This window comes from Erythrolamprus reginae, chromosome 1 (genome assembly GCF_031021105.1).
Source record: "Erythrolamprus reginae isolate rEryReg1 chromosome 1, rEryReg1.hap1, whole genome shotgun sequence".
NCBI classification, from domain to species: domain Eukaryota; kingdom Metazoa; phylum Chordata; class Lepidosauria; order Squamata; family Dipsadidae; genus Erythrolamprus; species Erythrolamprus reginae.
In genome coordinates this window covers 115,115,695-115,187,783 of record NC_091950.1, presented here as the reverse complement: position 1 = coordinate 115,187,783, position 72,089 = coordinate 115,115,695, and the positions used below count along the sequence as shown (strand labels likewise).

Below are 72,089 nucleotides of genomic sequence, written 5' to 3'. Positions count from 1 at the left end.
GGTCAATTACAACACAAAGGTAAAGAAATAAAAATATTAAAACAAATTCCAAGAAGTGTTAGAGAGAACAGAAGAGATTACCACTTTTTGACCAAAATCTTGATCAAAGAGAACATAACTTTTCGCTGGCTTATTCCACAAGAACTGTCACTGACATGGAAATCTACAAGATATAAGCTGGAGAATTTAGATCAAGCAAGAGACTTTTATGAAAATAGTGGAATAAGCGAAATGGAACAGCTAACAAGAGAATTGGAAGTAATGCAGGCGGAAGCCATGGGGGCATCTGCACAAGTGGAGGAGCAGGACCACGGGGCCAGAAGAAAGCAACCTCAGCGGGAAACCAAAAAGTACAATAAATGACCACATCGAGAGACTTAAAAATTTTCTCAGTAAATGTTAATGGACTAAATGAACCAAAAAAAAGAAAACAAATATTTTCTAAAATTAAGAACCAAAGGGCTCAAATTGTTATACTTCAAGAAGTACATATAAAAAAAAGTAATCGGAATTTATTGCTAAATAATAAAATTGGAAATATGTATGCTGCATTAGCAGATCAAAGGAAAAGAGGAGTAGCAATGTATGTTGAGAGTTCTATAAATTCCAAACAATTATTTAGTGATAACGAAGGTAGAATTTTGATTGTCCAAGTTAATATTGAACCCAGACCTCTTGCTATTGTTTCTATATATGCCCCAAATGATGATCAAATTACATTTTATAAAAAATTACATCAAAAAATTATAGAGTTAAATTTGGAAAATATGTTAATCATTGGAGATTTTAATGCGATAACAAATAGGCAATTAGACCACTCGGGGAGAAGAAAAATAGTAAAAAGGAAAAAAAGAATTTATTACCCTCCACTTTTCAGAAAATGAAAGCAGAATTACTATTGAATGATATTTGGAGGGAAAGACACCCTCAAAAAAGGCAATATACTTTTTACTCAAACCCCCACAAAATTTGGATTAGAATAGATATGGTGTGGGCTCCTAAAATAACAGCAGAATATAAACAAGAGGTGGAAATAGATGTTAACACATGGGCGGATCATAACCCAGTTATAGTTTATATGAGAAATAGTAAAAAGCATTATAATTGGCAAATGAATAGAAATATTCTGAAAGAGAAAGAATATAAAGAATGGATTGAGAAGGAATTAAAAACATTTTTTGAAATTAATAAAAATACAGATACTACTCCCCAAAACTTATGGGATGCAACTAAAGCGTACATAAGAGGATTAACAATATCTTACACAGCAAAAGATAACAAAGAAAAGAAAATATGAACAATTAACGAATGAATTAAAACAATTAGAATTTATATCACAACAAAACATGAAAAATAAGGATTTGGAAAAAAATAAATTTAATTAAACATAAAATTAGATTGGAAGAACAAAATCAAATGCTGGAAAAAATAAAAAGAGCTAAGCAACAATATTTTGAACATGCTAATAAACCAGGCAGATGGTTAGCATATAAACTGAGAAAACAGAGACAATCTAAATTAATTAAACAACTAGAAGATAAAGATGGAACAATAAAATATGACACAGAAGGAAAAGCAAATATAGTACAATTTTTTTTAAAAGAATTGTATAAAAATGATAATATTGAGGAAGAGGAAGTATTTAAATATTTAGAAAGTTCAGAATTACCTCAATTAACAGAAGAACAACAGGAGAGGATGGAGAGTCCCATAACAATGGAAGAACTCCTTATAACTATTAAGAAGCAAAAAAATAACAAAGCCACAGGACCAGACGCTATTCCAGCAGAGTGGTATAAAATAGAAAATGAAACATTAAGAAATAATATGCTGCAAATCTTTAATGAATGCAGGTTAGATGGTAAAATTCCTAAATCATGGTCTGAATCTTTGATAACTTTAATTCACAAATCGGATACAGCAATGGAAAAAATTAAAAATTATAGACCAATATCATTATTAAACGTGGATTATAAAATATTTATTGCAATATATGCAGATAGGTTGAAAACGGTTATAAATAGTAAAATTCACTCAGACCAAAATGGTTTCCTGCCAGGTAGACAGATTAAAAATAACCTTAGAACAATTATTAATGTATTAGAATATTATGAACAACATCCAGATAAAACATTATCATTAATGTTTTTAGATGCTCAAAAAGCCTTTGACAACGTTAATTGGACATTTATAAAAATGCAACTAAATAAAATGAGATTTGGCCCTAAATTTGTCAATTTAATAGATGCTATTTATTCAGAACAAACAACAAAAATCATATTAAACAATGAGCAATTGGAAGCGTTTAAAATAAATAAAGGAGTTCGACAAGGATGTCCTATTTCACCCCTCCTGTTCATTATGACCTTAGAAACACTATTGATAAAAATAAGAGCAGACTCAAAGATAAAAGGGTTAACCGTTGGAAAAGAGATATATAAAGTTCAGGCCTTTGCAGATGATCTGACCTTTATAATGGAAGATCCGATAGTTACAGCACCAAGATTAATCCAGACAATAGAACAATATGGTAAGGTAGCAGGTCTGAAAATAAATAAAAATAAAACACAATGTATAACAAAAAACATGAATAAAGCACAAGAAAGCAATTTAGAATGTATCTCTGGAATACAAATAGTTAAAAAAGTAAAGTATTTGGGAATATGGTTAACAGCTAAAACAATAACATTAAAAAATGATAATTATATAAAATTAATTAATGAAATTAAAAAAGATTTGGAAATATGGAATAACTTAAAAATATCCTTTCTGGGAAGAATTGCCACAATTAAGATGAATATCTTACCCAAGGTCTTATTTTTATTTCAAGTGATCCCAATAAATCCAGGGGCAAATTTTTTAAAAAATCTAACAAATGTGGTTAGAAAATTTCTATGGCAAGGTAAAAAGGCAAGAATTAAGATAAATATTTTAGAAGATATAAAAGAGAGGGGAGGTTTTGCCCTCCCAAATTGGAAATTATATTATCAGGCAGCCGCCTTAACATTGATTAAAAATTGGATAACCTTAGAGGATAAGAGAACATTAAAATTAGAAGGACATGACCTTATGCTTGGCTGGCATGCCTTTGTATGGTATGATAAAGATAAAAACCATTCTTATTTTAAAAGACATACACTAAGAAAATATTTATTTGATGTATGGAAAGATATAAAGAAAAACCACTTTTTAACAATTCCGGATTGGGTTGCCCCATTAGATGCAATAATACATCCAAATTTTATCAAGGACACAAGAATAATAAGATATAAAGACTTATTAGACGATCAAATGAAATTAAAAACTAGAATTAAATTACAAGAGGAAGGGATACAAATTGATTGGTGGCACTATGCACAGATTAGATCTAGATACCAGAAAGACAGCATACTTTATATATTTAATAAAAATAAAAATTTATTAAGTAACTTAATTACTATAAATCAAAACAGAGTAATTGGGAAAATATACAAATACTTGATTGCTCACAAGAATATTGCTTTAACTTTAAAAGACAGTATGATACAGTGGTGTAGAAATATAGGCAAAGAAATAGATATAGACACATGGGAGAAAGTTTGGATGCACAACTGGAAAATGACAAAATCAGTTTCTTTAAAAGAAAATCAAATTAAAATGTTTTATAGATGGCATCTCCCACCAAGTAGAATAGCAAAAATGTTTCCCAAGACATCACCTTTGTGTTGGAAATGTAAGAAAGAAATAGGATCCTACTACCATCAATGGTGGACATGTAACAAAGCTAAAATGTACTGGAGAATGATAGAGAAAATGACAAAAGAGATAGTAAAGCAAAACATAGAAATTACCCCGGAGTTCTGTTTACTAGGAATCACTAACCAAAATTACAAAAAAGAAATTTTATATTTAATTATACATATTTTTACAGCGGCAAGGATTATTTACGCGCAAAACTGGAAAGGGGAAAATATCCTCAAAGAAGAGGAAGTTATTACAAAAATATTAGATTGCGCGGAAATGGATATGATGACAAGACGCTTAAACGATCAAGAAGAAACGAAATTTTATGAAACATGGAACAAAGTTTATGTATGGATAGATAAGGGGAAAAAATAATAATAGAAAATTAAAAATAAATATAGATGTTTTGGTTTAAATTTTCCTTTTTCTTTTTAAGAATAATACTAGAATTAGTTTATATATATAGAATTGATAAGACTGTTTGGTTTTATATTAGTTACAACTATCTTTCTTTTTTATAATATTAAGTTTTCCTTATTGGATATTGCATTAGTAGTATTGAATTATGTATTTAACTATGTATTCTTTTTTCTGTATCTGCATTTATACTTTTGAGAAAAGAGGGGAAGATACATCCCCACATTTTATGTTGAATGTTTGTAAGTCTGTGTGTTAATTTTAAGAAAATTAATAAAAAAATATTGGAAAAAAAAACTCTCCACTTTTCAGACTCTCATAGATCTTCCAGAATTTAAATTAAAAACCCTGGAGTTTGTAATGCTGCAATTTAAAGTTAATATTGTAACTTTATGTTACATATATGTTTAGAATTCATTGATTTAGTGCACGCATCACATATTATGTCTCTTTTATAATCTCATTTTGACAAAGGCTATGAATGAATAAGGAGAAAACTAACTGTTGAGGTTCTATTCCTGGAAAAAAATAATTTTAAAAACATGTGGGGAAATGTGATTAATGAAACAAATGAAAATACCAGCATTAACCTTAGATGAGTTTTTATGAAATAAATCCTGCAATAAATTGCTTCATTGCTATTTTAAAAATATAAAGCATATATTGAAAGTGATCCAACATGATCTAAACATTTGTTTCAGCAAGAATGTCCTGTTATCTTTGAAAGGAGAATATTGTGGCTGAACTGCTGAGATAAATCTTGAAGGAAACTTCTTAAATAGTGTTACATAGAGGAAAATACTACCTTAACTAGCATGATATTCCTTGAGTTCTTATTCAACATTGCCATCCAATTTCAGTTTTACTTACTCCATGATGTTCTGTCAGCTACCTCTGGAAACTGCTAAAATAGTACTACTTTGATCTGGTCTTTAGGAGCTGAACTTTTGGCATCAAGGAAATCTCCAGAATGCAGCACATACCTTTCATTGTAGCTTCCTCCGAGACAAACCAGAGTTTTGCCAGTTTCCAAAATTATCTTTCCTAGAGAATGTGTAAGTGAGATAAATCAAGAATTCAGGGTGAAGGGGGAGGACCCATCCCCACTTGAACTTTGAACAGCAGCCCATTATTTTTTCTAGTAACAATCTTTGCCATCTTCTAAGTTTTTCTTAAATACAGTTCGATGGGAAAGAAAGTTCTGCTGTGGAGGTTATAATTCTGAATTGTTGTTAGCCCTAACATTAGCATTTGGTTTAATGGAGTAATTCAAAATGGACAAGAACATGAAATCTTTCCATACTACTGTCCAGATATTCCAGTGTGTCTAAATGCATTTATTTATTCATTTATTTGTTTGTTTGTTTGTTTGTTTGTTCGTTCGTTCGTTCGTTCGTTCATTCATTAGATTTCTTTGCCGCCTCTCTCCACAGACTTGCAACAGACTCACAACAACAATAAAACAGTGTACAATAAACAAATCTAATATTTAAAAATATCTAAAAACCCATTATTTTAAAAACATACAACACAAGCATACCATACATAAAACTATATAAGCCTGGGGGAGATGTCTCAATTCCCCCATGCCTGACGGCAGAGGTGGGTTTTAAGGAGTTTGCAAAAGGCATGGAGGGTGAATTATCTGAATGTAAGGTTTAGGTTTATCTGAATGTAAGGTTTAGGTTTATCTGAATGTAAGCACATCTTTCTGCACAGTTCAGCTCTATGCTTTATTTAGGTTCTGAATCATGTAGAAATTTGCATTTTTGTTCAATGAAATATGGGCATAGTTCACCTTCCGACTACTTGCATGTACCCACGAAGGTTGAAAGCATCACTCTCTTTTTTGTAAAATCAGTGTTTTATTTGCAGATGGCTAAAATTTGCAAAAGGCTAAAATGGATCATTGAACAAATCAATCCAGAGTTCTCACTACAGGCCACAGACTCAAATTCTCCCACTTTAGACATCTTATGCAAAGACCTACAGCTCTCTGGAAAAAGGCTCCAATGCTGGGAAAAGTAGAAAGAAAGAGAAGAGGATGACTAGCAGCAAGATGAATTGACTCAATTACAGTGGCGGTGGCAGGTTTCAGATGAGAGATCTGAAAGACCCAGTTAGAGATAGATCACCATACGTGAGTTACTATGATTAAAAAATGTCTTGATGGCACATAATGTTATGTTTGCATGCTGTTATGAAAGAGAGATCCCTGATTGGATCAGACACAGATCCCTGATTGGATCAGACACAGATCCCTGATTGGATCAGACACAGATCCCTGATTGGATCAGACACAGATCCCTGATTGGATCAGACACAGATCCCTGATTGGATCAGACACAGATCCCTGATTGGATCAGACACAGATCCCTGATTGGATCAGACACAGCCAATAGGAGCCCACAGGCTAACCAATCAGGAGCTTCAGCGCGAGGACTTGAAACAATGTCAGCAATCCCAGCACTGGCAACAAAGTATATAAGTGTGGGTTTTTGCCGGGGTTTCTCAATCTCTGGCTAGATTCTTTCCAGCCTGCGAGCTGGGCTCTCTGAATGCTCCTGCTGATCAAATAAAGAGCTGTTGTCACTTCCCTCTTGCCTCTGCCTCTGCCTTAACACATAATGAGTCAAAATGGGACAATGAGAGACAGAGGGAAGTAACAGTCAATTTTGGCATTTCTAAAGTATTTAGAAAAATACATGTAAGAAATTTGGATGTGTGTATGAAGATGGAGGCTTACCTAAAAATTTATGTTAGCAGAATGTTATTGAGTTCTCCTTACTTGCTAAGGAACAAACCCAAAGGAGGTTTCATCAAAGCCTGATAAGTTTATCTTTCTTCTGGGTTTCTGTTAATGGAGAAACTGTCTTTGGGGAATAGGCATCCTCAACAATGCAACTCTACCCCTTCAGTCTTTAAATGTGGTAGAATCTTGCCTGGAAATTCTCCAATCCCAACTCCAGTTTCCAACTGTGAAAGGAAACACCACCTTCAACTGAGGGATTGTAAATCAAATTGGATGGTCATTCAAGTGCGGATGAGGTATCTCTATACACTTAGATATGCATGGCCACTGAAAGCAATGCCATTTGGATGCATGTTGGGTTCAAACTAGTAGTTTGTGATCCAGAAAATAATAAGTGGTGAAAGAAAGAAAGAAAGAAAGAAAGAAAGAAAGAAAGAAAGGAAGGAAGGAAGGAAGGAAGGAAAGAAAGAAAGAAGGAAGGAAGGAAGGAAATAAAATAAAATAATAAAATGAAATGAAAAAATAATAAAATGAAAAACAAAACAAAACAAAACAAAACAAAACAAAACAAAACAAAACAAAACAAAACAAAACAAAACAAAACAAAACAAAACAAAACAATCTCTTTCCTGGCATGCTGGATCTTTTTTTCTTCTTTAGAGATGAAAGATTAGAAGGAAGGAGAAAGGGATGAAATAAAGAGCAGGAACCTACATTTGTGGGAATGAGAAAAATATGTATTTCCCTTATTGTTTTCCCTATATCACCCAAGGACTTCTATTGATAAATAAGTGGATGCCGAAAATTGTTGAAAACAATGTACTGGAAGTACTATAGAGGAGAGATTGGAGGCCCAACAGACTAATTTCTTTGCAAGCGAGAAATCCATGTATTTTCTAAAAGAAAGAAGGAAGATATCTGAAAATACCAAACTGGCATCGATATAGCAATCCTTTATTTAAACTCTTCTGTTTAGTCATGTCATTCCTATAATTGTTGTATGAATTGCACAGAAGGCACGATCCATTTAACATTTCCATGAATCTCAAGGGATGCTGTTTGCTCCATCCGGTACAGATTACATTTCACAAAGAATGTTATTTTCTTTTATATAGCTTTCAATGTCATAGCAGTTCATTCTGCAATTTTAGATTGCACATTTTCCACTAGGTGGCACTGAGGTTGTCTAAGTCTAATGCCCCGTTCAGATATTTTAAAGAAACTGCAGCAAAGTGCTGGTTTTTCTCCTTGCTTCCTTCTCCGCAGCATATGAAAAAGTCTCTTTTTCTGACTTGTCTTGACAGAATGGCCTCTTGTAGTGTTCTCATCCAGCAGACACACAAAGTGCACAGCAAAATCCTTTATACAACACTTACATGAAGGATGTACTGGTATAAATCCGTACCTATCATTTGAATATATAGATGATATTTTTTTAGATATCATAAGGTTAGTTTGTGATGCTGTGACTACTATGGCATTTAATAATTCTGACCAATGTTTTATTTTATGTTTGTACTATTACTTATAAGTGCAAGATAAATAAAAGTATACAGTGTTCCCTCGATTTTTGCGGGTTCGAACTTCGCGGAAAGTCTATACCACGGTTTTTCAAAAATATTAATTAAAAAATACTTTGCGGATTTTTTCCCTATACCATGGTTTTTCCCACCCAATGACGTCATATGTCATTGCCAAACTTTCATCTGCCTTTAATAAATATTTTTTTTAATAAACTTTAATAAATAAACATGGTGAGTAATAATCTGAATGGTTGCTAAGGGAATGGGAAATTGCAATTTAGGGGTTTAAAGTGTTAAGGGAAGGCTTGTGATACTGTTCATAGCCAAAAATAGTGTATTTACTTCCGCATCTCTACTTCGCGGAAATTCAACTTTCACGGGCGGTCTCGGAAAGCTTCCCCCGCGAAAAGCGAGGGAACACTGTAATTATGCTAATGCTATGTATTTTAATGTTATTTTTTACTTAAGTTAAGTATTTAAAGGATCTGGGATTAGACAATTTACAACTACGTCACCTCTGATCTGATCTAAATGTAGTTCATAAAATTATATACCAAAATGTCATTTCTGTTAATGACTACTTCACCTTCAATTGCAACAGTACACCAGCACATAATAGATTCAAACTAAGTGTAAACAATTCCAAACTCAACTGCAGAAAATATGACTTTAGCGATGGAATGATCAATGCCTGGAATGAACTACCTGGCTCTGTGGTTTCTTCCCCAAATCCCAAAAACTTTAACCTTAGATTGTCTACAATTGACCTCTCCCCATTTCTAAGAGGTCTGCAAGGGGCGTGCATAAGCACACCACTGTGCCTACTGTCCCTATTCTACTATCCCATTGTCCTCTTTTATCATTACTTTTTACTTATATTATGTTTATACAAACTACTACTATCCTATACATGTTTGACAAATAAATAAAATAAAAATAAAATAAATAAATCCAGAAGTCCCACAAACTTTAATAGACCATAAAACTGAATCACAGTCCAAACAACTGTGAGGTCACAATCATAATGCATAAAATGGATGTACAGTATTTTTGCATCCTAAATCTGATAAAATCAATCTGCCAATTTATTTGGGGGAGGACAATTTAGCTCTTTAAACAATCATTGTTAAAACTTGTGTTCTTTTTTTTAAAAAAATGTAGACCATTCTTGGCTTTGGGGATCACCAGGTAAGTCATACACTATGGCACATATGATTCTTTTTGGTGGTTTCTAAAATTATTAATTTTTAATGAAAATGCCTACAATGTCTTTCTTTCTTTCTTTCTTTCTTTCTTTCTTTCTTTCTTTCTCATATTTTGTTTGTTTGTTTGTTTATTTATTTATCTATCAATTAATCAATTAATCAATTAATCAATTAATCAATTAATCAATTAATCAATTAATCAATTAATCAATTAATCAATTAATCAATTAATCAATTAATCAATTAATCAATTAATCAATTAATCAATTAATCAATTAATCAATTAATCAATTAATCAATTAATCAATTAATCAATTAATCAATTAATCAATTAATCAATTAATTACTGTATTGATTATATTGGTTTTGGATTTCTGATATGCTTTATTTTTGTGTTTTGTATTTATCTTGTTGTGAGGTGCCCTAAGTCTAGGGAGAAGGGCGGCATAGAAGTCCAATTAATTAATTAATTAATTAATTGGACTTCTATGCCGCCCTTCTCCCTAGACTTAGGGCACCTCACAACAAGATAAATACAAAACACAAAAATAAAGCATATCAGAAATCCAAAACCAATATAATCAATACAGTACCAACAATAAAGACTTTCAAATTTCTAGGTTCTTTCATATATCAAGTCCTAAAATGGTCACTTAACATCAAAAATGTCATCAAAAAAACAACAACAAAGAATGTTCTTTTTGTACCAACTCAGGAAGCTCAAACTGCCCAAGGAGCTGCTGATACAGTTCTACAAAGGAATTATTGAGTCTGTCATCTGCACTTCTATAACTGTCTGGTTATAGGGATGGCATAGGAAACAAAGCTGGTACAGAATCTGGAAGTTCTGCTAGAAATACTTCAAACCTCCTTCCAGAGGGGAGCAACAGAAACTGACCGTGGAGGAGGTGTGTGGGATCTCTAACAATGCTTTAAGCTCTAAGCACATAGTGCTTATTTGCAGTATCCTGAATGAGAGAGCTTCCTAAAATCTTCTCAGCTGTCCTCACCACTCTCTGAATGGACTTTCTATCTGAGGCACTGCTGCCACCAAACCAAACAGTAATGCAGTTTGATAAAATGTTCTCAATCATGCCTCTGTAAAAGGAGAAAGATGTTCTCTCCTCAGGAAATGCAGATATTAGGGATGTTAGAATACAAGTACTGACAGATGGTAGTTGTTTTTTGGTTTTTTTTGAAAATAAATTTATTAAATATATACAATAAAAACCAAATACAGAAAGACAAAAGAGATATGCATATTGTACATTTTTTACACTCTACTTATGTAGTAATTGGGGAGTGGGAGAAGGGGGTTGTGAAGGGAGGGAAGTAGATAGAGAAGGAAGGGGGATAGGGAAAAGAAGGGGGGGATAGAGAAGCGAAAACCAGCGTTAGAGCTGGGTCTTTCATGATTTGCGGCCTGTAGTTTGAGCTCGTAGTTGGTGTGTTTTACCCTAAGGCTTTATCGATATGTTTTGAAAGTAGTTTTTAGTGCCAAATGACAGATGGTAGTTGTTGATAGGGGCCTTTAAAAATATTGGAACATGTAATGCTCATGTCATATCATTCTGGCAATGATGAACACTCACATGATCTTTATGGCATCCATCCATACGCCAGGCAGATTTGGAGGAAATGTACCGTGTTTCCCCGATAGTAAGGCAGTGTCTTACTATCTTTTTACCCCCAAAAGCCCCACTGTGTCTTACTTTGGGGGTATGTCTTACATTGTCCCGGGCACCGGGTCCAGCTCGTCTTCGGGCGCGGGGAGCTGCCGGAAAGGAGGCGGGCGCCGACCTCGACGTTCGGCGGGTTGCGGGGAGCATCCCCTCGCCGCTCCCAGCAATGTTTCTCGGCAGGGGAGGCCAACTCCGTGGCGACACGGACGCTCGGCTGGCTGGCTAAAGGCAGGTCAAGGGGTGGATGGGCAGTCAAAAAGGGTGAGCGGCCGCCGCTGTGCCCTCCTTCGCCCGCCTCCTTTCCGGCAGTTCCCTGCGCGCCCCTCGCCTTCGCTCGCCGCGGCGCCACCGCCTCTTCCCCTGCTGAGGCTCAGCTGCAAGCGGCTCCGAGGCGAGCGGAAAGGAGGCGGGCGAAGGAGGGCGCAGCTCCGGCCGCTCGCCTCGGAGCCGAGCGGCCTCGCTGGCCGCTTGCAGCTGAGCCTCGGCAGGGGAAGAGGCGGTGGCGCCGCGGCGAGCGAAGGCGAGGGGCGCGCAGGGAGCTGCCGGAAAGGAGGCTGGTGAAGGAGGGCGCAGCTCCGGCCGCTCGCCTCGGAGCCGCTCGGCCTCGCTGGCCGCTTGCAGCTGAGCCTTGGCAGGGGAAGCGGCCAGCGAGGCCGATCAGCTCCGAGGCGAGCGGCCGGAGCTGCGCCCTCCTTCACCAGCCTCCTTTCCAGCAGCTCCCTGCGCGCCCCTTGCCTTCGCTCGCCGCGGCGCCACCGCCTCTTCCCCTGCCGAGGCTCAGCTGCAAGCGGCCAGCGAGGCCGCTCGGCTCCGAGGCGAGCGGAAAGGAGGCGGGCGAAGGAGGGCGCAACTCCGGCCGCTCGCCTCGGAGCCGATCGGCCTCGCTGGCCGCTTGCAGCTGAGCCTCGGCAGGGGAAGAGGCGGTGGGGCCGCGGCGAGCGAAGGCGAGGGGCGCGCGGGGAGCTTGGAAGCAATGTCATCGCCCCCCCGCAATACCGTTTATACCGTGTTTCCCCAAAAGTAAGACATATGTCTTACTTTCGGGGTATGGCTTATATAAGCCGACCCCCCTGAAACCCCCCATATGTCTTACAATCGGGGGGGTCTTACTATCGGGGAAACACGGTAGCTAATTAGAGACTTCTTATTTAAACTTGGTGAAATATTCTTTATAAAATTAACTGGGCTAGAACTATTTATACCCTCTTTTGAGTTATTACAATGAGCAGTAGTGAGTTCTTTGTGTTCAAACATTGGAAGGGAACAGCTTAGTGCTGAATCATCCTAAAATATTTTAACCTTTCAATTTTTATGGAATAGAAAATAGAGAACCAAGATAGTCCAAATATATGCAGACTCAGCCTTAGGATACTCAAAACAAAACAGTCAATAAGGTTATTGGGCTGGTGGCTTCTCAGACGGGGTTATTTTTATTATTATTATTATTATTATTATTATTATTATTATTATTTATTTATTTATTTATTTATTTTTATTTATTTGATTTGTATGCTGCCCCTCTCCGAGGACTCAGAGCGGCTCACAACAAAAACAATACAAATCCAATACTAAAACAATAAAACCCTTAACATAAAAACAATCATACATCTCATACAGACCATGCATAAAGCGAAAGCAGCCCAGGGGAATCAATTACCCCATGCCTGATGACAGAGGTGAGTTTTGAGGAGTTTGCGAAAGGCAAGGAGAGTGGGGGCAGTCCTAATCTCCGGAGGGAGTTGATTCCAGAGGGTCGGGGCTGCCACAGAGAAGGCTGTTCCCCTGGGTCCTGCCAGATGACATTGTTTCATTGACAGGACCCGGAGAAGGCCGACTCTGTGGGACCTAACAGGTCGCTGGGATTCGTGCGGCAGAAGGTGGTCCCAGAGATTATCCTATTAAAAAATAACATCCTTGGCTCTTTTTGTATGTGTACTTCCTTGTATATTAAAAGCAATTCTCTTGATGAAAGAAAACAGAGCATTCTGCACAAGAATAAGAGCGGCCTTTCTTCAGTGAGTGGATTTCAGAGTTTCTTAAGATAATTTCAGTTTAGAGATATGGAGCTGAAAAGTCTGACCGCTCTGACCTTTGTTATTATGAATGGGATTTGTTTTATAGATTTTCTCTCCCTTTGCATTCTTTTTGGGTCACCATGCATGCATACACACCGGCAAACAAAGTCATAGATATACTAAGGGAAAGATGATAGAATGATACAGACATGCATTTAAATATAGATCAAAGCTACAGCTATACATTTAAATATAGATCAAAGATGATTCTAAATCTCTTTTGAGATTAGGGTTGCGCAGTGTTTGGATTTTGTTCCAAAATGATGCTTGCAGATGGCAGAAATCCAAGCATAGCACCTGTCTGTTACTCTTTAAAGTAGCTGTATCTTTTCATGGAATGATTTGATGGCCCCATAATTCCAGAAACACGTCATGCTATAAAGAATTTCAGATGGGTACTATGTTTGTGTTCCCATATAGACTGAAAACCCTTTTCTTATTTATTTTTAAAGTGGCACTCAATTATTCACAAACTACATACAGAAAGACAGATGATAGATGGATGGATGGATGGATGGATGGATGGATGGCTAGACAGACAGACAGATATAGGATGGACATATATCCATCCTAAGATAAAATACAGGAAATAGTATAAGGGCAGACTAGATGGACCATGAGGTCTTTTTCTGCGGTCAATCTTCTATGTTTCTATGTTTAGATAGATAGATAGATAGATAGATAGATAGATAGATAGATAGATAGATAGATAGATAGATAGATAGATAGATAGATAGATAGATAGATAGCTGGATAGCTGGATAGATGGATAGATGGATAGATGGATGGATGGATGGATGGACGGATAGAGACAGATGGACGGACAGAAGACAGAGTTAGATGATAGACAAATATACAGACAGATAGGTTAATGAGAGACACAGAGAGATACCGAGAGAGGGTATAGATATAGACGATAGGTGATACAGACAGACAGATAGATATAATGGAAATAGTAGATAGAGAAAGATCAATTATTCTGGATGTCATTGTAATTATTTTTAAATAGGATGAAAGGCTTGCTTTTTTGGGGGAGCAACAACATTCCCATTTGCTGTTTTTTCCTTCACCAAGGTACGACACTAGAGTGGTTGGTCAACAAATCCAAGCTGGAATGTTTTGCATGCCTGATCAAAGCATATTGGGTCTTATGATGGAGTTGCAAAAGCATGTGAATAGCTGTTAGGCCGTCACAAAACAGCTATCCCAGCTTGTAACTCTCTAACATGCTTTTTATAGACTTAGTGAACTATACAGCTTTAAAAAAAGGTTTGCAACCCAATTACTGTACCACTGTAGAGTGCAACAGGCAATCAGCTCCAAATGAAACACATTGCACTACAGCATGGAGAAAGGACACATTTAAAGATACCAAAATAAAACATTTCTGAACCACCAACTATATTTTCAAAAACATTCCCTCTCTCCAGTGGTATTATTCGTACATATGGAGCCCAGATGTGATGGCAAATGTGATTTAAAATAATGCACAAACTTTCATACTGTATCTAGTACAGCTAGACAGAAGCAGAACAAATGAATTTCCATTATTAAACTAGCTTTCTTGTATGCACAGCCAACCATTAATGTAATATTTTCTTACATAATTAAATTAATGTAGATCAAAATCATATACCATGTTAAGAGTTACGAATGCAGAAGGTAGCCCCCCTCCAACTAGCCACAGATCAAAAACTATAAGTAACTGAAGTCTTCAAAGGCCACCAAAAGTCATTCACTGAAATGGGTGAATGAATGAATGAATGAATGAATGAGTGAGTGAGTGAGTGAGTGAGTGAGTGAGTGAGTGAATGAATGAATGAATGAATGAATGAATGAATGAATAATTTGCTTTTTGTTCTAGAGCATAGGTGTCAAAATATTTGGCTTGCCTGGGCCTCATTGAATGAAGAGGAATGGTCTTGGGCCAGATATAATTTTTTAAAATATAGTTAGTGTACATAAGTCATCGAATATTATTAAAAGTTCATGACCATGTGGTGCTGCATTATTAGCTGCCTAAGGCTGCATTTCTGGATGGGTGTTAACAGACTCAGACTCAACCCTGACAAGACAGAGTGGCTGTGGGTTCTCCCTGCCAAGGACATGTCCATCTGTACATCCATTACTCCGGGGGTGGAGAGAATTCTGAACCCCTCAGAGAGGATGTACAATTTGGGCATCCTCTTCAATCCACAGCTAACTTTGGACCATCATCTTCCGGCTGTGGCAAGGAGGGCGTTTGCCCAGGTTCGCCTGGTGCACCAGTTGCAGCCCTATTTGAATAGGGAGTCTCTGTTCACAGTTGCTCATGCCCTTATCACTTCAAGATTCGACTATTGCAATGCTCTCTACATAGGGCTACCTCTGAAGAGCGTTCAGAAACTCCAAATCAGATTCAGATGCTGCAAAAACACTTTATTTTCTTCCCATAGTCTTATCATATATAACATGCAATGATCACTTTTTTTAACCAATATTCAAAACACTAATGTATTTAAGTAGTATTCTTTTCATTGATAATCTTCACTTTCTTTAGAAAATGAATCCATGCAATGGGAGATAATATAGAAATCTAATATTTTCCAAAGAAGATCTCTATATCAAACTGTGTCAAACTGGAATTCTTTGAGGGCTGGATCAGCATTGCACTTCTCCTCCATGGGCCAGCCGGGGGTGAGGAGGGGGAGATGGGATGGATGCCTCCTGCAGCACCCTGCCAGCCAAAATGGGGCATGGGACCCACATGAGTTCCCCCACACCCCATTTTCAGCCTGGATGGCCTCCTGCATCACTTTGCCAGCCAAAACGGAGTGCGGGTGGGAGGCTATGTGAGGCCACTTGTGCCCCATTTTGGCTGGAAGAATGCTGCAGGAGGCCATTCAAGCCAGAAATGTTCACATTTGGAGTGTTCAGAAACTCCAAATCATGCAAAATGCAGCCACGAGAGCGGTCATGGGCCTCCCTGGGCATGCCCATATTTCCCCAATACTCTGTGCACTGCATTGGTTGCCGATTGGTTTCTGGACATGATTCAAAGTGTTGGTAATGACCTATAAAGCCCTACATGGCATCGGGCGAGATTACTTGCGGGACCGCCTTCTGCTGTATGAGTCCCAGCGACTAATTAGGTCCCACAGAGTTGGCCTTCTCCAGGTCCCATCAGCCAGACAATGTCGCTTGGTGGGGCTAAGGGGAAGAGCCTTCTCTGTGGGGGCTCTGGACCTCTGGAATCAGCTCTCCATGAAGATTTGCACTGCCCTCACCCTCCTTGCCTTCCGTAAGAGTCTTAAAACCTATGTCGCCAGGCTTGGCGCAATTAGGTGTCAGCTCCCTGGCCAAGAAAATGAGATATACGTTGTATGATTGAACTGGTATGATTGTTGTTAAATATTGGATTTTTAGATTGTAATTTTAAATTTAATTAGATTTGCTGTTGCCCTGTATTGTTATATTGTATGCTGTTAGCCACCCTGAGTCCTCAGAGAAGGATGGCATACAAATCTAATAAATAAAATAAATAAATTTCTGCTCTAAAGTTTATTGGGAAACAGTCGACGTTTAGTAGAATGCAAGGCCCTGTCCAGTTAGTGGTTTTGAACTTCTGGGCTTCCTTAAGAGATTCAGCAGATTCCCTTCCAAGCCATTTCCTCAGAAGAGTTTGTCTCCCCAAAAGATGTTGCAGTTACCTCTGAACTTTCCAAGTTATTACAAAGAACCATGTAGTTAAGCACTTTTAAAATGCAGAGCTTAATTTTTTCCCCTCCCCACCACATTGTAATTCATTGTTGGCCTTTTCCACAATGAATTGCTGGGATTAACCAATAAATCAGCAGAAAAGACATGCCAATTTTCTCAACAGTTGACAAATTACAGCATGAGCAAGGCTCTTTATATGCTATTTGTATTTTGAATGTATTTTATAGGAAAATTTAAGATTCAGATGCGGCTAAAACACTTTATTTTCTTCCCATAGTCATGTCATATATCATATGCAATGATCACTTTTTTTAACCAATATTCAAAACACCAATGTATTTAAGTAGTATTCTTTCCATTGATAATCTTCACTTTCTTTAGAAAATGAATCCATGCAATGGGAAATAATATAGAAATATAATATTTTCCAAAGAAGATCTCTATATCAAACTGTGTCAAACTGGATTTCTTTGAGGGCTGGATCAGCATTGCAGTTCTCCTCCATAGGCCGGCCGGGGGTGAGGAGGGGGAGATGGGATGGATGCCTCCTGCAGTACCCTGCCAGCCAAAATGGGGCATGGGAACCACATGAGTTCCCCCACACCCCATTTTCAGCCTGGACGGCCTCCTGCATCACTTTGCCAGCCAAAACGGAGTGCGGGTGGGGGCTATGTGAGGCCACTCGTGCCCCATTTTGGCTGGAAGAATGCTGCAGGAGGCCATCCAAGCCAGAACTGGGACGGGGGGGGGCATGTGCAACTCCCCTGTGCCCTGTTTTGTCTGCCAGAGGCACAGAGGGCCAGTCCTTTGCTATTTCCAGGCTGGCCCCACAGGGCAGATTTAAGCACCCCACATTCCAGATACGGCCCACGGACCTTGAGTTCGACACCCCTGCTCTATATTGTGTGCAGCTGCATAGATTCATTTTTTGAAGGAGTCGAATTGAACATTACCATAGTAATGCAATTGATTTCCATCCATGATTAAAACTAAATACAGATTCTATTCCCATAAAACCTGTTTTACGTAAAGTTTGCAGAAAAAATTGAACAAGAACAGCCAGTTTGGTATAGTGGTTACAGTGCTGGGCTAGAAATAAGGTACTCTGAGTTCTAGTTCTTCCTTAAGCAGGAAAACCACCTCGGTGACCTTGGGCCAATTATTCTCTCTCAGCCCAACCCACCTCACGGGATTGTTGTTGTGGGGAAAAAAGGAGAAAGGAGGGGCCTGAAATATGTTCGCAGCCTGGAATTATTTATTAACATAATAAAGGAATTAAATTTTAAAATATTTTTTTAAAAATTGCAATCCATTAGGGAATTTCCCTTATGCAACTTCTGTTAAATATGCGCTGAGGTAAATGTAAATAGTTGAAATGGTTGGTGCATTCTGATTGGCTAAGAGTTTGACAGTAGGATTTTAGCGGGAAAAATAAAGTATAAAAGGAGCGCACTGGCACTGTTTATTCCAGTCGTGTTCTTACTTGAAGTCACTTACAAAAAGAGCTTTCCTGTCCTTTACAAATAAAAAGAGCTTAAAGAACCAACTGTCTCAGTATTTTTCAACTTCCCTATGGGAAATCCACAAGACAAATTCCCACATTAGAATGGGGGAATCTAGGGGAGAATTTCCCCCACGAACTAGCAGCTCATTTGACAGACTAAACCACTTTTTGTATCCCATTACATTTTGAAGAGTAAGTAGATTTTTAATTTTGTTTTGTTCAAGTCTTTATGCTCCAGAGAATTCTTATCTCTTGTTTTTTTTTCTCTAATTGCTATTGACTAGCCATTGTCCTTTAATCAAAGGTGTCATCTGTGTTTCCCAAGGATGTTGCCTATTGCTGGAAAATCTTTACATGTTGTGATCCATGCATCATGCCTACTCAGAAGAGGTTCTCTATAAAGAGAAAATAATGAGGAAACAGTGGGGAGGTTTGGGGGGGGGATAGGCAAATTGAAAGTAAAATAGCTTTTTCATAAATTAAATAACTAAAGTAATTGCACAATAAAAACTTCAACAAAGTGTATTCTTTTATTTGCAGCTGCAGTTTTACCTTCAGGTAATTTACTTTAGAGTAAAACCTGTGGTGCTTTGATAACTAGATGTTCCACATTAAAATATCCAAATGATTGTAGAAACATACAAATGCTGATTAGCTAAAACTCTCATTTGAAATGGGATACTGTATACCAGTGTTTCCCAACCTTGGCAACTTGAAGATATCTGGACTTCAACTCCCAGAATTCCCCAGCCAGCATTTGCTGGGTGGGGAATTCTGGGAGTTGAAGTACAGATATCTTCAAGTTGCCAAGGTTGGGAAACACTGCTGTATGCAATGTAATTCACCAGAGCATCAATAGAAATAGAGCAAAGCAAAAACAAAAAAACAAAAAAAAACCATACACCCCACATAACAGAGTTCAAAGGGCTAAAATGCAATTTTATATTTATGAAATATAAGCAATCCATTTGTTATGCAAGAAGTAACATACTTACAGCTCTTTTTATCTTATTTTTTAACTTCCTTTTGAATCGCTTTTGGATTAAAACAAAACAAAAACTTTGACTGATGCAGATGGAGTACAACCATTATTTAGTCTGATTGTGGAACTGGATCCTTTGCCTTTGTACAATGTGTGGTTTGCATGTAGATGGTTCATTAACTGACCATGTGGGTACAGCTTGAATAAATATGTGGCAGGGCTGCAAGAACAAGATTTATCTACAGCCATATCTTCTATAACATGGAGATTTAGCTGTAAATTTCACCGATCCTGATGTTATCTTGTATCATATATACACCAGCTTTAAATAAACGTGTATATTCACCATTAAGCATGCCTCAAAGACCTTAATTCCTGTAAGGGTTAAACCAATTAAATGTAGGAGGCAAAGAGGGCTTTGCTTCTTTTCCCTAACAAATACATTGTTCAAGAGAAGCTATTGGTAAATGTGGCTTAAGAGCCAGTTCCTGACCTTGGCCATGTACTTCACTTTCTGAAATTGTATTAGCATTACGCTGAATGGATGAATGAATAAAGGAGGAAGCTTTTAAAATCAGGAATCCAGAATATAATGGTCGCACACACACACATATCTAAAGTTACCAGATTTTTACCCTGGTAAAGAGGGACACCATGGGGGGGCCTTGATTAAAAATTTGGTCTATATGGAGCAAAAAAAATCTTTCTTTTTCCTTCTCGCTCTCTCCTTCCTTCCTCTTTTTTCTCTCTGCCCTTCTCTTTCTTCCTCCCTCCCTTTTTCTCTCTTTCTATCCCTCTTTATTTCTTTCTTTCTTTCTTTCCTTCTTTCTTTCTCTCTTTCTCTTTCTTTCTCCCTTACACTCTATTTCTCTTTCTTTCTCTCTCTCTCTCCCTCCTTTCCTTCTTCTCACTATCTTTCTCTCTCCCTCTCTTTCTCCCTTTCTATTTCTCTCTCCCTCCCTCCCTTTCTCTCTATTTCTCTCTCCCTCCCTCTTTCTTTCTTTCTTTCTTCCTTCCTCCCTCTCTCTTTCTCATTGTGGGTGAAAAGAGAAAGACGATTCCTCAAGTCTTTAGGGTGTCTCGCACGTTTTCCCAGAGACCGCCTGGCAACATGTATGTTCTGTCTGCCACAGAATGGGGCAGCCCAAGACCTTGACCAAAGTGTATGTGTGTGTGTGTGTGTATGTCTGAGATGGCGTTTGCCTCAGAATCCGAGGTCTCTGTTCCTCTTCCCCCCCTTCACAGCTGTGACTGCAGCTTCCTTTGAAGCTTTTGTGGAGCGCTTCAGCTCCTGCCTGAGGAACAAGCAAAAGGGTTGCTCCGCAAATACCTGCCCCCTTTGGGCCTTCCTTCCTTCCTCCCCATCTTTCTGGACCTTCCCCTCGTCCTGCCCAGAGGGATGGAATCCGCCAGGATGCTGCAGCTCCCTCCCCCCGACGTCCCTTTGTGAGGGCAGGGCTGGAGCAGAGGGGCAGCTGTTTGGGGGCTCAGTGCCAGCCCCAAGCGCCCCCCACTTGAAGCCGCCCCCGGATTAAGAGGGTGAGGCGACAGGCACATCTTGAGCCTCCCTCAGGCAGAGAAGCTGTGTGGCTGCCTCCAGACCACTGTTTCAAGGTTCCTGCCGCAGCCGCGGGGGAGGAGAACTTTTTTAAAAAGCGGGACATTTTTCAAAGGCCCTGGGACAAATGATCAAAAAGTGGGACTGCCCCATCAAAAGTGTGATGTCTGGTCACCTTACACATATCCTATGTGCAACCTAGTACTGAATAGACTTAATTCTGTACTGCAGGTTAACACACAAAAGTAGACTAAAATAGTCCTTCGGTTTGTATTAATTAAACACATTTTTTTTAATTAGACCAATTTTGGGGGGGGGGAATTGTTTGGGGAAAACTTGGGTGCCATATCCATACAATGCCTGATCATGATTTTATGCCCATAAAATCATCTGCTACAACATCCTTCCTGTCAACGACTACTTCAGCTTCAACCACAACAACACACGAGCACACAACAGATACAAACTTAATGCAAACCGCTCCAAACTCAACTGCAGGTATTATGACTTCAGTAACCGAGTAGTTGATGCATGGAACTCCCTACCAGACTCTGTAGTATCATCACCTAACACCCCAAAACTTTACCCTTAGACTATCTAAAGTAACCGAGTAGTTGATGCATGGAACTCACTATCAGACTCTGTAGTATCATCACCTAACACCCCAAAACTTTACCCTTAGACTATCTACTGTTGACCTCTCCCGATTCCTAAGAGGTCAGTAAGGGGTGTGCATAAATGCACCAGCGTGCCTTCCGTCCCCTGTCCTAATGTTTCTTTTTTACTAGTATCATGTATATGAATATTATTATATCTTTGCATACCACCAATATGTACTTGACAAAACATATAAATAAAATAAATAAATAACTATCCAGCTGCGTATATATATATATATATATATGAATGCTATCTCTATCTCTCCTTCTACATCTCTCGGCATCTACATCTGGATTTTGATCTGCATCTGAGTCATGCATCTATATCTGCATCTGCACCTGTTCCCACATCAGAGATGGGATTCACTTACCTTCCCTAGTGGTTCACAAATGTGAGCTTCATCTATGTATGTGCACAGCCTTCTGTGCATGCACAGTGCTCATGCATTATGATGGAGTGGGTGGGTGGAGCCTCCCGAAGTCACTGCTAATAGAAACATAGAAACATAGAAGTCTGACGGCAGAAAAAGACCTCATGGTCCATCTAGTCTGCCCTTATACTATTTTCTGTATTTTATCTTAGGATGGACATATGTTTATCCCAGGCATGTTTAAATTCAGTTACTGTGGATTTATCTACCACATCTGCTGGAAGTTTGTTCCAAGGATCTACTACTCTTTCAGTAAAATAATATTTTCTCATGTTGCTTTTGATCTTTCCCCCAACTAACTTCAGATTGTGTCCCCTTGTTCTTGTGTTCACTTTCCTATTAAAAACACTTCCCTCCTGGACCTTATTTAACCCTTTAATATATTTAAATGTTTCGATCATGTCCCCCCTTTTCCTTCTGTCCTCCAGACTATACAGATTGAGTTCATTAAGTCTTTCCTGATACGTTTTATGCTTAAGACCTTCCACCATTCTTGTAGCCCGTCTTTGGACCCGTTCAATTTTGTCAATATCTTTTTGTAGGTGAGGTCTCCAGAACTGAACACAGTATTCCAAATGTGGTCTCACCAGCATTCTATATAGTGGGATCATAATCTCCCTCTTCCTGCTTGTTATACCTCTAGCTATGCAACCAAGCATCCTACTTGCTTTCCCTACCGCCTGACTGCACTGTTCACCCATTTTGAGACTGTCAGAAATCACTACCCCTAAATCCTTTTCTTTTGAAGTATTTGCCAACACTGAACTGCCAATACAATACTCAGATTGAGGATTCCTTTTCCCCAAGTGCATTATTTTACATTTGGAAACATTAAACTGCAGTTTCCATTGCTTAGACCATTTATCTAGTAAAGCTAAATCATTTACCATATTACAGACGCCTCCAGGAATATCAACCCTATTGCACACTTTAGAGTCATCGGCAAATAGGCAAACCTTCCCTACCAAACCTTCCCCTAATGCTAATGGTTCATGCAATCCGGAGAGAACTTCCTGCATACTACCACTGATCTACATCACCTATATCAGAGGTCCCCAGTCCCTGGGCTGCGGACTGGTACTAGTCCACAGCCTGTTGCGAACCTGATGGTACAAGTGGTGGGCATGTATGTGAAGCTTCATTTCCATCTGTGTGGGAGCTAGGCTGGAGCCACAAAAGTTGGAGCCTGCTGATCTACTGTATATTTATAACTGTATCTATCCAGATATCCAGATAAAGCTTAATGCATCCTGGGTTTTCTCTAATATTTAATCCTAACTATCTCCACTATTGAAGTGGAAGATCACTTGATGAAAAACAATGGTACAATTCTTTGAGAATTACGAGAAATCCTCTTAACTTACATGAATAGCATTTCCCCCCCCCCCCTTCAACAAAGGATGTATAATGTAACCAAAGCCAAAGTTTATATTCTGTGAATGGATCTGAAAAAGAAACAAATTCTTTCTCTCTACGTCCCTCATCTACCCTGAGAGCAGACATTGGAGGGGCAGGGCATTTCCAGAGGAAGAGAGGAGAATCTAATTTTTCCAAATCATATAGATTTCATTCTTAGTGTGTATGATGAGAGTACAGGTATTTCTCAACTGACAACAATTCATTTAGTGACCATCCAAAGTTATAACAGCACTGAAAAAAACTGACCTAGGAACCATGTTCACATTTATGACTGTTTCAGCATCCCCATGGTCACGTGATCAAAATTCAGATGCTTAGCAACCAACGCGTATTTATGACAGTTGCAATGTCCCCAAATCACATGGTCACCTTTTGCAACATTCTGACAAGCAAAGTCAATGGGGAAGCCAGATTCACTTAACAACTGTGCTAATAACTTAACAACAACAGTGATTCACTTAACTGTGGCAAGAAAGGTCATAAAATGGGGCAAAATTCATTTAACAAATGTCTCGCTTAGCAACAGAAATGTTGGGTTGAATTATGGTGAATAGGCATAGCAATTAAGTCAGCCAATAGGAGCTAACCATTTCTGAGACTGTGCAAAAATGGAAACTGAGAAGTTCAAGGCTGGGCATGCTCTTTTCTGCACTCTCTGTCCACTTTGTACTGTTTTTCTCTGAACTCTGCTGAAATGCAACTGTTCTCTGCTATCTGTAACTGCTTGCAGAAGAACTCTGCTAATGGTATTGTAAATTCATTTGTTACTATGTTTATAAAGAAGTTCTAGCTGAATCAGTCACCTGGTTTTGATTTTGCAACAAACTTTACCTTTACATTAAATTCCCCCTTTAGTTCAATTGTTTAATACTTTAATACTTTTATTACTGAATTCCCTTGTACTTTTTTTCCCTTCCTACTGCCACCTGCACAAGTCACACATCTAATTTTCACTGTTGGGGAAACAAAAAGTGTTTAAATTTAAAGAGTTTTTGCAGCTTTCATTGCTTTTAGATATTTGACACTGCATTTTATCTTTACAATTAAAATCGATTAATTTAACCCCAGCTTTATAATTTTATCCAGAAATTTACATTTTCTATTGAAAGCTGCCATAGAAAGAATAGGGTCTTGGGAGGCAGCCAAGAAACATTTCAGGAATGCAGTACCACATCCATCTATCTGGAAATAAGCTTTCACAATTCTCTTCCCAGCCATCCAAAGAAAAAGAGGAGGCCAGAAAAAAATGAACAGCCCCGAAGGTCTTTTCTCATTTCATTTTGATTCCTGCATCATCCACTCAGGTTTTCATTGTGGCCTTGCATATCCTTCAAAAATGAGGTCAGTGTCTTCCGTAAACAAACTAGATAATTTGTAGATCTGTGTTCCTTCTGCTCATGATTTAAAAAAAATTAAAGTAAATATACTAGAGATCAATTATGTCAGAAAGATTTGTGTATTATTTGAAAACAAACAATGGGCCCTAATTTTACAGGAGAAATAACCTGGTTTGTAAAAAGTCCATGACTTGTAAAATAAACTCACCTTAAGATTTCATTTCTTTTAATAAAGGATGGGTTGCTACACGTAAGGAGAAATGAGAAGGGCTATACTTTGTAATGCATAATTGAAGAAGATGAGCTCAAGGTAATTTATTTCAAAATAATCATGGGAGAGATTTGATATTACCCCAGAGATGGATCTAATGTTTCCAAAGAGTTTTTAAAAGTGGAACCAGACAAAAGATATTGAACATTTGAATGGAGGAGTAATGGGCATTTATCTCTTCATATGGAAGTTTCCCACTCCAAACAGCTCCTTTCCTGAGGGTATCTGAAAATCTGCTTTCTATTAGATGGTTGGGTTTTTTTAAGATGCATATTCTGAGTTATATAGGCCTCTGCAATTGAAGCAATATATATAGATGCATATGTAAATTAATAAATAAATGATATGGAGACAAGGTTTATAGCTAAAATGTAGTCAAGTGGGACAGAATATTTAAAAAAGTATCTCCTCAAAGTCCAATAGATCCTTCCACATTCACTTCTTTTCATATCCCAAAATATGATTTCCCATATTATTTATTTATTTATTTATTCATTCATTCATTCATTCATTCATTCATTCGTCCAATACACAAATACATAGGAAGAAAAATAGACATGTAGTAATATATACAGTATAAGGGTAAAGTGAACTTAGAGGAGAGGGTATATGAAAGGAAAAAAAATATATATGATAAGTGAGAGAAAGGAAAGACAATTGGACAGGGCACGAAAGGCACACCAGTGCACTTATGTACGCCCCTTACTGGCTTCTTAGGAACCTGGAGAGGTCAATCATGGAGAGTCTAAGGGAGAAATGTTGGGGTTAGGGGTTGACACAATTGAGTCCGTTAATGAGTTCCACGCTTCGATAACTCGATTGGTGAAATCATATTTTTTACAGTCAAGTTTGGAGCGGTTTGTATTAAGTTTGAATCTGTTGCGTGCTCTTGTGTTGTTGCGGTTGAAGCTGAAGTAGTCATTGACTGGTAGGATGTTGCAGCATATGATCTTGTGGGCAATACTCAAATCGTGTTTTAGGCGCCATAGTTCTAGGCTTTCTAGGCCCAGGATTGTTAGTCTAAATGTTCAAACATACAAGATTCAATTTCATTCTTGCATTCTTCCGTTGCATAGGAGTACATAAGGAGCTGAGCTTGCATTGTGATGCATTTTTCATCCCTTGACCTCCCCTGTAGAAGCCTAAGTTCTTTATCTTTCTCTCCTCCCCATAATTTTAAGAGCAACTTTTGGTGACCAGAAAGTTGTCTTCACTTTGATATATTTGCTCCAACCATTCTGGAACTAATTATCCCCTGGCCTCCTGTATGTAGGACAGTTTATGACTGATTTAACTGTCTGTAGTGACTTTGTGTTTCTTTGGGGAAAAAAAGTCTGGAGATCAGAACACAGTTATCTTTCCTGCAATCCAATCTGCAGACAACTTTATAAACAGCAGCGGTTTGAACATGACATTTTTGTTGATGGAAGGAATAAAATAAAGTACTAAAACAAAGGCCCCTGTTCTGCTTTCTTAATACCAGCATCAGCTGATCGTTTCTTATCCTTGTGGCAATCTGGCTTTTCTTCTTGCCCTGCAATTTTTACATTTTTTTTAAAAAAAAGTGTGGTTTTGGTTCAGCCAGTAATTTTTATTCTTAAAAATAGTAATATTGTTTTTTTTTTAATTACACTCCTAAGAACAATTACATATTTCTTCAGGTGGTCTTCGGAAGCAGGATGAGGCTAAAGTCAGGCATTGGCCTTGACCAGATTAAACCAGAATACGTCCATATCAATTTGCTCACAATTAAAGATATATAGTTGTTCTCCAACATTAATTTACTGTACTTTCCCCACAAAAGAATTTGTTTTTCCTGATCCACATACCTGAGCAAAAAGTATGGATTGCTTTTTTTGAGATGGTTACATTCCTCCCAGGTATAACTTATATCCTCATCTTCTGCAACAGACTCACTAACTTCAGCAAATAGAGATAGTTGCACAAGGATGCAAGGTCTACTCAGTCATCATTCCTGAACCCAGGGTCATCCAATTACATGAATAGCAAGAGTTCCCAGATATACAGAGCAGCATATTTTTCACATAGTTAAACAATGGAATGCTCTGCTTCACATTACATTGATGGCGCTCAGAATGGACAGGTTTAAAAGAGGTAGGTAAAATTAAATCTACCAATGAGAACCTACCATGTTATCTATGGATGCCTTTTGATCTTCAGGGAAACACAAATAGGAGGAGCATTCCGGGGACCCAGTGATGGGCTCCTACGGGAATGGTCAGGAATGCAGTTCCGTTAGCAAAATTTGCAGCTCCACTCCAGAGCATCCAATTTGCACTGAAACATGTTGAAACTTGTGTGGTGGTAAAAATTTTGGTAGCCCATCACTGCAGGAAACCCATATCTGTTAGTGAGCTTCTTATAGATGTGTGGTCACAGAATGTTGGAGTAGAGCAAAGGTGTCAAATGGCAGCCCATGATCCGGATTCATAACCCACCGGCCATGCCTACTCTAGCTCCGCGAAGGGGGAAACGTCATGAAATGTCACATGACAGGAACGTGATGCCGTGAATTTGACACCCATGATGTAGAGCATTTGATCTAATTTAGCATAGCAGACTATGCTGCGTGTTTGTGTGTGTGTTTGTGTGTGTGTTTTATGCATACACATGCAGTTCAAAAGCAGAGTCATTGAGTTTTATGGGACTTATTTTCCCACAAGTATAGTCTTAATTTCAGTGGGAATTCATCAATAACATCTTAATAAGTGTACGGAAACTTCAGATCGTGCAGAATGCAGCTGCGAGAGCAATCATGGGCTTCCCTAAATATGCCCATGTTACACCAACACTCCGCAGTCTGCATTGGTTGCCAATCAGTTTCCGGTCACAATTCAAAGTGTTGGTTAGGACCTATAAAGCCCTTCATGGCATCGGACAAGACTATCTCCAGGACCGCCTTCTGCCGCACGAATCCCAGCGACCAGTTAGGTCCCACAGAGTTGGCCTTCTCCGGGTCCCGTCAACAAAACAATGTTGATTGGCAGGACCCAGGGGAAAAACCTTCTCTGGGGTGGCCCCGGACCTCTGGAACCAGCTCCCCCCAGAGATCAGAATTGCCCCCACCCTCTTCGCCTTTCGTAAGCTCCTTAAAACCCACCTCTGTCATCAGGCATGGGGGAACTGAGATATCCTTTCCCCCTAGGCCTATACAATTTATACATGGTATGTTTGTGTGTGTGCTTGTTTGGTTTTTAATAAGGATTTTTTTTTAGTTATTTTAAATATTAGATTTTTTATATGCTGTTTTTATTATTGTTGTTAGCCGCCCCGAGTCTACGGAGAGGGACGGCATAGAAATCTAAATAAATAAATAAATGATAGATAGATAGATAGATAGATAGATAGATAGATAGATAGATAGATAGATAGATAACTTTCCTTTTCTAGCATTACACATTGGTGTCCATAAGCCCTAAAATCAGTTGCTAAAAAGATTTTAAAACATTGTACTGATTTACTTCAAAAATTGCAAATAACTCATATTAGATCCACAATTCCTCTACAAATATTATCACATTGGCTGAGAGGTAGAGGGTTTACAATTATTTGTGTTTTTCCTACGCTAGTTGTTACGGAGAAGTTAGTTTCACTATTCTGAATTTTTCTCTGGAAATAGGCATCAAAGTCAGTCTTGGAGATTTTAATTCAGTAGGAATCTTTATTAAAGGATGTACTGTACTTCTAAGTGTAGGCAGAGAGATTTTAAAAATGCCAAGTTAATTAAGTAACAGAAAATCAGGATATAATTGTCCCGAATGCAGAATGTGGCTTTATGCCAGATAAAGGTCAACAGACATTCATTGTAGATATTTATTTTTAAAATTACATAGAATAGGCAAACCTAACTATTATATGACCCTTGAAAAGGCAATATATGACATCTTGAAAAGAGAAGAGCATATGACAAAGCACGAGAATTTCACTTTGTCTCTTAAATAAAGGCACTAATTAACAATAGTTTAGTGAGAAACAGACACCGAACTAAGTTTTTTTTAAAAAAATGTGATGGACAACTTAGGGCTGGTTGATATATGGAGCCATAAAAATGGTACTTCAATAGAATATACCTATTTTTCACAAAGACATAGATTCCCCAAGAATAGATGTCTTTTGGATTTCAAAGAAATTAATGACTATGATCTTTAAAGTAGAGTTTTTACCAAACATTTTCTCCAATCCTAATGCTATAAATTTGATTTATAAAAAGAAATCCATTTCCTTTAGGTAGTGATGAAATAAAATGCTTTTACAGAAAGAATCAACAGTATAAAAAGAAACTAAAATAAGTTGTTGAAGATAATTTAGGCAAAAGCACTGATTTAAGGATAGTTTGGGATACAAGCAAAGCTTTTATCAGACATCATTTATACAATATAATGATGGATTCAAAAAGAAGAATCAAGAGAAAACACAAGCTATTTGCATGAGATAAAGAAAAAAGAAGAATGAAAGAAATCCCCAAAGAAATTTGGTATTTCCCATCAGATTAAGCTATTACAAAAACAGCTATGTTAAGACTAAAGAAATGGCAAAAGAATTGATTAAGAAAAAAATGAGTTTAAATAATCCAGGAAAATGGCTGGTATATAAATTATGAACCAAAAAAGAAAGAAAGAAAGAAAGAAAGAAAGAAAGAAAGAAAGGAGGGAGGGAGGAAGAAATATTGAAATCACAAGAAGGAAATACTGTATTAATCAACAATGTAATTAAAGCAATTTTGTCCATTAGCAGGGTTTAAGATTAGTAAACAAAAAATGATAATGATTACAAAAGAATATGAAAATACAAGATCAAACAGAACTCATGAATAAAAAAGATTTTAAGAAAATATGATGCTTGAGCATTGCTATGACAAATATGAATTGTAGGTTATTTCAAAATAATTATTATAACACATGAAATGGAGTTTAAAAGAGTATGTTTAGGAAAAACTACAACTGACTTTGATGGGGACAAATTTCTATGATTAAAATGAATGTTTTGCCTAAAATGTCAATAACTCTTTTGACAACTAATATACAATAGAAGACATATATATCTAAATTTGTGTGGCAAGGGAAAAATGCAGAAGCTAAGCATTTAGACTACCTTTGGAACAGTTCCAAATTGAAATCTAAACATAAGGGCAAACCTCCAGCTTCTTCCTGCTCAGCTATCCTGCAATGAGAAAGAAAATTATACAATAATTTAGAATAAAATGTTCAAAATATGCATGAATTCTGTCAGATGTTATTCTTCAGGTTGAGGTCATGTGAAATCATGTGCTAGGCCAGTATGACTCGACTCTGATAAGAGTCAAACTGGAGATCTGAGATTCAGAAGCAAACCAACTGATTAAATTTAAGTTTGCAACCTGAGACTCAAAGAAAAGGCAGTTGAGTTCAAGCCACTTTGAAATTCAAGATCTGATTTGTAAAATATTCATCCATAGGCTACACTGGGGAAGCATCAAAATGCTTGCAGCTGCTTCGTATTTTGGCAAAGGCGGATGAAAATAACAGAGCCGAACTCTTTGGAGGACATTAATCTTGGCAAATTTCATTTGGTTGCCTCTCACGTTTTTAAATCCCCAGGCTCTTTCTTTAAAGCAAGTAGTAATACAGAAGAGGAAAGGACAGACAGCACATTATCCAAACCACCTATCCTAAAAAATACTATTTAAGTGTTAAAAGCTATGTAAGGACTTATTTTATCCATTTTACTTGTCAGGGTTGTCCTGCTTTATCACTTGGTTTAGAATTGCCAGGAGGGCTAGACCATCATTCTCAGCTGTCTCACGCTCATTGGTAATATTCTATGTTAATTATTAGATAGTTAATTAGATAAAGATGCAGGTTTGCACAGGGAGAGTAACATAGAGATAGGAAAGAATTGGACAGCTGATGAAAAGAAGTATTTGTAGCCCTGGCCATTCCTTTTTTAAAAAGAGGCAAATTCAAAGCAGCAGCCTTTTTAAGGCTGTTCATAATTTAAGCATATTCTAATCATGGGACTTGGTGGGACCACTCCATAAGGGCAACATAGTCTACCCAATTATGGGATGGAACATGCTGCTTCCGTTTTTGCCTTTCAGCGCCACTCCAGGGGTCTATGCAGGCAATCACTTCCGCAACAAACTAATGCAACATATATTTAACATGGCATCTCAAATATCATTTTGTGTTGTTCTCAAAGCATGTATGGATTTGATCTAAGGTTGCGTACTTTGCTGATCAGCATTGAATGATCCATATTCAGAGAGCTCTGATATGAACTCCCAGTTTCATCAACAGGACCAGCATGTCTCATTTAAGACCAGAGAGAGACAGTGAGAGCAAAGCTGAACCCTCCTTGAGCTCCAATAGGCAGAGAGTTTAAGGAAATGACATTAGTCATTGGCTTGCTATTCAACCCCCTTTCCTGCTTATGAAAATAAAGTTGCATCATTATCAGCAAAATTAGCAGTAACAGCAGAAAAACCAAAAATTGAGGCACTTAGAAAGCCTGTAAAGATTCTTGAAGACACTTGCTTGGACTCACTGTTTCCAATTGAGTCTGCTTCAGTGGGTGATTAGATCAATATTGTACTCAACTGAACTTCTTCTCCAAAGCTTGCCCAGACCTACAATGTGATTTGGGTTTCCAGCATCCAAATGTCATCTTTTATTTGTACTATTTTTGAAAGGGTAAGTCCACACTATGCTAAGTAAAAGGACAGCTTGGTGGCAATTATGCCAACTTCTTGGTCAAGATTGCATTTGTATATGTCTGAAAATATCTGAATATTGAAAATGGTACATAAGGAATAATTACTTATGTCAACTCTTTTTAGCAATAAACATTTTGACCATCCATTGAGCAAGAACTAATAAAAAGGTGATTTCTATTAAATCAGTGGAGGTAAACACTTTGCACTGCATAATTTGCTGACAGCCTAATTACATGCTATATATATGCAAATATATGTAAGAGAGACACCCAATTTATTTATTTCTTTCTTTCTCTTCCTTCCTTACTCTCTATTCCTTCCTTCGCTCCTTTCTCTCTCTCCTTCCTCCCTCCCTCCCTTCCTTCCTTCCTCCCTTCCTTTTTTTCTTTCTGCACCTTCAGGAATGGACTTATTATGTATGTCTAATTTTTATTTAGAATATTATACAGACAAGTACTGTGTCTCTTGAAAACTTAAGCAAAAAATAAACCAGCATTAAAATCAGAGATAGTAGAAAATAAAATAAAATTAAAGTTTACAAGTAATGCCTCTTTATAGAGCTTTTGAAACAGTAAGCAAAGAAGAAAGTCTCTCCGTTCAATAGGAACATATTCCAGAGATAACTACAGAGGAGATTCTACCCCAGAGATAAGCAATCCTTAGTTTATCTCAGTTATGGAAGAGGGTTGAATTATAGATGTATAAATATTTGGGTCGGAATAATGTGGAAGGAAAGAAAAATGTGGCTACACTTGCTGGATATGTCAGTGACACTTGTAAAGAAGTTATGCCTGGTTTTGGAGGACATGGTTTTAGGCAGACCACGTGTCACTCCTTTGTCACTGCTTCCTTAATACCTCCTGAATATGCCTGCACCAGACTGAGACGCCTTTCCTGTCTTGATTCAAGTACTACTATATCCAGGGCCGCCATCAGGAATTTTGGGGCCCCATACAGCCTAAGTGTCTGGGGCCCCCCTCCCTTCTTCCTTCCTTCCTTCCTTCCTTCCTTCCCTTTTTCTTTCTTTTTTCTCTTTTGGTTTTTTTCCCTTCCTTCCTTCCTTCCTTCCTCTTTCTTTCTTTCTTTCTTCTTTTTCTTTCTTTCCTTTTTTCTCTTCTTTTTCTTTTCCCTCCCTCCCTCCCTCCTTCCTTCCTTCCTTCCTTCCCTTTTAAATTTTCAAACTGTCTTCTTCATATTCCTGGCTGAGGAATTCTGAAAGCTGCAGTCAACTGTCTTCAGCCATTGTCCAGCCCTGTGCTACGGACCCCTCCCTCCACCCCCTGAAGAGGCCGGGGGCTTCTTTCCAAAGCCAGTGGCAGTGATGCCAGAACCCCCTTCCCTGGGGATGGGAGCGGGGGGGGCTCCACTGGTCTCCCTTGACAAGACCTTCCGCAACACATCAACCCTGCTGGGCAGGCCTCTTAGCCCCACCAAAGAAATGGGGGTTAAGGAAGACCCCCACCCCCCACCTTGCCCCAAACACTAGCACTCTGCATAACCCATGCGGGGGCTTTGGCTTCCCCTCTGCAGAACAGAAGCTGGGGACCTCTCCCTCCACATACACCGGATCCCTATGGCCCATCCGAGGGCTGGCAAAATAGGTGTTCCCCCCCCACCTGCTTTTCTATCTCTCTCTCTCTCTTTCTCTCTTTCTCTCCCTCTCTTTTTGTCTCTCTTTCTCTACTTTTCTTTCTTTTTCTCTTTTTCTCTCCCTTTCTCTCTCTTTTTCTCTTTTTATCTCCCTTCTCTCTCTTTCTCTTTATATCTCTTTCTCTCTTTTTTCTCTCTCTTTCTCTTTATATCTCTTTCTCTCCCTCCCTCTCTCTTTCACTTTCTCTACCTCTTTCTCTCCCTCTCTCCCCTTCTCTCTTTCTTTCTCTTTCTCTCCCTCCCCTCTCTCTTTCTCTTCCTCTTTTTATCTCTCTTTCTCTCTTTTTTCTCTTTTATCTCCCTTTCTCTCTTTCTCTCTCTCTTTCTCTCCCCCTCTCTTTGTCTCTTTCTATCTCTTTCTCTCCCTCCCTCTATCTTTCTCTTTTTATCTCTCTCTTTCTCTTTCTCTCTCTCTCTTTCTCCCCCTTCTCTCTGAAGTGGGGAGGGCCGGGTTGGCACCAAGGGAGCTCGAGATGGGGTGCAAAAGCAAACTACTCTGCCGGCCCGGGCCCACATCGGAAGGAAGGAAGGAAGGAATGGTAAAAGGGGCGATCAAGAGAGGAATGGGTGAATGAATGGACGGAGGGTGGGAAGGAAGGAAGGAAAGAGGGAAGGGACAGGAACAGAGGAAGGGTGCAAAGGAAGCAAGGAAAGGTGTGAAAGGGGAGAGTAAGAGAAGAAGGAGTGAAAGAAGGGAATGAGGGAGGAAACAAGGGAGGAAGGAGAAGGAAAGCAAGAAATGGAAGGAGGGAAGGAAGGAAAGAAAGAAAGAAAGAAAGAAAGAAAGAAAGGGGGAAGGGACAGGAACAGAGGAAGGAAGCAAGGAAACTTATGAAAGGGGAGAGTAAGAGAGGAAGGACTGAAGGAAGGGAGGGAGGGAAGAAGGTAGGAAGGAGAAAGAAAAGAAGAAATAGAGGAAGGGAAGGTAAAAGAGAGAAAGAAAAAGAGCAAGAAAGAAAGCAAGAAAGAGAGAAAGAAAGAATGAAAGAGAAATAAAAATAGAGAGGGGGGATGAAAGAAATGGAAGGAGGGAAGGAAGGAGAGAAAGCAAGAGAAAGAAAAAAAGCAAGAGAAAGAAAAAAGAATGAAAGAGCAAGAGAGAAAGAGAGAAAGAGAGAAAGAGAAAGAGAGAAAGAAAGAAAGAAAGAAAGAAAGGCAACTTCAAAGAAAGGCTCACTGAGCATCTCTCACTCTCTCTCTTTCTATCCCTCTTTCTTTCTCTCTCTTCCTTTCTATCTCTCCTCTTCCTTTCTCTCTCCTCTCTCTCTCCCTCTCTTTCTACCCTCCTTTCTCTTCCTTCCTTCTCTCCCTCCCTCCTTCCTTCCTCTCCATTTCTCTTTCCCTCCCTCTCTTTCCCTTTTCTTTCTTTTGGTCCACTTCTCTCTCTCTCCGCTTCTCCACTTGCCTCCCCCTCGCGCCTCGCCCTTCCCACCCGGCCACCCGCGCGCGCTTACCAGCAGCAGGAATTTGAGTAAGCCCAAAAGAAGCCATTGGCTCCGGGCGGCGTTCATGGCCCCCCCCGAACCCCCGGCCCAGCACTTCCGGAAGCCGAAAGGCGCGGCTCTCTTGCCCTTGCAATCCTTGGGGGGACACAAGGCCGGCGGAGAAGCCGGTCGGGCTCAGCCCTCTCCCGGCTTCCCCAATTCCGCTTCCCCAGCAGTGCGGCTTGGCTTCCAGAGGGCTGAGCCAACCCCGCGGTCTTTCCTCCTTCCGCGGCTGCCATCGGGGCTCCCTGCCTCCCTGCCGGCCTCCCTGCCTTCTTTCCTCGTTGGGGGTGGGAAGAAGGTGCGGGCTGCAGAGGCAGAGTTTGTCTCAATCGGAGTTGGGGAGTTTTTGGCGGGCACCGGGCCCGCCCCCCCCCCCCATTTTCCAATTTGGCCAGGGCCCGGGACGCCGCTACCAGTAATACCCGTCTATCGGCGGCCCTGACTATATCTCCAAGAAGAATCACATAGAAAAACAGCCTCTGTCCCAACCAGTGCCTAGGGCTATGCAGTTCACGACCAAACGTTTGTGTTGAGTCTGTGAAAGACAAGGTATACATTTGAATCTTGGAATTGCTAAGTGTTCAGAAAAATTTACAAAAATTATTTTTTGTAAATAAAACCATGAAATTAGTGAGCTAGACAACCAAAACTGCATTCCAATTTTCTTTTTAAATAATGGTACTAATATTTAGAAAAACAAGCAGAGGTGGGAAAACTGAATAGCAATTGCTGCAGCCTTTAGAAATATAGTATGGCATTGGCTGGCTTGTAATGAAATTACATTTGTCCTTTTTCCATGAAATGGAGAAATCATTCTGCTCTGCAAAGTGCTATAATTATAAAGCCATTTGCCACCTCTAATGGGAGGACTTTTATTTCATAAAATATTAACAAAATATAATATCAGTGCCATAGGTTAGGAATAGTCTTATTTTCTCCATAAAAAGTCAATTTGTAACCGCTGCAAAATGTCTTTCTTGGAAAGGCTATATCTGGGGAACTAATATTTTTTATACCACATTTGAAATATAATCATTAATCGCATTAGATTTCTCACTTTTAAAGGTATGGTTTCAAAATAATTTGACTGTGTCCATACTAAACTTTAAACGTTGCTGCCTTATTTTTGAGAGCTTTGAAAAATCTTCAGATAATATTTGTTCAAGACATAATGTTTTCTGAAATTCTGATGGGTTTTTGAAAACTGTTTTCAAATAATCTATAAGTGATGAAATACATTGATGATATCATTTTATTTGTTTGTTTGTTTGTTTGTTTGTTTGTTTGTTTGTTGGTTGGTTGGTTGGTTGGTTGGTTGGTTGGTTGGTTGGTTGGTTGGCTGGCAAACTTTATTCTCTAACTGCAACTCTATGGCAAAAAGAATCAGAACTTCAAATACAAACTTAATAAACAAATTATCACAGATAATCCCCACTCGGTCAAGGACCTTGGAATACTAATAATTAAAGATCTAAGTGCCAAAGCCCACTGCAACAACATCGCTAAGAAGGCATCAAGAGTTGTTAATCTAATCCTACGTGGCTTCTGCTCTGGAAATCTCACAGTACTTACCAGAGCTTACAAAACTTTCACCAGACCCATCCTCAAATACAGCTCATCTGTTTGGAACCCATATCGCATCTCAGACATTAACACCCTTGAAAATGTTCAAAGATACTTCAAAAGAAGAGCCCTTCATTCCTCTACTCGAAACAGAATACCCTACGAAACTAGACTTACAATCCTGGGTCTTGACAGCTTAGAACTATGACGCCTTAAACATGATCTAAGTGTTGCCCACAAGATCATATGCTGCAATGCCTGTCAAAGACTACTTCAGCTTCAACCACAACAACACAAGAGCATACAACAGATTCAAGCTTAATATTAACCGCTCCAAACCTGACTGTAAAAAATATGACTTTAGTAATCGGGTTGTCGAAGCGTGGAACTCATTACCGGACTCTGTAGTATCATCCCCTAACCCCCAACATTTTACCCTTAGACTATCCACGGTTGACCTCTCCAGATTCCTAAGAGGTCAGTAAGGGGCATACATAAGAGCACTAGAGTGCCTTCCGTCCCCTGTCCTATAGTCTCTCCTATATCTCGTATTTCTTCTCTACTATATCCTCTATAACCTTCATTTATTATTGTGTATTGGACAAAATAAATAAAAATAAATTGGATTTGTATGCCGCCCCTCTCCGAAAACTAGATGCAATCTAGTTTAATGAACCAAGTCTAGATGCAGATGTTGATGATTCCACGGCCACCTACATATTTAGTTTTCTATATAGTTTTTATTGTTTGAGCAACTTTCATTTACAGTATCGTAAAACATGATTTTGTCCCAGGATATTTTCTGGAAATTGGCTTTAATGAACTTAAGAACTTCAGAACTATGTGAAGTTCTTTTATTTTCCAAAATTCCTCAACAACTTCTCCCACAACACTCTTCAAAAGCCACTTTCCCTTTAAAGTGCCCAGCCCTAAAAATCAAATCTGATCTTTGGCCTGATGCCATGATTAAGTCATATCTGGTGGGGAAAGAGGGAGAAAAAAGGGCCAGATTCCCACCTTTTTGGTCCCACCTTGCCAGATGGGGAGGTCTTGGTCTGTACACCACAGATTCCCCACCTCTGCTGTATATACCACGGGGGGGGGGGGGGTGTCTTCTCCTCAGCAACTTGGAATTCATCAATTGTCGCTCAAAAGAAGTTCAGTAAGCCTTCTGATTTTGCTGCCTACTTACAATGCAACTATAAAGGTGCATTGAAATGCCTGCCCTTGCCAATAGCAATGGCAGTATTTACTTTGGGGACTTGAGTATTGTGTGTTTCATCAATATTTAAGATTAATTTATAAAAGTGGCCATGCATAAGCTTTTTCAAGGAAAGAATACATGGAGACAAAGATAAATGTGAACAATAACATGTGCCATGGATTAGGTCTAGGTCTTAATACATATCATTCTGCCACATGGTGGCCAAGAGTACTTTGTACATCTGAATCAGATCCATAACCTAAAATTAGTCTCCAACTAAGTAAATATGAAAGCAATATTGATTCTCAGTTTGTAACCCATGCAATGTACTGATCTAGGTGGTACCCTTAGATCATTTCTTATGTGACCATAGAGCTTGCTGGGCAAGAGTGGGTTCCAGTTTCTTCTACTGCTGGTTCACTCAGTGATGTGCCACACAGGTGTGTGTGCACTGGTGCAATACTTTTAAAAAGTTTCTGTGCATGTGCACAAGCAAAAATCTAAGAGAACTGGCTGCCAGGTTACTAGCGGTTCTATAGAACTGGTCCGAACCGGCAAGAACCCACCTCTGTTGCTGGGTGACAATTTCAAGTCAGTCTTTCTTAACCCAAGCAATCTCACAGGATTGCTACAGTGATAATTAAATTAGGGGGTGGGCCCAGTTGTACCCCTTTAAGTTCCCAAAGAAAAGGTAAGACATCCATTTAAAAATTTGTTGGTTCCTAAAAATCCAGGCTTTAACTAACTGTCAGGATTCCAGTAAAGATGCAACCTCTCTTAGTGTTCATGAGACTCGTTTTTCTTACAGGGACATTATTACAGTTCAGTGCCACTCCAGGCTTTCTTGAATGAGAATTGGAACACAGAAGTATAATGGTACCTATCAGCTTATTCCAGCGCAACTAATTAATTATCAGCCTGTTTTGATAATTAACAGATAATAAAATTTTAATTGCTGGTTTGTTAATAGATTTCAACAAGCAATCTCTTCAGTGTTTAAGAATGATCAAGTGGGCTTTATTATTATTTTTACTACTGCTCTGTGGGCATGGCTTAATTTTGTGGGTGTGGCTTATTTTGTGGGAGTGTCTTGGTGGTCATGTGACTGAGTGGGAGTGGCTTGGGGGGTCATAGGGGCTGGGCCCATTTGTATCCCTTTAAGTTCTCAAAGAAAAGGTAAGACATCCATTTAAAAATATGTTGGTTCTTAAAAACCCAGGCTTTAACTAACTGTCAGGATGCCAGTAAAAATGCAACCTCTGTTAGTGTTCATGAGAGTGGGAGTGGCTTGGGGGGGTCATATGACCGGTGGGAGTGGCTTGGCAGTCACATGATCGGGTGGGAGTGGCTTGGTGGTCATGTGACCGGGGGGAGCTCAGCCAACGTTCAGGCCTACCTGTCTGCATCTGCGAAGCCTCCAGTGGTGAGGCCCAAGAGAAAGTGCCTGATCTAGGCATACAGCTTAGAAACCTCTTCTGTGTTCCTTTCTCTCAAGAAGCTTGGTCAATCTAAGTGAAGGAGAATGGAGATGGGCAGACTGACGGTGGCTTGCTGATATTGATGGGAAAGTAAATGTAAGTTAATTTTGCTTGGAATTCTTATATAAATATCTGGAAAACATTTTTAAAAAATCAATGTGGATTTTTACCATACATTTCTAGGAGGTTCTTCAGTTTCAAATATATCTTTGAAAAAGATGTAATTATCAAATAAAGATGGAAAGTTTGGCTTCTTGAATCATCAGTTATACTATTATGCCTTCTCTTTGACTAATATTAAATTCTGGACATCTTCACTTAGTATAAATTATCTTTCTTGTATATAACTCGTTTAGCTAATTGAACTGTTTTGCGTTCCAAATATAATAGATTTGTTTTGTCTTATGTAATATTATATTGATTAGAAACTGTATGAGAGCATTTCTGGAAAAATGAATTTTAACTCTTCTTCTCATACTAAATTGCTGCTGTGCGATAATGCAGACCTCAACACTGATTTATGAAAGATAAAGATGGATGTTGGGATTTATTTTTTATAATATTTTCTGTTCAAAGATAAAGGCCATTTGTCCGTTGCTAGTCACTGGCAGAGTTATAATTACATTTATTGCTATTTCAATATGTATTTATTTTGTTCTCATCTACCAGTTCTTTTTTTAGATTGTGTATTGTATGTTTTGATAATTATTAATATTATGGTTTTTTATTTTAAAACTTTGTTTGACACCCAGAGTGACTATGGTGAGAGAGGCTGATGTTTAAGTCTAAATAAATAAATAAAGACTTGCAACATTTTCAGCAGAGACAGTTACATTTTAGAAAGAATCACTAATGTTATCAATAAATCAATTTTATATACAACTCTGAAAGAACGAGTGGAATAAGGAACTGCAGACTCCCATGTTGTCTAACAAATGGGAAAATATTTCAGCCTCAATACCAAAATCTGATTAGATCTTAGATTACAGTTTAAGCAATAACAACAAGAACAACATTTTAGGTTTACTGACCTCTATTGCATTTGTATAGAAAAGGAATCAGAAAACAATGTTGTTGATGATGATGATGCAGCCCAAATAACATTTTACTAAAACACGTGCTTGTGCAATGTTCTAAAATTATTATGTTCTGGAAGAAATAATTACATTTATGCAAATGCAAAGCTCAATATTTTAGGTTTGCACATTTGTTTGAACTCTTTACCCATGACATAGAGATGGATAGTTACACAATAGAAACAGATATTGTGGACCATATTATTTTAAAGAGATTAATTCTTCAACACTGAAAACACAAATTTATGGCTCAATTAAACAATGGATTAGAGACTTAATGCTATATGTGGCAGTTTATAAGATATACTATAGATCATGTATTGGTAATTACATTGGTATAGCCATAAGGGATCATCTGGGACTCTCAGCTCCTGCTATTCGCTCACTCACTCACTCACTCACTCACTCACTCACTCACTCACTCATTCGTTCACTCATTCATTCATTCATTCATTCATTCATTCATTCATTCATTTTATTTGGCCACCTATCTCAAATATACAGTATGACTGGCTTATTCAATTTAAAAGCTATTTAAAAGAATATAGAACAACATAAAAACACATAGAAACCATAGCAGCTGAAAAACAGGTGGAAGTTGTCACCAAGTGAGCCTTTGCAAAACTCCAACTTGTCTGTCAGGTTTGTTTAATCTAAGATTGGGAGACTCTTATGCTTTGATTTCTTTTCAAGTGGCTCTCTGCAGCACAGCATGGGCCTATAGTACTTACGAAGTCCCAATTGGTTGTTTGCTATAGTATAAGGTTACCAGATGTCACACTTTTGGTGGGAGAGTCCCACTTTTTGATGATTTGTCCCGCATCCCGGGGCATTTGAAAAATGTCCTGCTTTTTAAAAAAGCTCTTCTCCCCCGGGGCTGCGGCTGGAGCCTGGAAATGGCGGTCTGGAGGCAGCCGCACAGCTCCTCTGCCTGAGGGAGGCTCAGGATATGCCGGTCGCCTCGGCCTCTTAATTCATGGGTGGCTTCAAGCAGGGCGGGCATTTCGGGCCTGGCACTGAGCCCCCAAACAATGCAGGGGGGCTCCCACAGCTGCCCTTCTGCTCCAGCCCCGCCCTCCCAAAGGGGAACTGGGGGGAGTCCTGCAGTATCCCGGTGGATTCCATCCCTCTGGGCAGGACATTGACAATAAGGCAAGCACTAGGCGATGAGGTCACTGTGGGTGACATCAGGAGCCCGAGCAAGAGGCTTTGGCAGAGCCGAGCAAGCGACTGAAAGAGAGAGAAGCAGCAGCACCGCCAAGCCCCTGCACGCTGAGGGGGGTCCTGACAGGCCTTGCTCAGACTCCACCGGGAGGGGCTACCAGCCGGGAGGCACCATGTCCTCTCCCAGATCGGGCAAGAGGCGAATGGACACCAACGTGGTCAAGCTGTATCCTTCCTGGAGGAAAAAAGGGGAAAGAGGGGGAGAGTGAGGAAGAAAGTGAAAGAAAGAAAGAAAGAAAGAAAGAAAGAAAGAGGGAGAGAGAAATAGAGAGAAAGGGAGGGAGAGGGGGGAGAGAAATAAGGGAGAAAGAGAGAGAGAGAAAAAGAGGGGGGAGGAAAGGAGGTAGAGAAAGAGAGAGAGAAATAGAGAAAAAGTAGGGGAGGAAGAGAGAAAAGGGGGGGAGGAAAAAGAGGAAGGAAGGAGAGGGGGGGAAGATAATTTTTTTTGCTCTATATAGGCCAAAATTTTAATCAAGCTCCCCCCCCCCCCCCATCAATGGTGTCCCTCTTTACCAGTGTAAAAATCTGGTCACTTAGCTATAGTATAAATATGGTGCTTCTCCAGATCATGGTGGGTTCTTGCTTACCTTGCTGCCAGTTTGCTAAAAATCCAACTTCAAGTGCAGAAGGAGGATAAGCTTCTGCACATGGCAAGAGGCAAAAAACAAGATGGCGCCATCGAGAAAGCTGCTTTGAGGGCGTGTCCAGTCAGCCATCACTGCCAGTTCATGAGTGGGGAGAAATTACCATTACCAGTTCTATAGAACCAGTCCAAACAGACAAGAACCCACCTCTGGTCCAGATGCAAATGTTCTCCTCTTTATTTTATTCATTTATTGGCCACCCATTTACCTTAGGATAAATTTGGGTGGCTTACAATATTAAAAAGATAAAACTATACAAACTAATAGACCATTTTATTATTTCCTATTATTAGTAATAGTAATTAGTATTTTATTTTCTTATGTATGGGCCATCCAGAGGTATTGTGGAGTTGAGTGGCCTTTAATCTGGAGGAGGAGAAATGAAAGTGTCTTCATGCCCAATGAAGCAATGGGGTATGGTCAAATTCTGAAATACACTGAGCTTCTTTTAGCTTGTGTAGATAGATAAATCAAAGAATAATATGGCTTGACTTTACAGTATCTCTACCATACAGTTTCTCTGCCCAGAATTAAATCTACTGTAATTTCTGCCTGAAGACTTGAGGATTTGGGGGCTTTTTTTCCAGAAATACAGAGCCAGTATGGTGTAGTTTTTGGACTAGGAAGGTTCAGTTTGTACTCCGCCATCAGCTACAGGTTCATTGGGTGATTTTGGATTAGCCACTCTATCCCAGCCGAAATAGAAGAAGTATTATGTATCTTTCTTTAAGCTTCTTGGAAATAGAGCTGATAAAGATAGATGGGAGGAAGAGAGAGAGAGAAATGAAAGAGGGTGGGGGTGTGGACGGAAGAAGGAAGAGGGAGGGAGGGAGGAGGAGAGAGGGGGGAGAAAGGGGGGGGAAGAGATGTTCTGGTCCAAATAGCCAGTGGCAAAGGTCCTTTGCTCCAATTTCCCTGACTTCCCAGCTTTTGGAAATTCCCAGATTTAATCAGTGACTGTTTGGGAACAATGTCAGCATTATCTTTTTCCTAACTTTGGTTCACAGTTTTTAGAATTCTGTCCCAGTTTTAATGATCAAAATTTAAATGATCAAATTTTTTGTATGTCCAAAAGAAGCAAGGGCTGAGATACCTTACTCTGTATAATACCAAGTGGTATTTAATACCAAGTGATAAGTTATGGTCTCTGTAACACCTTTCAACAGTTATATTTATAGCACCAAACAGTACAAAATGCAAGCATATTTGGGATTGCAAACAAGCTCTCCTGTCACATATTAATTATATATGTGAAAGGATAACTGAGCCTGTGGCATTCTGATTCAGTCTAATCATTATAATTTTGAGAAGCAATTTTCTTGAAAAACATATTTAAACAAACCTCTGTTGGTGAAACTTTTACTACGCGCATAGCCTGGCTTTACAGTGATCCCTCGATTATCGCGAGGGTTCCGTTCCAAGACCCCTCGCGATAATCGATTTTTCGCGATGTAGGGTTGCGAAAGTAAAAACACCATCTGCGCATGCGCGCCCTTTTTTTCATGTCCACGCATGCGCAGATGGTGGAGTTTGCATGGGCGGCGGGGAAGACCCAGGGAAGGTTCCTTCCGCCGCCCAGCAGCTGATCTGCTCGGTAGCGCAGCAGCAGCGAGCAGACGAAGATCGGGGTTTCCCCTTTGCGTGGGCGGCGGGGAAACCCCGATCTTCGTCTGCTCGCTGCTGCTGCGGCCGCCCAGCAGCTGATCTGCTCGGTAGCGCAGCAGCAGCGAGCAGACGAAGATCGGGGTTTCTCCGCTGCCCACACAAAGGGGAAACCCCGATTCGGCTCCTTGCTGCTACTGTGCTGCCGAGCAGATCAGCTGCTGGGCGGCCGCAGCAGCAGCGAGCAGACGAAGATCGGGGTTTCCCCACCGCCCACGCAAAGGGGAAACCCCAATTTGGTTCCTCGCTGCTGCCGCGCTGCCGAGCAGATCAGCTGCTGGGCGGCCGAAGGAACCTTCCCTGGGTCTTCCTCGCTGATGCCCCCGCTCGCCCGCCTGCCCGCCCGCCGCCCGCCGCCCGCCAGCAAGAGGGGGAGAGATAGAGAAAGAGAGAGAAGGAAAGAAAGAGATGAGAGAGGGAGGAAGAGAGTGTGAGAGAGGAAGAAGCAAGATAGAGAAAGAGAGAGAGAAAGAAAGATGAGGAAGGAAGAGAGTGACGTCATCGGGTGGGAAAAATCACGATATAGCGTTTCACGAAGAACGAGATCGCGAAAATCGAGGGATCACTGTATTGTCTTATGCCTCTGTTTTATTTATTTATATAGAAAATTTATATGGATGGCCACTCATTTACCTCATAATGCCACTGGTTGCACTAGTTTTCCTTGTACACCCCTAACATTGTTAATTTCAAATTAATTTTCCATTTTTTTCTCAATTTCTCCAAATCAATAGTATGTCCCAAAATTTTCCCCACCATATCATTGTGTCCTTAACCACCTCCTCTTACAATTTACTGTATTTTTGGAGTATAAGACACACCTTTTTCCTTCCCAAACGAGGCTGAAAATTTGGGTGCATCTTATACTCTGAATGCAGCTTTATTTGAAGATATTTTTTTCCAGCCCTAACTAAGTGCTAATGATTTTCCCAGCTCTTACATTGCAGGCTCTTTCATTGCTACTCTCTGCAAAGAATGTTTTCCAAGCCTTAAGTTTTTGCAGTGTTGTTTTCTTTACTCTACTTGCTCCGAATATGTTTCTTTATTTTTTTATCTAGGTGCTAACGATGTTCCCAGTTCTTACTGGCTTGCAAGCTCTTTCATTGTTACTCTTTCCAAATAAGGTTTTTTAAAGCCTTACCCAGGGGATAAAATAATGTGCTCAGACTGACCAGATTAGGAACACTAGCCAGATGAATATCTGGTAGGCAGACTTTTTTCCTTATTTTCCTCGCCAAAATCTGAGGTGCGTCTTATACTCCGATGAGTCTTATACTCAAAAAATGTGGTATATCTTATTAAAAATGTATAGATTTCCAATTAATTTTTCATCAGTACCAAATTATATCTTATCAAGGTAATTAGAATTGTTTTTGAAATTCAAAGGTTTTGATATCACTGTGATATTTAGCCTGGACTTGTATATAAATCCACCAGTCTAAATTTATCCCATGTTCGATTAAATATTCTCTAGTTTTCAAATTTCCTTGTTCATCTAATAAATCTTTTTATCTTATAATTTTGTCAATTGTTTTTGAATTTGATTGCCTTCTGGATTCTATTGTGGATATCCAGTTTGGAATCCTTATAGAATTATGTTTTTTGATATTCTGCTAATTTGCAATAATGTGCTCCTAACCAGACGTCACTTAAAATAGGTATGGGACTTGTACTTCTCATCCCACATTAATGCCTGTTATCGTAGTTGAAGATCATGTCCCTCTATTATCAAAATTCACTTGTTATTTAGATCCATCTACTCCTTAAGCCATACTAGTATTCTTGCCTGATGGTAAAATTGCCATTCTGGAAGCCCGAGTCCACTCCTTTCTTGGTATCCTGTCCATTTTATCCTGGGTTTTTTTCCTTGCCAAATATATTCTGAAGTTATTTTATTTGAATCTTCAAAGAAGATTTTCCCAGGTTTTATCAGGGCTACTTGTAATAGAAATAATAACCTTGGTGAGATATTCATTTTAATTGAAGATATCCTTCCAATCAATGATATTTGAAGATTTTTCCAATTTTCTAGATCTTTTTTAATTTGCACTAATATTCTGTTAAAATTATCTTCTTTTATTGCTGAACATTTTTCTGTAAGCTAGATTCCTAAGTATTTTACTTTTCTGATCACTTGCATGTCTGTTTTTTCTTTCAATTGTTTATCCTGCTTTTTTGGAGATTTTTATTTTTATTGATTTTAAGTCCCGCTACTTCTCCAAATTTTTTCTATTTTTTAAATTAATTTAGGTCCCGATTTTCTATTATAAATGCCAAATCATCAGCAAAGGCTTGAAGTTTATATTTTTCTTTTCTAATTCTTAATCCTTTAATTTTGTGTTCTTCTCTATTTTTTATTAATAGAGTTTCCAACCTTAATATAAATAGAAGAGGAGATGGATGCCACTTATTCTTAGTGACTCTGGACAGCTTACAGAAAATAAAAACCCAATATGTCACAATAAAAAGTTCCAGTCCTGGGTTTTTGGAAGACAGATTACTAGCTTGAAACAACCAACAAGATGGAGTTTCTTTCCCACGTTCATTGTATTGTCTATAAGATTAGCGTATTTCTTTCTCTGACTATAAATTTGGTCATAGTGGACAGAAAGGTTGGGGGAGAAGTGAGTATGTACTGGAGCAAAATGAGATCGCAAAATCATTCCTTAGAGACACTGTATTAAACTCAGCAGCTTCTAGCAACAGTAGTGAAACAGGCAATGACCCAGTAACCCAGTTGAAAATTAATAAGTGTTTTCCCAGTAGGCTCAGGCTTAGGTAATTGACAGATCATGCCCAGGTCAATACTTTGGACAAGATAGTTGGAGAGAAGAACAGCTTGATATGCTCTTCAACCTGTTTTTCACCTCTAATTGGCTTATTATTGTAGCCTGGCCTGCTTTGCTTGTAACTAAATTAAATTGTAGTTAAGCGTTAATCCAAGCATAATAGGGTTCACTTCATGAGACTTCCCTTCTATTTTCTATAGTACTAAATATTATAAATACACAGATCCAAAATGATCAGACTGGGGAAGGGAGGAAATTAGAGGGATGAATAACTAAGGTCCATGGGAAATGTTATTATATCAGCAGGATTTTTCAAAACCTTCTGACTTTTGAAAATTTAGCATGCTTATGAAACAAACAAAAGGTTAAAAAGTTGTGATATTTGTGTAGTTACTTATAAAGCACATCTAAATTATATTAAAGTAACCGAAATATATTTACAATCCTCAAGGCATGTCACAATTTTGAATGCCCCTAATGTTTGGAAATTGAAAGTTGAAAAATTTGACACGCTCTAGATCATTTCACTTCTTTTTTTAAAGTAATAATAAAACATACAAGACCAGTGAGTTTTGGCAGATTTTTGATAGCACAGTTGTGAGGATAGGCGGGGAAGGGTAGATGGTGCTGCTAGAATCTGTTTAAAGTTGCCTACTCTTTGTGCAGAAAGCAGGTCTTCATACTAAACAGCACTCATGACTGAAGGACAATTACCAATTGCTTTCTCAATTCAGATTTGGGAAACCTACAAATTATCTTTTGGAAATCTGGAACAAAAACACCAGTTTATTTATTTATTTATTATTTAGATTTGTATGCCGCCCCTCTCCGCGAACTCGGGGCGGCTCACAACAAAAATATAAACAATTGTACAAATCCAAATAGATTCAATAAATTTAAGTATTTAAAATAGTTTTAAAAAGAACCCCACTATATTAACAAGCACACACACAAACATACCATACATAAATTGTACGTGGCCGGGGGAGGTGTTTCAGTTCCCCCATGCCTGACGACAAAGGTGGGTTTTAAGAACTTTACGGAAGGCAGGGAGAGTAGGGGCAGTTCTAATCTCCGGGGGGAGATTACCCATATTAGGCTTATTTCAATACTGGAAGTCTAGAAACAATAATAGCGGGTTGCTTTTAACATATTTTGAAGGTAAAGCGAACAAAGGAAATGAATCGAAAAGGGACACATGTTTTGTTTTGATTGTAAAATGATGGTATTATAATGAAACCACTTTGGAAAGAATGATAATGCCAGAGGTAAAAATATTTCACAGTTGTCAAACTGCTCAGAAACTGTTAACACGGCTCATTCATTTTCAGCAGCAATTGCAAGCTGAAAACATATTTTTGCTGGTCTGAAACTGATTGATGTACATTACTCCTATCAGGCTAATGGCACTTTATTTTCCAACAGAAGCAAGTAATGACTGACCTTGGGTGTTCTGCTGAAAGGTTTTGTTGTTCTGCTTAGCTTATGAGCACCCCCAAGGAAATGAGGGTCCAACACTGGGTGTATTTCAACAAACCTCATTTCTTTCATGACTCTGTGTAAGAGAATTTGATACAGGGATAGAAGCTAACTTCTGTGAGTAAATGAAATATTGATCTGTGCTACTCTGGCCTTGCCTTCACCTTGTCCCAGGGCTGTGAGTTACTGACTTTTCCGTTTTGGCTGTAATAGGAATTATTACAACAGGCTTGTGTGAGTAATTACTTGGCATGGCAAAAAGGAGGGTCCATCATATATTTCTGTAGAGAGGCTTGTTTCCATCAACCCGGCAGCCTGGATGTTTTGGCCCTGTCTTTCTGACTCTTGATTCAATTCTTTTAACCATCATTAATCAACCTCCTTGTCAGTAGAAGTTTATCAAAAGTATTAAGTGAACAAGGCTGCTTGGCCTCCTTAAGAGAGGAGGAGGGGGAAGAGGCAAAGGGGAGGAGAGACCCAGCAAACAGAGAGCAGTAAATTTCAGAATACGGAAGGCTGGTGCTATGATATATAAAAGTGTCTCTTTGGCTAGAATGAGCAGTTTGTTTTAGTGATAGATATTGTCGTTTGAGCCCTGATAGAATCTTTCTCAGGTTTCTCTGTTGTGGACCATCCTTTATGAGAAACCATGTGTTTCTAAATGGTGAAGGTCAGGGCTGATGGCAAAAGTAAAAGCAGTGGTAATTCATTAAAAATAGTTAATAGGGCTTGCTGCTGACAGGGATAAATAGTGACTTGCCGCTACTCAGCCCTCAAGCTGCCGGCAGAAGTGATGTTTCTTCGGTGGCTTATTCAGCCCCTCCACTTGCCAGACAGCTGTGAACATACACTCAGACATCAGGAAGATTGCCTCCATCCTCTTAATAATAGATGGAGGATGGGCTTCCCAAGTGAATGACACTGCTACTATTTGTGCATTTTGTGCCAGCAGCTCAAACAGATTGGCTTTGAGCTTGGCTAACTGTGATCTGTTTATGAACAAACAGGTTATTTTAATGTGGCTGGCTGTGATCACAGGGGAGGCACAGAGCACTCTGCTTAGTAAACATACCCCAAAGGGTGGAGAGAACTCTCCCATAGTCTTAGTTACCTTCTCTACCATTAAAATAAAATCTGGAAAAGGCTTCCTAATACCAGAGCTTAACCATCCCTATTAAGAGGAGTATTAGAAACATAGAAACATAGAAGATTGACGGCAGAAAAAGACCTTATGGTCCATCTAGTCTGCCCTTATACTATTTCTTGTATTTTATCTTAGGATGGATATATGTTTATCCCAGGCATGTTTAAATTCAGTTACTGTGGATTTACCAACCACGTCTGCTGGAAGTTTGTTCCAAGCATCTACTCTTCTTTCAGTAAAATAACATTTTCTCACGTTAACTTCTAATCTTTCCCCCAACTAACCTCAGATTGTGCCCCCTTGTTCTTATGTTCACTTTCCTATTAAAAACACTTATCTCCTGAACTTTATTTAACCCTTTAACATATTTAAATGTTTTGATCATGTCCCCCCTTTTCCTTCTGTCCTCCAGACTATACAGATTGAGTTCATTAAGTCTTTCCTGATAAGTTCTACCTTCCACCATTTTTGTAGCCTGTCTTTGGACCCGTTCAATTTTGTCAATATCTTTTTGTAGATGAGGTCTCCAGAACTGAACACAGCATTCCAAATTATTATTTTGCATTATTTTGCTTACCATAAATGCATCAATTAGGAGGGCCAATTGAAACCTCTTATAGCACTGTTCATAGGGAAAGTGAGATTTATTTATTTTATTTTTTCAAATTTATAAGCCACCCCTCTCCTGACGGACTCAGGGCGGCACACAACAGTAAGATAAATGCATTTTTTAAAAAAAACGCAATAGTGTACAATGAAAATGAAAAAAGTTTAAAACCCAACATAAAACAAACATGGAGCCATCAATCATTCATACTACTGGGCAGAGTAGAATATTATCACTCAACAGCCCCAGGCCTGAGGGCACAGGTGTGTTTTCAAAACCTTTCGGAATGCCAGGAGGGTGGGCGCGGAGATGAAACTTAAGGAAATGGCGGGCCATGGCTTTCTTTCATTGAACAAATCAGCCACTGGAAAAAGGAGTATCTGGCACCCCATTTCTTCAAGTGCTTTTCCACTGAGAAGATGCTTTTGTCACAACAACTTATAAATAGCCCCACATTAGACCCATCTCTAGTTAGAGTTTATATATTGATAATCATACTGGCTAAGTAGATCAGAAGCTATACAAACAGATTTTTCATCATGTATAAATTTATTACAGACTAAACCTTTGGCATGAAATAATTCTGCTGAATCAGAGCAATAATGTCTGTATATGTTAAGAATCCTTCATATACTTATCCCACAGACATAACCTTAACTAACTTATTTTAAGCTCAATATGATTGAAGCAATCTGTTTTCTACAATGGAGATTTTTATTTTTATTTTAATGACCCTGTGATTCTTTGCATTGAGGTGGAGTCAGGGTGATTGAATGGAGCTGAGCATTTACTCACCAAATACCCTTCCTGATGCCTACATACATACATACATACATACATACATACATACATACATACATACATACATACATTTATTCATTCATTCATTCATTCATTCATTCAATTTTTATGCCGCCCTTCTCCTTAGACTCAGGGTGGCTTACAACATGTTAGCAATAGCACTTTTTAACAGAGCCAGCATATTGCCCCCACAATCCAGGTCCTCATTTTACCCACCTGGGAAGGATGGAAGACTGAGTCAACCTTGAGCCGGTGATGAGATTTGAACCGCTGACCTTCAGATCTACAGTCAGCTTCAGTGGCCTGGTACAGCACTCTACCTGCTGCACCACCCCGGCTCATGGAGCTTGCAGCAGATATTTTCCCATTGTACTCAGAGAGAGAAATATCTACTCCTAACTAGGATCAAACTCTTATGCTCCTGATTGTGAGGCAAGAACTCCACATCTAGACCACCACTTCATTTAATTTCCTAGAATGGAGAATGAAGTAGATTGTGGGGGTTAGAACTTATGTTCTATGTTTCAATGCTGAAGTTCTAAATGCATGGTATGCATCAAAATACATTCTAATGTACTACCTGTTTTCATTTGTACTTGTGTTTCAAGGTTCATTAAAATTGCTATCAGTTTTGACAGGTAAAACATAACTATAATTTTTAGAGTGATTGGAGTTTGAGTAGAATTTAATTTTGTCTGATGCAAGGAATTCTGTGTTGATTTGTTCAATGATCCAGTTGTTTTCCTGGCAATCAACAGTATACTCAGGAATCTTCTCCAAAACTAACATTCAAAAACATCAATGCTATTTCTTATTTAGATTAGAACTTCAGCATTGAAGCTTAGAACATAAATTCTAACCACCACAATCTACTTCATTCTCCATTCTAGGAAATTAAATGAAGTGGTGGCCTAGAGGTGGAGTTTTTGCCTCACAATGAGGAGCATAAGAGTTTGATCCTAGTTAGCAGTAGATATTTCTTTCTCTGGGTACAATGAGAAAATATCTTCTACAAGCTTTGTGTAGGAATCAGGAAGGGTATCTGCTTCTCCCAAAACAAACTTTTGTGTCCATACAGTCTGCAAGGTTATTCATGAACTGGGAGAGGCAATGATAACAAGGTCAACCAATGAATAGGCATAGCAACTAAGTGAGCCAATGGGAACTAAACACACCTGAGTCTGTGCAAAGAATCGAAACTGAAGCTAGAAGGTTGGGTGTGGCTCACCCCACTCTGTATGTTCTATCCACTCTGAACTCTGAAAATGAAACTAACTATTCTTTCCTGCCTGTGTGTTTGCCTGTAGCTGCTTGAAGAAGAATCTGTGTTGGCATTGTTTATATATATTCTTGTATATAAAGAAATTTCTTATTTAAATCAATCCTGCTGCATCAGTCTGCCTGTGTCTACTTTCTGGATTTAATTTTCTGCAATAAAATCTGAAACAGTCTCACAGTAAAAATCATTGCTTGCAGTATACTAATCTTTGTAGATACAGACACATTAAAATACAGGCAGTTCTTATTTAGCAGTTGGGACCAGCAACTTGGTTGTTAAGCCAAACAGTTGCTAAGTAAAACCACAACTGCGTTTATAATCTTACTTTTTTTAAAAAATTAGAAACATGCAAAGATTTTAACTATTATGGACTAGAAAGCTTCTTTTTTTGGCCACTGGATTGTTCTCTAGATTTGCTGGTATAGCTTAGTTAGAACCTTTACTATTATTACTTCTTCCAGTGCAGTAGTCAATGGGTATTCCATTAGTTTCTGTAGCCTTCTGACCAGAGCACTGATCTGACTTCATCTTCCAGTTCTAGATATACTTGTAAATAAGAAATATATTTGAAGATATCTTGTAAGTCGACATCTTTATTGTATAGTACTGTATTTCTGTATACATTTTCCATCTTTGGTTTATCTCCTTTAAATTGGTTACTATTATGGTAACCTTACTATTATATGTCTCCTTTATTAGGTAACTCTAATTCAAGGTTACCCATGGTTATTGTTTATTATGTCTCAAGTTACAGAAGACAAGCCAATACTAATATTTTCTAAAGAGTAGGAAAATAGTAGAATAGAATGTGAGAAATGGAAGAATAAACACTGAGGACAGGTCATCTATAGGGAAGGAACTAGAGCCATGAAAGGCACAAATCAAGCATTTCAAGAATTTGAATACTGAAATTATTTGAGCCTTTCACAGTACACTTAGCCATATGAAAGATCTAGCATTACATTAGAACTGAAATTGCATATTGTAGCAAAAATGACAAGAAATACCCTGTCATCCATATTATAATTCTGGAAGAACAACAGTCATTAATACATTAAAAATCAATTCCATTAAGAAGCAATGTTTCTAAATGGATAGAACAGAATTTAAATGTTATCTATTTATGACTTTCCTGTTTCTGTGTTTTGATGAAGACATCTAAAATTTTATTATCACAGAACATCACTTTTGAATACATATACTAAATCTTTGTTTTATTTGATGAGCATATTGTACTGCATTTTTTATTTTGTTATTATTATTGTTGTAAGTTATATCGTTTTTGTTTTAACTGTTGCCTAGTCAGGGATTAGAGAGCAAGTTTTGGTCTACATTTGGTCTCTGGTAATTTCCCAAGGCTCAAAAACTCTCTTGTTGAAATAAAATTCTCTTTATTGTTTCACACAAGCAGAATATATGAATATTTTGCAAAGTAAAGTCCATTAGCCAGGAAATAGCACCAGCGACTTACCGCCGGCAGACACCGGACTCCCCATGGCGGCCGCCATTTTGTTTTCGGCCGAAATCTCGCGAGACGAGATTTCGGCCGAGAGTCAGGCCTACATGGCCTGACATGCTGCGTGGTCTGGGCGGGGCTTGCTGGCCCTATTTAAGGGCTTGCAGGCCCTGGGCCAAACCTGTTCGCCCGGACTCGCAGCCTGAGCAGACACGCGGCTGTCTGCTCCTGGAGCCTTGACGGCCGTCAAATCGGAAGCCTCGTCGGAGGCTTGGCAGCGGCTCGTTGTGAGCTCCTCGTGGGAGCCCTCTTCAGCGCCGAGGCCTGCGGTCTGCCCCTGTTTGCGAGGCTATCAGGCAGCAACCGTTGTTCGGTGTGAGGCCCCCCCCTCGCCCCCTATTAACTTATCCCCTCGTGTCGGGGGGATCGCGAGGGCCGCGGGGGGTGCTTTGCGTGTGAGTGGTTATGTGGTTATGCTAATTTATTTAAATTAAATTATGCTAATTTATGTTAATAAAAATGACCCAGTTTTAAATCCAGCTCTTGTGTCTGTGTCGTTACTCCGTCTCTTCGACAATAACACAATCTATCTCAGCTCAGGCTCAAAACTCTGGGAGGTGTACCAACATTCCAATCCTCTGCAAATTCTTAGATTACAAGGCAATAAATCAAGGCTTAAAATTAAAGGCTTACAGAAAACTTCATTACAAACATACAGATGCAGTTTTCAGACATCTCGGAAAGGCAAAGCTCAGGGTTTTAGCATATTTGTTCAGGAACACCACAAGTTCTCTGCCATACTTTGTGACAAACATTGTCAGACCACACCTCCCCTTTCCCAGCCACCCTTCTATATGTATCCTTGAAGTGACCTCACACACCACAGATCTACTACTGTCGATTAATACCTTTTACCCTGGATTACCTCTCATCTTCTTGCCCTTCTTCTATAGCATGAATTTATCCAAAGATCATCTCCTGATAAATCTTCCTGGCTGACTGACAGAGACCAATTTCCTATTGTCACATCAGCCTCCTCTGTCTCTCCCAAATCACTATCTGCCTCACTCTCAGCCTCAGCTTCCTCTGACAGCCTCCCTGGCCCAGGGTATCCTGAGGGGCCTGTCTCGTTGTCCTCAGAATCAGGCATGGCATGAGATGTACAAGGATCAACCACAACAAGTTTAAAGATACCAAGCTAGAAATAGGAGAATTCCACTTTGGCCTGAAGAAAATTATAGACACTATTTCAGACAGTCACCAGGAATCATAATGTCCAGGATAAACCATTCTGGATCTCTCCTCTGGGCATTGTAAGGTATTATGCAATTTATCTATCTATCTATCTATCTATCTATCTATCTATCTATCTATCTATCTATCTATCTATCTATCTATTGTCAAGTAAGTATTTGTAATATACATAGTTATAACATTGTTTATATATATAAGATGGGTACTGATAAGAGGGAACAATAGAACAGGGATGCTAGGCACACTCCTTACTGATCTCTTGGGAACTGGGTGAAGTCTTGGGAACTGGCTGAATAAGGATAAAGTTTTGGAGGTTCGTTGACGAAACCACAGAGTCAGGTAGTGACTTCCAGGCATTAACCACTCTGTTGCTAAAGTCACATTTTCTACAGTCAAGTTTGAGGTGGAGTTTGTATTGAGGTGGAGTTTGTATCTGTTGTGTGCTCATGTATTGTTGTGGTTGAAGCATACATAACAGGAATTCCTTATTAAGATATACAAATGATTAAAGGCTAACTTTAAGAAAATAATTGACTTATAAATGCATATGTCTGTTGGATATTCCTAATGCTAAGCAATTAAACAAACAATGATGCCGGTAAACTCTACGTAACATTTTGTATCTGACAACTGTCCATTTAATTTACATTGTATATTTATATATGTACATTGTATATTTCCCCCGAGTTTCAGTTTAAGCAAAATAGGCCATGGAAATACTATCATGAATTAAATACTTTGAAGAACTAAGATTTAAGAGCTCTTTTAAAAAGACAGAAGAAAACACATTTTTAATCTTAAAATAAATATTTATTCAAAGTTTCCAGAGGTAATTATGTAACTCTATTTCAGCATAAGAAAAAGAGAATCAGATGATACCTTAAAGACGAAATAATGTATTATTTACTCAGATATAGTGCTAAGATTATAAACTGTGATGGTTTAGATCTGTTGCAAGAAACTGGAAATGGAGAAACATATCCCTAGGCATTCCAGAGTTGACAGAATAAGTAAAACAAATAAAGCTTTTCACTGAACAGTCCTATTAGGGCTATAATCCAAAGGTTGCCTGGATCCTCAATCCAATAGCCCTTCATATGTTGAATTAGAATTCCCAGTAGCCCAGCAAGGATAACCAGAGGTTAGAGATTCTGGGATAAGCAACATCTGGAGAGTCACAGCTTCCTCATACTTGCTGTAATTCTATGCACATATATTGGATAAATGTCTGAGCAAATATGCAGGGGATTGAATGTACAAAATTCATTTTGTAGAGATATAAAAAGTTAAACAGCAGAAACGCATGATTAATTAATATGCCTATTTATTTCTGGCAGGTTTTTTTGTGGGTTGGGGTTTTTTTTGTTCTACAAAAGCAGTAGCAGCAGCAGCAGCCCAGACAGTTCCTTAAAGCTGCTCTTGCTCTTCTATGCCCTTTATTTGATCATCTGCCAAGGCCTTTAAACTGTGCCAAAATCAAACAGCAAAGTATCTCTATAAGCTGACCCTTGGGAGCTGTGGAATTCAGCTTCTGAACTGCAATGCAGGATGTAAAAGGTATAGTTATACTGGACTTCCTGGATACTACATTGAAGGTGTTTTGTTTTTAATCTTATCCCAAGGGCATCTGAATTTGGGAACGGCTTAGACAAAAAAAGATCTGAATGCATTATTTGATATTAATGGAAGACTTGCTTACAATTATAATTATCTCCACAGTTCTGAGTTATATGGAAACATTCTACAGCCTAACAAAGACTTGCCACAGAAAGTTTTAGTGAGAAATTTTCTGTGTCAGATTAAAAATAACTAAAATAAAATAACCTCTCTTACGTATGCTCTGCCTTGCTTTTCATAAGCATTTGAAAACTTATTTATGCTGCCAGGCTTGGGATCATTAGATCCCAGCCTCTAACCACTGAATGTTTAGTATGGCTATCGTTGGTGCTTGAATGAATGATTTTAATTAATTGTTTAGCCTTTTATAATGTATATTAATTGGATATAATTGTATTATTGTATACTGTTTTATTATTGATATGTTGTGAGCCGCCCCAAATCCACGGAGAGGGACGGCATACAAATCCAATAAATAAATAAATATATAATGGCCATAAAATATCTTCACCACATTTTCTCATATTTCACTTGACTTTGTTCTTTGGTAACCCATTACTCATACACAAACACAGAGAGAGAGAGAGAAAGAGAGAGATGAGGGAGGGGAATAAAATTATGAAGTTGAAAGGAAATCACTTGGCCCTGTTACATGCAGGAATCCAAATTCAGGCCTCTCTGACAACATGGGTGTCAAGGCTGAGTTAGACACTGGCCTGTCACATCTCTGGTTTCATTGTCAAACTGTGTGACAACTGTCTGAAAACCTTGTCCGCTCTGGGGCTCACCAGATGTGTTAAATCAACATTTAGAACCTCCATCCTACACAGCCATGGTCTTGAACAGTGATAGATAACCTTTTCCAGAGCAAGTGCCCGAAGTGTGTGCACACAGCCCAAACCCCCAAAATACAATGTTTGCATTGGCCCTGCATGCATCACGCATGCACGGCAAAGACCTGATGATGTCCAGTTGGCTAGCAGGAGGCGTGAACACATGTGCAGTGAAGCTGATCTAGTGCAATGGCTCACATGCCCATAGAGAAGTCACTGGGTGCCACTTGTGGTACACATTCCATAGGTTCGACATCCAAAGACCTCTGGTTCACAGGGGATTTAATACAGCTTGAATTTTAAACAGTTTCACATAAAGTATGGAGACTGCAATCTCAAAGACCTCGATGGGTTTTGTTTTTGAATAGGCAAGCAGAGGATTGTTTTTATTCATTTCATGTAGTCATTACCAGTCTTCATGTAGTCTTCATGTGGACAGAAAATTTATGCATGCACACACTTTTTTTCTGTCAAATACAAGCTGATATAGGAGGAGAATCTGTGGTTCAGAGGTTAAAGCTACTGTCTTTTTAAAATATATATATATATTAATTATTTACATTTAAAAAAAGAAACAACACAACATTTACAGAAGAAGAAAGAAATTACAAAAGAAAAGAAACATATGTACATACACTCAAGACAAAATAAAGCATTATGCTTTAATACATAGAGTATTTTTGGTATCAGAACTTAATAAGTGCACCTGCTGGATTGCAGGATAATTGGTTTTTGCAGCTTATTCATTTATAACAATTTTTTCCTTATTTACTAATACACATAAATCTCCTTAGTTTATTTAATATCCATTTCTCTGCCACTGTCTTATAAGCAGACTACTCAGGTTCTACTCAGACAACCCAGTAAGGGTGTGGCTAGTTGATGAGAGCTAAATAGTTTGAAATAGATCTATACTAGTCTCCCTTCATTTTCATTATCAGCAAAAATATGTTACACACACAAAAAAACATACATACATACATACATACATACATACATACATACATACATACATACATACACACACACACACACAGGTACATTTTGCTGTTGTTCGGAAATACAGTAGCTGTGGCTGCATCCTGTGTTTGCAGGTAAAAAGACAAGGAGATTTACAGAAAATGAATTTACTTATAGAATAACAGGGTTGGAAACAATCTTGGAGGTCTTCTAGTCCAACCCCCTGCACATGCAGAAGCCCCTCTACCAGGGGTGTCAAACTCGTGGCCCATGGGCCGGATGTGTCACATGCCGGCCAAACCCACCCCCACTTTAGCAAAGGGGGGAAAGTCATGATATGTCACGTGACATCAAAATGTTTCCACAAGATTGACACTCTTGCCCTATACCAGTGATGGCAAACCTATGGCTCATGTGCCACAGGTGGCACGCAGAGCCATATCTGTTGGCACCCAAGCTGTTGCCCTAGCTCAGCTCCAACGTGCATGTGTGTACCATCCAGCTGATTTTTGGCTCAATGAGGCTCTGGGAGGGTGCTTTTGGCTTACAGAGAGCCTCCAGGGTGCTGGGGGAGAGTGTTTTTACCCTCCCGCAGCTCCAGAGAAGCCTTTGGAGTCTGGGGAGAGCGAAACACTAGCCTACTGGGCCCACCAGAAGTTGGGAAACAGACCATTTCTGCCCACCAGAAGACCTACAGGGGGCAGGGGAATCTCTTTTCATCTTCCCCAGGTATTGAATTATGGGTGTGGGCACTCACACATGCACGATAGCGCTCACCCATGCTCCTTCGGCACCCGAGGAATAAAAGGTTCACCATCACTGCCATATACCATTTCTGGCAGTTGGTTTTCCAGTCTCGTCTTAAAAGCCTCCAGCATCCACAACTTCTGAGGGCAAGTTGTTCCGCTAGTTGATTGGAGGGATTTTAAAGGAGGCAAAGAATATTAGATTGGATTCTTCAGTGACATAATGTAGCCATTCCCTTCACTTTACTTTTTTGAAATTTTATTTACTTAGAAACATAGAAACATAGAAGACTGACGGCAGAAAAAGACCTCATGGTCCATCTAGTCTGCCCTTATACTATTTCCTGTGTTTTATCTTAGGATGGATATATGTTTATCCCAGGCATGTTTAAATTCAGTTACTGTGGATTTACCAACCACCTCTGCTGGAAGTTTGTTCCAAGGATCTACTACTCTTTTAGTGAAATAATATTTTCTCACGTTGCTTTTGATCTTTCCCCCAACTAACTTCAGATTGTGTCCCCTTGTTCTTGTGTTCATTTTCCTATTAAAAACACTTCCCTCCTGAACCTTATTTAACCCTTTAACATATTTAAATGTTTTGATCGTGTCCCCCATTTTCCTTCTGTCCTCCAGACTATACAGATTGAGTTCATTAAGTCTTTCCTGATAGGTTTTATGCTTAAGACCTTCCACCATTCTTTATTTGTTTATTTGTCAAAACAAGTACAAGTTAGCAGGTATTAGTATGGACATAAACAAAAGCAAAGTAAGTACAGGTAAATTTGGACAATAGGACAATCAGACAGGAATGGTAGACACAATGGTACGTTTATGCAAACCTCTTAGGAATGGGGTGAGGTCAGGTGTAGACAGTGGTTTACATTGAATTTGAATCTATTGTGTGTTTGTGTATTGTTGCAGTTGAAGCTGAAATATTCATTGACAGGTAGGACATTGTGGTAGGTGATTTTATGAACTACATTTAGGTCAAATCGAAGATGACGTAGCTCTAAAATATCTAAGCCCAGAGTTTCATGTCTGGTAGAATAAGATATTCTGTTGCGAGTAGATGAGTGGAGGACACTTCTTGTGCAATATTTCTGGACTCTCTCAATTGTATTAGTGTCCAATATGCAGTGCGGGTTCCACACAAGGAAGCTGTATTTGAGAATTGGTCTAACAAATGCCAGAGAAGAAGCTACGCAAGATTAGATTAACAACTCTTAGTCCCTTTTTGGCAATGTTGTGACAATGGGCTCTGGCACTTAGGTCATTAGATATGAGTACTCCAAGGTCTTTGACAAAGTGAGGGTCACCTACAAGGTTGTGTCCTCCAAGCTTGTATTTTATATTCTGATTCTTTTTGCCAGATAGCATTTGATGGTTGAGATTTGAAGTTGCCAGTTATCATACCATTGTAATAAATGGTCCAGGTCTTTTTGAAGGGTAGAAGTATTGTCGGTGGTGTTGATTTTATAACTAAAGAAATCTTATTCCTTTACTTATAAAATTTATGTCTTAGGTTTAAATTTAAATCTTAGGTTTTAAAGTATCATGCAAAACAGTTGGAATATAAATGAGAGCAAATGGACGTGTGGATTTAAAATCAGGTCAGTGTTGCAAATTCCTACCACACAAGACTTTTTGTTAGAAACTTATATGCAGTTCTAGCAGCAACACAGGAATTATTTGTGAGTAAACATCCTGATCAAACAGAGAGATCTGTTGGAAGGGGGAAAATAGCCCAATGCTCTGGCCAGCAATCTGCAGCTGCTCCTCCTAAATTGATGTGTGGAAGGAAGATACAGCTGTACTTACACATCACAAATTCCAGTCACAAGGGAAAATTGCAGTACCCTGTGTGAAAATTGTTGCAGCAAAGCTGCAGTAGTTTCTCCTCTTTGGTTTAATAGGGAAAGAAGTCTACGCAGATTTTAAGAAGAGGGATATAGAATCAATGCCATCACATGATTTTTCCACATTTAAACTGAATCACATCTTCTTCTTTTTAAAGCAACCCTAAGATGTTTTAAAGATAAGAGAGACTTATCTGTGCGCTGAACAGCTCAAGGTAGGGGGGGGGCATAACCGACCCCCCTATTCAGCTAGAGACATGAAGAAAAGATTCAGGAAGGCAAATATTGAATTTTTAAAAACTATATAGAAGGAAAACCATGGCTTTTGTAGCATTCTAAAATACTGGCTAAGGAAGTCAATGAAGAAGTTAAGGTTGGAGGGGAAGGGATTCTTAAAATCCTTGTAATTCCACCAGAGGTCCTTCCTGGGAACAGATTTATTGTAGAGTACTACAGCTCTGGCAGATGCATCATATAACACAACACACTGTTTTATCATAAAGACAGTCATTAGAATGGAAGAACCAAGGAAAAGTAAGGAAAAGATTTGCTACAAGAAATTCCCATGTTTGGATAGAACTTGGCATGCTATTATTTTTTACACCCCCTCCCCCGATATTACTAATGCATCTCTGGATAACTTAGCATTTTTTTAGGGCACACATCAAGAAGGAAGGAAAAGCAGAATTTTAAAGAGGACCAACACTGTGAAAAATAATTTACTGGCTGTTGGTGCACCTTATTCCTGGAATGCCAGGAGAGGTTGGAAGCCTGGGAAACTACAAAGATGCAAGAAAAAAATGTTAGTGAATTGTCCAGAATCTTGAGTAAGATGGTATATATAAATAATAAATGAATATTGAAATAATTGATTATTTAAGTAAACCTGATAAATATAGGAAAAGCTGCCTTAGACAGCTGTGATGGTTAGAATGCAGTATGGCAGGCTAACTATGCCCACACTCTGGAACTCAATCCTGCCCAACTCAAGGTTGACTTCCATCCTTCAAAAATCAGTAAAATAAGGACCCAGATTGTTGGATACAATATGATAGCTCCCAGAGACCAATAAGAGCTCACAGAGTTGGCCTCCTCCAGATCCCGTCGACTAAACAATGGCGGGACCACGGGGGAGGGCCTTCTCTGTGGCTGCCCTGGCTATATGGAATCAATTACTGCCCGATGTCCGTACTGCTCCCACCCTACTGGCCTTCTGCAAGGCCATAAAGACCTGGCTTTGCAGGCAGACCTAGGGGCCATGAATTGTCCATCTTTCATGGCCAAATTTTATTTTATGAATGGTGTGCATGCATAAGATTTGATAGGTTTTTATATAAATGGGTTTTATTGGGGTTAGTTTTTTAGAACTTATATTCGACTTCTTTTTTATTGCTGTATCTTTTTGTATTGTCCTTCGGGAGTCCTTCGAGATTGGGTGGCATAGAAGTCGAATGAATGAATGAATGAATGAATGAATGAATGAATGAATGAATGAATGAATGAATGAAGACTCTGTAAGGTCTTTATTGATTGATTGATTGATTGATTGATTGATTGATTGATTGATTGCCGGAGTGGCACAGCCGGTAGAGTGCTGTACTGCAGGCCACTGAAGCTGACTGTAGATCTGTAGGTCAGCGGTTCAAATCTCATCACCAGCTCAAGGTTGACTCAGTGTTCCATCCTTCCAAGGTGGGTAAAATGAGGACCTGGATTGTGGGGGCAATTTGCTGGCTCTGTTAAAAAGTGCTATTGCTAACAGATTGTAAGCTGCCCTGAGTCTAAGAAGGGCAGCATAAATATCTAATAAATAAATAAATAAATAAAAATATTTGTTTGTTTGTTTGTTATTAGAGTTGGAAGGGACCTTGGAGGTCATCTAATCCAACCCCCTGCTGGTGCAGGAGACCCTACATCACACAAGTCCAATAACAGTCCAGTCTTTTCTTGAAGGTCGCTAGTGTTGGAGCGTTCACCGGCGGGCAAGCCGTTCCACTGGTTGATCACTCTCACAGTCAGAAAGTTCTTCCTTATTTCTAGGTTGAATCTCTCTTTGGACAGCTTCCAACCATTGCTCTTTGTCTGGCTCTCTGGTGCTTTAGAAAATAATGTGTTCCCCTCCTCCCTGTAACAACCTCTCAAGTATTTGTAGACAACTATCATGTCCCCCCTGGACTTCCTCTTTGCTAGACTATCCATGCCCAATTCCTGCAATCTTTCCTCGTATGTTTTAGTTTCTAGTCCCTTTATTATTCTGGTTGCTCTCTTCTGCACTTTTTCTAGAGTATCAATGTCTCTTTTGTAGCGTGGTGACCAAAACTGAATGCGGTACTCTAGGTGTGGTCTAACTAGGGCATTATAAAGTGAGCACTATAATATAAAGCACTATGAAACAGTATATAAGTCTAAATGCTATTGCTATTGCTAATAGAATGCTGTTTTGAGGGCACTTCCACTGGGCTGCTGAAAAAACCTCTCAAGTATTTGTAGACTGTTATCATGTCCCCCCTGGACCTCCTCTTTGCTAGACTATCCATGTCCAATTCCTGTAATCTATGTTTTAGTTTCTAGTCCCTTTATCATTCTGGTTGCTCTCTTCTGCACTTTTTCTAGAGTATCAATGTCTCTTTTGTAGTGTGGTGACCAAAACTGAATGCAGTACTCTAGGTGTGGTAGTTCTCTAGGTATAAAGCACTATAAAACAGTATATAAGTCTAAACGATATTGCTAATAGAATGCTGTTTTGAGGGCACTTCCACTGGGCTGCTGAAAAAATAAAATGGGATCACAGTTATTAAAATCGAGATGGCAGCCACAGCAGTGAAACTGAATGCACTCACACATGTGTGATACACGTAAAAAGGACTGGGGGTTCAGTTAAATGTCCAATGGTGCTATCTTGATTTTTGATCATCTTGCAGTGAAACAACTGTGTATACAAAGACCCAATCTGAGAAAGCCCTGAATGCTGAGTCTTCCAGAACTATTTCAGTGCTCTGAGAAGAGTCAAGTATGCAGGCTGAAACCTTTGCAAGATGACCCTTTAAATGCTTTGCAGAGTGCCATAACTTCTTAGCAGGAGAAAAATAGTTGCCTTGATCTTAGACTTCACACCCTTTTCTCCTTTCTTTTCTTTTGACAGGAATGAATATTGAAATATGTGTGTGGATTTGTTTTCCTCCATCCCCTCCAGCTGATGACAGAATAGAGGAGACAAAGCAAAAAGTTCATTTCAAGAATGCCCTACTTGGACAGGAATGGCAGACTTTTGACAATCCTACAAGGGACTTTTGTTAGGGAAGATGTTCCAGGAGTTACAACAAAGTTTTCCTGGTGAGCATGTGTGTGTTAAAACTATGGTTATATAAATCAATTTATTGATCCTTTCAAGGGTGACTTCTACTTACCTTCACCACCAGTTGCAACATGTTGAAAGTGCACGTTTTCCATGCGTGTGTGCTTCACTTTCAATTCAATTCAATTCAATTTATTAGATTTGTATGCCGCCCCTCTCTGAAGACTCGGGGCGGCTCACAACAACAATAAAAACAATATAACAGCAACAAATCTAATATTAAAGAAAAGATATATAAAACCCCAACAATTAAAACCATACAACACATACATACCAAACATAAAATATAAAAGCCTGGGGGAGGAGTCTCAGTTCCCCCATGCCTGGCGATATAGGTGGGTCTTGAGTAATTTGAAAAAGACAAGGAGGGTGGGGGCTGTTCTAATCTTCGGGGGGAGTTGATTCCAGAGGGCCGGGGCCGCCACAGAGAAGGCTTTTCCCCTGGGGCCCGCCAAGCGGAAATGACCCTTTGCGCATGCACAGTACTATAAAAAAAAGCTTCTGTGGATGCACAGAAGCAAAAAGTAAGAAGGTGTCGCCTACGGCATCACTGAGAGAACCAGTTTTGGTGTGGCAGGCCTGGGTCACTGCCTGTTCCAGCAACCTAGGCCACCAAGTTACTACCAGTTCTATAGAACCTGTCTGAACTGGAAGGTGCCAGTTTTATTTATTTATTTATTTTATTTATTTATTAGATTTGTATGCCGCCCCTCTCCGGAGACTCGGGGCAACTAACAACAATAAAGAACACAATGTAACAAATCTAATATTAAAAATAATCTTTAAAAACCCAATTTAAGCGGCCAATCATACAAACAAGCATACCATGTATATATAAGTTTTGTATTGTATTTGTATTGTTTCATATCATAAGTCAGAAAACACAATTTTGCTGTTTACAAACTTGAATCTACAGAACGGTGCTTACTTAAGATGATGAATACAGTGCAAAAATATTTATAAATTGTTCATATTAAAATGCAATGCTCTGATTGGTCCATATTCTTGATCTCAGGACACCCAAAGCTATTCTTCCTTTTCTATGAAGTGCTGAGCTTTGCAGGGTGAACAATTTTTATTCAAGGAGTACTCACAACTCCAAGAACACAGAAGAGCAAGCTTCTAATCAAGCTTTTGCTCCTTTTTGATGTTTGATGTACAGCCTCAAATCTTGTCTACGACAGATCAATACTGAACCTGTTTGCATTTAGTGTGTTATTTTTGTAACTGGGTTAGGTACTTGGATATATACAGAGGTTAGTGTTGTCTGGAAATGCCTGGAAAATAACTACAACCCTTCTACCTACTTGTATTTCACTCAAAACAGTTGAAGAAAATTCTATTTTTCAGGGTTTTTTGTTAATATAAACGGTGTCTTTTAGAATTATAGTTTAAATTATAAAATGATTGCTGGAAGTCTTTAGATATTTCAGAGAGGAGATAGTAAAGTTCTAATCCCACAATTAAGTAGAAAATAATATATTATCTCTGTGTCTGTATTCAACTATGGGAACAGATTTATAGATTAAGGTTACAAATTCCAGCAGTGGAACCCCATGGATTTTAATATACTTCCACCATAACCAACCTGTTTCACTCACAGCCTCTGTCTACCTATTAAATGGACTGTTGGATGCTGCTTAATGAACAAACAAATTCTAATTGCTCAAACTGAAAAATGAACTGTAGCATTAATATATCAGGTTAGGGGGAAATCCTCTGATATATTTAGTAATTAAGATAGTTTGTAGTAAGCTCAAGTAACAGTACTTCCACTTAAACTTGGGACCATTGAGATGCTGATTTTATGGATCATTCTAATTGATAGCTAGAGGCTTGGGTTTATTATCTGAATATAAAGGCAGAAAATATGTTATTCCGTTATTTAACAGGACTTGGCAATGCAACATCAACAGTGATATGAAAACTGCACAGAATTCCAGGTTGTTTTTATGTCTGCATATTTACATCTTTCTTTGGGTAGGATTTTAACACAAAATTTCATCTACATAACCAAAGAAATATTGTTTCCTCCTGAAGAGACGAGATGCTTTATATGTAGAATGTGTAATGGGATGTGGGGATGGCCTTGGGGAATGAGGGTAAGAGAAGCTGCAATCAGTCAAGAGAGGTAGGAGCACAAGTGGATTAACAGTCAGAGCAGTGGTGGGTCAGAGCAGTGGTGGGACGCTTGTGCGCTTGTGTCTGGGTCACCCGGAAGCTATGACCAACCCAAAAAGATAAGCCAGACACACCGGTTGAATCCAAACACAGTTTTATAATGATAAAGAGAAAAGAAGCCAACAGAAAATGTCCTTACAGATGAGGAAAACAGTGGAACTCCAAATAGATACACGAAGGCAATTGTTCATACAGAAACACAGGATCCTTGATGCCAAACGAGGCTGTTGCTAACAGACACTAACCTCCCACGGGTCTTCAAGACTGCTGGGCCACGAGCCAGGAACAAAAATGCTGAGAGAAAATGCAGATAACAGCAACTCCACTTTGATAACACTCGACGCTGCCGAAAGGGTTTGCCTGCCTTATAAACCCTTCCCTGCTAATGAGGACCACACCCAACCCCCTGGTGTTCCTCATTCAACGCTGATAATATCTATTCAGTTGATTTCTCCTTTGATCTATGTGACTCTGTCGCATACTAATGATAGCTTGTGCGTCGTCATCCAGGGACTCCAGAGAATCAAAGCTACTTGCTGGAGAGAGCCCTTCCCCAGGGCTCCCAGGCCTTTCATCAGCATCACTTTCATGACTGCTGTCTGACTGCCAAGAACTCTCCTCTCCGCTCTCAGCCTCCCCCGGGCATGGAGCCAGCAGAGACGCAGCTCGTCTTTGATCTGACTCAGGCTGAACCACAACAGCGGGTAGGCAGAGCCTTCTGACATTGCCGCTAGCAATTCTAAGAACCAGTCTGAGCCGAGAACAACCCACCACTGAGTCAGAGAAAGAAACTTAGGAAGGGCCCACCCTAATGGATCAAGCAGTTAAAAGTGGTGGAAATAAATTTGTATCTTCAAATTTACAAAATTCTATTAATGGAGCTTTACAATAAAGTAGAATTATCCCATCTAGATAAGTTTCCTATCTGGTTTACCTACAAGAGGTGACATCAATCCCTTCAGTCTGAAAAATCCTTTGGAATTAAATTCAAAGGATTCCACAGTAATCACATCAAATGATAGCCGTTTCAAAGTGGTAGCTTTACAAATGTGTCCAGAGTTTGGGAATACTTAGGATATAAAATAAAGATCAGAAATATTACTTTCTCCATTATTATTTGATAATACCAGTGATAAGAATGAAGCCAACAGCAAGAAAGCAATATCAGTAGAAAGCCAGCGAGATGGCCTTGAAATTGTTGTAGAATTCAGAAATTGATGCTGAAATGAAAAGGACAGAAGCATCACTTAAGTCCTGAAAGGGTGGTAGTATTAAGAAGAGGCCAGGGGTAAAATTCAAAAAAAATTTCCCTCTCGGTTCTGTGGGCATGGCTTGGTGGGCATGGCAGAGGAAGGATACTACAAAATCCCCATTCCCACCCCTCTCTGGGGCCCGCCAGTTGTGGTATTTGGTGGTTCTCCGAACTACTCAAAATTTCCGCTACTGGTTCTCCAAAACCTGTTATAACCCCTGGAAAAGGCTCAGACTGAGTTCTCCTTGAGTCATTCAGATATAAGATGGTGGGTAGGAAAAGCACAATCAGACCACAATAAAGTATAATTCTGTCTTCCTATGGAGATATTTTCCTAATCTGTAAGATTGTAGGGCTGACAAAATTACCGTAAACTAAAAGTCAGATAATGGTTTTTTAAAATACATTTGATGAATAGGAATTAAATGTTATCCTGTTAACCCAACTAATATCCATGTGATTGAAGAAGAATCCTATTTGAAACATAGTAGTTAAAATAAGAACGTCTTGCTAACTGAAAAGTTTGCTCATAATTTGGGAGTCTGTTGGAAGAGAAAAAAGATGCTTTGCTAGTTATTCAAGAGCTTTTTTGAAACAGACCAACAGTTTATCTAGGTCAGCACTTTGTCTTCCTTATTTAACATTGAATTTCTTCTTGGAATTGCAGAAACATGACTCTTATACTGCTTCTCCCCTATTGCCCCTTAGCAATAGAGATGACCTATCTTGCTTCTTCTAAATCTGGAAATGTCATGTATAATAGCTGTCAATGTACTTTACTTTCCATAAAATTTAACCAATCTCTTTTAAAAGTCATTTAGGCTATTGCTGTCTCCTAGCCAGCCATAATGAATAGCATGCATTAATTGTGGCTTCCAGTACAGTCATATGACTTTAATCAAGCAAAGTCTTTTTGCATAATGAGCTGATATGGACCTTATGATTAACTGGAACCTGAACTGGAAAAGCAAGATTTGACAGGTTCTGACCTGACAGTCCAGGAACCAGTAGGCCATCAGATATCTACAGATGAGACTTAGAAAGAGCAGAAACCCCTGGAGAATTAACCTGCAGATCTGGAGTCCAGAAACAGGCTGAGTCAACTCTTTTGGAAACTGAGCAGGAGAAGAACCTCAATGCTTACAGACACAAAAAGATCAAATGAGTTGAACTGAAATGTTTGCTGGGGCTTGTCAAAAAAAGGAACAACCCCAGAGGCAGTGGTGGGATTAAAATAATTTAACAACTGTTTCTCTGCCATAATGACCAGCTGGGTGGGCATGGGCATGGTGGGCATGGCCAGGGGGTGTGACAGGCAGCACTCGGCCTCCTGCACCACCACTCTGGGAGAAAAAATGGGCCATGTCAGGGATGCATCACCCCCACAAACCATTTTGGAGCTAGTAGGCTTCCCTCCCTGCAGCCTCCTGGGAGCAAAAATGGGCTGCATGCCCTACTTTGGGCCTAGAAGGCCACCCTGAAGCCTCCTGGAAGCACCATATCCTGTTTTGGTCCTAGGAGGCCTCCCTGCACTTACCTGGAAGTTCAAACGGGGTGTGTGGGGACATCTGGAAGGGGCAGGGCAGAGCAGACAGCAATTTAACTACTGGTTCACCTGAATTGGCCCAAATCAGCTGAATTCTACCACTGCCCAGAGGCAAGACTTAGGAAAATGGACATGCCTCAATCATGCCTTCTTGATTATGGGGAGTTCTGGATGATTTCTGGACTGTTTCAGGGCTATATCCATCTCTGATGTTTGTAGGTTAGAATTATCTGCATGGAACTCTGGCTTCTTCAGTAAGCCTGTTTGTTCTTTCCTCATCTTTCATCCCTGCACTGTAGTGAGATTTATAGCTACCATAAACATGTCTTATCTAAATCTGACTTTCTGGGCCTGCAATAGCTGGTACAGGACATATGCATACGGGCCATCCTAGCTAATTGTTTCTGTAATCATTTATGCTCCTTGAAATTTATTCTGGAACTTTGAGGAAGACTGCAGAATAAAATGGAGTATGAGAGGGAAGTGGAAGCTGGCTTCATTGTTCCACTCTGGATCATCCTAAGGAGATCTCCCCTCTAAATTCCCTGCCTCAATTCTGCAAATAATTGCAAATTATAAACAATAAGAAACACATAGTTCTGTGTTTCTTAGTTGATTCTTAGTTGTTCATACCATTGCATAAGATGGGATAAAAAGGCTTGTTTCTGGAGATTAATAACTAATATACATTTTACACAAACACAGCTCTACAACACTTTCTTTTCAGCAGTTCCAAGAAGAGTCCACACCCATTTGCACTACTCAGGTAATCCAGAGGGCATAGACAAACCTCCAAGTGGCCTCAATGACTCTCTAAAAGAATGCAAATGACCAGGTGTCTGCAAGGAATATAAATCCTTCCATTTCCCAACATCCAATCAGAACTGGAGAAGCATCTGGAATGAGAAGGGAAACATCTTCAAAGAAAAACAAAGAAATCCAGTTGCCTCTTGAAAAAAGTACCTTTGGGACAAGTATGACCTGGATGACTGAAAATCTCTACAGATAATAAACATTCTTCTGTAAAAATAGTGCATTTGTTTATGCATATGCTTAAAACCATTTTATATTTAAAGCCATGATTTGAATGCATAGAAGAAAGTTTCATGCCAGTAATGGAGAACCTTTCTTCCCTTGGGTGCCGAAAGACCATGGATGTGCAGTATTGCACATGCATGAATGCCCATAAGCACAATTCAATGCCTGGGGAAGGTGAAAACAGAAATGGCCTGTTTGTCAACTTCTGGTGGGCCCAGTGGGTTCGTGTTTTGCCCTCCCCAGGCTCCAAAGGCTTCCCTGGAGATCGGGGAGGGCAAAAGCATCCCCCCTCCCCCACGAGGCTCTCTGCAAGCCAAAAATGCCCTCCCAGAGCCTCTGTGCAAGTCAAAAATCAGCTGACCATTACACATGTGCACATTAGAGTTAGGGCAATGGCTCGCGTGCCAGCAGATATGGCTCCGTGTGCCACCTGTGGCACCCGTGCCATAGGTTCGCCATCACTGTTTTAGGCCAAGTCAATGAATTACTGAAAAATATTTTCTTTATGTCTGAGCCCCTTTTCTCAATTAAAGTGCTTAATACTTGGATCAGCAAAAAACTGTAGTGATATGAAATGTGCTTTCCCCATTGCCAATCCTTTTAGTATTTCATTTGTCCATTTGACTTATTCATATGTATAATAAGTCAACTGACACAGATGTATCACATGTGATTCTTTTGGCTTTGTTATCCTGCTTCACCTGTCAACATGATAACAGTCACCATATTACATAGCCACCAATCACAATGTTTCACAGTTGGTCTAAGTGCAAAACTATATTATTTCTAGGGTCTTTTTTTGTGCACCTCTTTTTACGACATTCTCTTGTAATCTTAGCTGAAGAGGTTTTATGTTTTCCCCATATGACCAGAATCAAAAAGACCCAAATCATCAATAATAACCCTTCTTTAGAATTTTACTTCTCTCCATCGCCACCCCCCATTTGAGTGACAACAATTGTCTTCCAGATTCCATTGTACTCTGTTCAGGAGGCAGTAGCGGAAGATGCTAGTGATCCAATAATTTCACTCTTGCACTAGTAAATCATTTACACTTCTTCATCCTTAACAATTAAACCAAATACTTTAAGTACTGCTCTGACCTACTCACTACTGTTCACTGATCCAGCTCTTAATAAGTGTATCAGGGTTTACAGATTTTAAGGATATGTTTGAATAGAGTTGTATAGAGGGGAAATATACTACCTTAACACTGATGCAGGTGATCAAAACTGACCATGCACATGTAATGGACATGAGAACAGAAATGACATGGACATGGCAGAAAAATATGATATTTGGATCAGATGCAATAGGTAAGGCTTTGGGATTTAGATTATTTTTTTTAAAAAAAATAGTTCAATGATTTCAGTGAATTCAGTGGTGCTTATGTCTGTGTCTACATGCATAGGATTGAAATATTAATATATCAAAAAATGTAGCTGATATTTTTTAACAAAGGTCTGTTTAATATGCCATAAACAGAAAAACAGAAATACAAAACATCTATCCTTATTCAGTTCTTCTGACTTAAAAAGAGAGAAGACAATATAGAAGATTTCATTATGGAAGATGAAAATGAATTAAGGTTACCCTAGAGAGTAAGTTGAGGATGCTTAATTGAATATAAGCTTCAAAAATCCCTTATGCTTCTTGGAATGAACCCTTCATTTAGATGGGAGAACTAGTGGTGCTGAGGCAAGAGTTTCTATTTGTAGCTGACAAATCATAGTTAAATTTGTGTTTCGGACTAAATAAATTGTGGGGGCGTCTGTGGTTTTATTGCTTTTTTAATAAAAATTTTAAGATTGGCTCAGGTAAGCCATTGATAAGAAAATGAAATAGTATAGTGAAGAAGGTGGACTATTTATTTTATTTGTTGTGAGCCGCCCCGAGTCTTCGGAGAGGGGCGGCATACAAATCTAATAAATCTAATAATCTAATAAATCTAAAATC

At 39.0% G+C, this 72,089-nt stretch overlaps 1 long non-coding RNA gene across 1 annotated transcript; it reads left to right on the top strand.

Moving 5' to 3' along the window:
- Window positions 1-39,231: 39,231 nt before the first annotated feature.
- LOC139158019 (uncharacterized) lies at window positions 39,232-64,973 on the top strand. The gene is made up of 3 exons (XR_011557596.1): window positions 39,232-39,427; window positions 63,904-64,094; window positions 64,812-64,973. It is a non-coding gene; the product is annotated as an uncharacterized lncRNA (long non-coding RNA).
- Window positions 64,974-72,089: the final 7,116 nt, after the last annotated feature.